The sequence below is a fragment of the Antennarius striatus genome, chromosome 11 (genome assembly GCF_040054535.1).
Source record: "Antennarius striatus isolate MH-2024 chromosome 11, ASM4005453v1, whole genome shotgun sequence".
NCBI lineage: Eukaryota > Metazoa > Chordata > Actinopteri > Lophiiformes > Antennariidae > Antennarius > Antennarius striatus.
This window is the reverse complement of record NC_090786.1, coordinates 5,615,054-5,687,142: the sequence shown is the minus strand read 5'-3', so window position 1 is coordinate 5,687,142 and position 72,089 is coordinate 5,615,054. Positions and strand designations below refer to the sequence as shown.

General features: G+C 40.3%; 2 protein-coding genes across 3 annotated transcripts in view; both read left to right on the top strand.

Moving 5' to 3' along the window:
* mtx2 (metaxin 2) overlaps positions 1–1,644 on the top strand; it is a 4,727-nt gene extending 3,083 nt beyond the window's left edge. Inside the window, exon 10 of one of the 2 annotated variants that reach the window (XM_068327318.1) lies at positions 1–1,644. This exon is cut by the window's left edge and continues 175 nt beyond it. The gene's annotated coding sequence lies outside the window, so the exon portion shown is untranslated. The other variant, XM_068327317.1, reaches the window with a different exon arrangement.
* Positions 1,645–32,615: 30,971 nt separating this feature from the next.
* On the top strand, positions 32,616–62,091 carry cdh5 (cadherin 5). The gene is made up of 15 exons (XM_068328350.1): positions 32,616–33,481; positions 41,254–41,487; positions 41,642–41,921; positions 42,330–42,446; positions 42,581–42,748; positions 42,920–43,098; positions 45,399–45,503; positions 45,740–45,882; positions 45,984–46,117; positions 47,143–47,252; positions 47,827–47,929; positions 52,325–52,455; positions 52,619–52,733; positions 57,057–57,189; positions 58,010–62,091. The coding sequence occupies exons 2-15, from the start codon at positions 41,254–41,256 to the stop codon at positions 58,392–58,394; spliced, it is 2,337 nt and encodes a 778-aa protein (XP_068184451.1). The 5' UTR covers positions 32,616–33,481; the 3' UTR covers positions 58,395–62,091.
* The last annotated feature ends 9,998 nt before the right edge of the window (positions 62,092–72,089 follow it).

Here is a 72,089-nt window from a genome sequence, read left to right as displayed (position 1 = left end):
CCTTCTTTAATATCTCATTCTGTACATTCTCTCTTTACCCATCATTCCCTCAGTGTAGCTTGTAGTTGCATGCTTGTCTCTTTCTTCATGTTTCCTTTCTACGTCATGCTTGTAGATTGCTGCTGTTAGAGCTTCAGATGAGCTGGTTCTGTAAAGGATTGAGATCCAGAACATAGATAACTACTCCAAGCCGTAGTCAATGGTATAATTCCACATATGGCTAACACCAAAGTATTATAAAATGAGTGTGCACATAATGCTTTTTGTGTACAGACTTTCATCGAAAGAGTATATACAGTCTGAAAGCTGTACAACGGACCAGGATATCTTCAAACCATTTGTGATGCCACAAATCAATGAGTGTTGTCCCAAGCCTTTGAAATGAGATTTTCAGCAAGCGTTGAAATCTGTTCCACTTTCTGTAAATGAATTTGGAAATCATCGTGTCAAAATGTGCACATACATCCCTCTGCACAAATAAACTCAAACTTTCAACTGAACAAGAAAAAAAATCCAAGATATTTGTTTAAATAAGTGCTTCCTGTATGAAAGGAAGTCAAAGAACTGACATTAGTCAGTCTGATCTCTGCCTTTTACTTTGAAAAGACATAAATGAGAACCCCTGAAGCCTTTATCTTCCTTTACTCATGTAAATCAATATTTATGATAGTCGTGAATTTTTGTGAGTCCTAAGAGAAGTTTTGTCCAACTGTCTGACAAGACGGAGGATTTAGGACTCTTCAGCCAGTGGGTGTTTCCCAACTCAGAGGCACAGATAGACTTTTATTTAAATGGTCTTTGTTGTGTGTGTGTGTGTGTATACTGTATATCCAGAATGCTTTTCTGGATGCAGCCACGGACTCAAATGCAGGTCACAAACAGCTGCCTTTTACAAGGCGCACAGATTTTTATTTCAGAAATGTGGAAGAAACCTGCCTGTTTTGTAAACTTGATTTTCATCTGTACAAAAGCGCTTGGATTTCATGATAATGAAGAGGATGTGAATAATTTCTGTTTTATTTGTGTGATTTGAAAGTGCCTGCAAAATATAAATAAATTGAAACATACTGAGTGGAGTGATACAGTTAACAGTACATCTTATAAATGTGCAACAAACATCACATCAAATCTAATATGGCAAAATTTCTCCTGTTTCATGCTTCTTTTTAAAACCCATAATAGAAATAAGAGAAGCGTGCATGAAGTAATGAAATCAACCAAACATTCAGGAGGTGCTTATTTATAAAAACGTCTTGGTGAGAAATGAGACAACAATCAGTAGAAGTAGAATCAAACCTATAAAATCAGCTTGTTAAAAAAAGAACTGCAGCACAACTTGAGAATAGAACCCACGGAACCGCTTTGCGATCCGTCTCATCGTTCATGAGCTTGTTTCTGCCTCCAGGGTCCAGACGAACTCGGGCAGCGTCTCCTCACCTCTGACTGCCCTCTTGTTGAGCAGCTTGTGTGTGTGTGTGTCTGACAGACGTAGCAAGTGTCTTGTCTTCCAGATTTCCTGTGAGTTCAGAGTGTGACCTCTGAACTTCCGGGAGCTGTGACATCATGAGTGATGGGCTGATGCTGTGCAGTCAAGAGTTCATCCGTCAGACGACGTCCAGACGTAAATAGTCACTGAAGACATTTGGTTCAGCTTCACATTGCAGAATGTTAATTTCTACATTAAAAAGTTGAATGTCAAGATGAAAAGGACTTTGAGAATGTCTTCTGAAGTATAAAAAACAGATGTGCTTTGATGCTGGATTAACTGACTCTATATTGCATCGACTCGGATCACATGCAGGGAGGGTCAGTGGAGAGCCATGATTCATAATGAGCCACGATCCTCTGACCTCTGTTGTCTTTGTGATGCATCCACAAACACCACGACTGCTTTCCGTACACAGTTTCTTTCTGAGCCTTTGGGTTAATAGAGCGTCTATTTTAATCAAGTCAAGATTACCAAGATGGGCAACCGTCCTGGGGTGTGTGGCCACTGGGAGCCCGGAGGTAATTGGTTTGAGGTATTTTTAATTAATCACAAAATGAAAACGCGTCTATTATCTGCTCACCTCACCACCCCCACCCCCACCCCCCCGTGCTGATGGGAAGTTTGTTGAGCCCAGCAGCTACAGTGAAGATTTCAGGTTTAAAAATGGGTTGTACATAAAAATATGAAGGCGATGTTATAATGGTTTTTTCAGATTTCATGCTTGAAATCCTTAGCTTTGCTATCTGTTTACGGAAATACTGTCTAGTGAAGCTCCAGAAATGAACTATGATGCAGGAAGCAAGGGACATGGGAGTGAAGAGGCAATACTGGAAAATTCATTTTGGTTGAACTACTCCTTTAGTGTTGTGGCCAAGGTGAAGGAACAATAAAAAATGGTTAGTCTGAACCTGTTTTCTGCTCTCACTGCAGACCACATTGTCATCGTCGTAGTCCACGGAGGCTCCCGCCCAATCTCATCCGTCCACTTGTCACTCATCGCTGCAAATGAGAAAGGGTTCAAAGCCGATCCCACCTCCACCTTGAAGTCATCTGTCATTACTGCTACACATGTCAGAGCTGTCATACTGTCCTACTACATATCCTGCATCACCTTCACATACTTTCATGTCACTCTGGATTCATACAATACTGCAACTCTTCCTTTAACAGCCTGTCATCAGCCTTCTCTAAATCCACACACATTACAAGTCCTTCTGGCCTCCTCTTTCCTCCTCCGTCAGCATTGTCTATTCTGACATTAGGTATGTGTTGCTTTTTCTTGGCACGACACAATATACCTGATGGCAGATCTTTTAAAAGTCGGGTTCCCATGACTGCTATAAATAACTTCATCAACTTTATGCCCCCGTAGTTACTGTAGCGCATCACCCTTTGTCTGATAAACTGGAATCAGTACACTCCTCCTCTTTCAGGAATCCTCTCTTTCCAAGATTTTGTCAGACCAGTTAGAAAAGCTTGACAGACATTTTCACCAAACATTTCCACACCTCCACACCTCCACTGGAATGAAGATATCCAATTGCCTTTGGATATCTTCATACCACCACCAAGTCTCCTTGTCTTCTTTGGTTTTTAGGAGCAGACCCTCACCACACCAGCAGGAGTTTCCAAATAATTTAAAATCTCTTCACCTTTCATCAGTGTCTGCCTCACTTCCACCCTGAACTTCACATGGCAACCATCACCTTTCAGCTTTCCCAAAACAGTATACTGTATATAATAAAGTAATATAGAGTAGAGTAGAGTAGGACTTTATTCATCCCTTCAGGAGGGTCCATCAGGGAAATTAGTTATATATTAGTTATATATAATTAGTTATATATTTTATATATAAAATACATTTTATTAAAAACCAATAAAATTGCTGCCAGGATGCGAGTCACAGATTGTAATAGCAGACTGTCTCCAGCAGGGGGCAGCATGACGACAGAAAACGATCCTGTTGCCGCCGAGATTTCAAACTTGAACAGTTACGTTGTGAAACAACGTAAGTAACGTAATATAACGTAAAACAGTAACACACTTACATTATTTTACGTTGCATTAATTGCGATCTATTTTAAAATAAAGTAAAAAAGTTTTTTTTTTTTTTAAAAAAAGAAAAAAGAAATAGAACTTTATATTTACCATGTTGTGTAGGTTGTAGACAAATTTCTGACAAAATCAGAAACATCTGACAGGAGCGGAGACAGTAAACACTATCAGAGATTGGAGGTACTAATGGGTGGATGTTCTTTGCTGTTTTCATTCCACAGCCGGTATGTAACACAGCTGGCTGTCTGGGTTGTTCTGTTTTCTCTCTTTGTTTTTTTTGTTTTTTTTTAATGTGTGCTGAGCTATGAATCAACAAAATACAAACAAACAGATAAATTAGGTGGCGATGCAGACTCTGAATACGTATTTCATGTTTTAATTCTTTTGCCGTACTTAATGTGGTGAAATTTCACACATATTGGCTCAAATAGGGGTTGGATTCGTCATGTTGCGAAATAACAAATTTGTTTTCTCTCTGTCTAACAGCCTGAAGTGTTAAATTAGTTAATATCTCTTAATCTGTATCATAAGTAGGAAGAAAACACAAGGCATAACTTAATAACTCTCTAATGAAGGGAATAAATTACTTGGCATCACATCACATATTGATTTCTGCAGGATCTTTATGCAAATACATGTATGATACATGTTAACGGAGTGTTCAACCAACAAAAACATGAGTTTTTGTTTGTGAACGTGGACGTGTTTGTGTGCTGTGACATGAAGTGTCATGATATAACATAACTGGAGGTGGGTAATTACTCAGTAGGATTATCAGAATGAGTCGTGCTACATAATCTGGACCTTCTGAGGCAGAGAGAGAAGATCTTATCAGGTGGGTGTGAGCAAGACATCTTATATACATTATGTAAATGCACATGGTGCTTATTTCTTTTTAATTTGATAAAACCAATGCAATCAGACATCACTGGGGCTGTGATCCAGGATATCTGTAATCTCATTCACATAAACAGGATCAGAGGGGCGTTTCAGATCAAAGCACGGGGACAGCTATAGTGATGTGGCGGCTCACGACACAGAGGATGAATTTTAACATGATATTACCATTCTAGTATTAAAAAAATAATTGTTTAGTGACAAAATATGACATGGTATCATCTGCTACATTCACTGTGATTCACCACCAGCCTGCCAACACTTGACACAATGACAGCGCTGCAGAATACCCTGCCCTTCTCCACCTCGCATTACACACCCGTGGCAAGAAATCAAAAACCATTTGCAGGCAGATCTGTTCAGGGAGCAAAGCCAAACGAGTCCTCTCAGCGAAGGGTTATGAATGCTTACGAAAATGCCCTAAACGCTGTTAGAAGATGAAAAAAAGGAGAAAAATACAGACAAATTGAGCCGTTTTAAAAATACAGACATTTATAACGTTGTGAAACTAATTTGAAATGAATCTCAGATGGAAACGTAACGTCTTCCCTGAAATGTTACTACAGTATTTGTTTGTTCAAACACTTTAAAGTGTCTGTCACGCAGTCTGTTGTGAACAATTACAGGCTCCTATCACCAGTATCCGCATACTGTTTTTAAAGTATCTGAAATCCCTTCAACTAAATATAAAACAAAAGTTTAGTTTTCCTTAAGGTCTGTTTATTAGGCTTGAAGAGAAAAGTGAAGGAAACTCACTAAGGGACACTATAAGGCTGCATTATGGGAAATGTAGGAAAGAGTAACCCCACTAAGCAGCCTGTTCAAGGTGGGGCTTTTGTGACTGCTTTATACCATGTTCTGTATAAATACCACACAGTGGTAGTTTTAGGAGGGCATAACATTGGTTTTGCCTCTGACTCGCTAGCAGGGTTAGCATTGCATCTGTATAAATAGTGTGGGACAGGTTGGGAGTAATATCCTCATGCAATTCCATTTTAAAAAGGGTTCCCTTTAGGCATACAGATAAATACATCTGTCCATTTCCTCAATCAATCAATCAAACTTGAAGCAGAAAACGTTTGCAGGAAGTATGACTTATTCAATATCTGTCTATACCAGGTAACGTAGCGGTGCACATTTAAATCCATCTGCAGTGTAACTGTTACCATGTGTTTCCTCTGACACGTTTGCCATCACAAGCCAAGGTGCACCGATCATGCAATTCTTATGTTCTGAGTTGATGTAGATTTGAGTTGAGTAAAGAGATTAGCTGCGTCTCCATAATCCTCTCCTCTTCTGACAGTCCATCTCCTCTGCTACCCCCACCCACCCCCAGTCACAGTCAGAACATATATGCTGTAAAAGCATCTCAGGAAAACTTGCTGTTTAACCTCTTGTTGACTCGTATTCTTCTACTTTGCATCTGACAGTTGAGTTCTATATAAAGATCACCTGCTGGTTTGCTCTGCATAAATATTAAAGGCGTCTCTCCTCCAACATAAGTGGAAGAGTTGGGCAAGGTGTATGTGGGAATACAGAACACCTCAGTATTTTAAAAATGAAAATGTGACGACTTACTCAGTCAGGTGGAGGTTCATATTTAAGCATGGGAGAAAAAGCGTAAGATACAGGCGTTCGTATTAATTTTTATGCCAATATATGAGATCGTCCAAGCTGGACATGCTCTCGCGTTCAATGGCACGATATCCGTGTACAAAAAAGATACAAAAAAGACAAACATGTTGGATCTGAGCCCAGAGACTGTGTTGGAAATTCTCCACCAAAGCTGAAGGGCTTCATTCCAAAACTCTTAAAATTCATTTTGATGATCTTCTGCCAATGTTAAAAAAGAAAAAAGAAAAAAAAAAAGACAAAACTATATCGTTTCTCCTTTGAATGCCACTCAGTGACTCCAGTCATGATTTATGACAAGTTTTGTGGTTAAGACAGCAATTATTTTGTTTGTTTCAAAGAATCTTAGCATCGGTATGGTCCATTTACTTCTGTCTGTGTCTGGTGACAGTAAATCAGTGGCTGCGCTGCAGGGTCCTGCATGTAAATCAAGAGGAAAGTAATGTATTCAGCCAAATTCTAGCTCAAATGTGTTAACAACATACGGCGTCTATGCATGACTGGTGGGATTGTGGATTATGCTGAGTGGGTTTCATACTTTCTCTGCTGTTAAAGCTTGGCATTATGGGAATCCATAGTAAACACAGTAAACTAAAACGGAGATTTCAGTTTCAGTGAAGGAGCGGACTACAAGCCTTTTCACGCTCTGTTTAGCAGAGGCTGTGTCATACGTAAACCACCATTTTTTTCATGGACCATCACTTTTAAGAAAAGGCAGTCATTTCTCAGAAATGATGCAGTCTGAGCACTCAAAGATATTTTACAAATGATGGGTCACAGAACAAAGTGGGCAGGATACTCTGTCCCTTCCTGCTGGAATAATTTTCACCTGAAACGATCAGAATTCAATGAGGATATTACTACCATATATTAGTTTAGAAGATAACGACTACAAGATTAAGATTTTATTCTATCAGACAGTCAGCTGTAGCTCTTATTCCATCTTTTCAGATGGAATATGCAAGAGTCCCATCTACTGGAGACATCATTCCATCTCATTTTGAAGTGTGAAATCACTCCTCCCTGGGATTCAGTGACTAAGTAACAGCTAACCCGCCTGAACTGACTTTTGTTTTGTAAGATTTGAGCTGTTTTCGCTAGATTTGCTCAAGGAAATAAACTGAAAAAGAGCACCTATACTGTTTGGAAAGAAAAGATGTTTGAAGATGCTAACAAACATAATGAATAAAAAAATCATTTTTCTGGCTTCTGCGTGCATCATTTGAAAGTTCTAGAGTTCAGCATCCCCTGGTATCAAAGTAGGAGGTAAGCAGAATCAAAAATGAACATATGGTAGACGGGGATGTGCTTCTTCTACAAATCAATGGGTTGATAACAACACGTAGAGCAAATTGAAAAATCCCCAAATAATATACTTATTAGGGAATGTTGTTGTTGTTTCCCGTAAGAAGACAAAAAAAAAAAGGCACTCCTAATAGTCATTCATCACAGCAAACCAGCCACAAACACTGCTGTATGCTGTGCCATTGCTGCTTTAGAGTACAGTCAGCTTTTATCTCTCAGTTCAGGAACTGCATGGATGCAACAATAAAGTTTGCGAGAAAGCTTAATACTTATAAAGACGATTTCCTGGTGGAGAACTCGAACCCTCTTGTGATGTTCGGTGAGACAGCAAGCAAAGAAGCATCGCTTGCGTTGATGTGAAAACTTGTGTTTACTATGATGATTTACTTGGCTCTGAAAACTTGATTTTAAAATTATCAGCAGATGGTTTCTCGGGGACGGACATAAAATAAGCCTTGATATCACTCACTATTCAGTTTGCATGTGTAAACCTCAGCAGTGAGAATACGAGAGGGGAAGCTACAAGATATACACAAATACATTGCAAAGAATAGAAAGGCAGAGCAGAAGTCAACCTTTAGCAGAAGTTCTGGGTGTTCTCTGAGTGACATTTTCACACTCCGCTGTTTGTTTTTAGAGCAGCCGACAGAAGAGGGAAAGGTTTCAATCAAGCACACGGGTCTTATGGAGAGAGCGATCGTGCGAAGCCACATGTTTTAAGTGTTAGTTAATGTTGTTTAACTGTAATCTGAGGTGTGTTTCATTTCCTGGAGCTGTCATTCGTTCTCCAATGACCTCATCTGAGTGTGTGTGTGTGTGTGTGTGTGTGTGTGCAGAGGCCCTCTGTGGCCATGGGGCTTAAAGTGGCCTCAGAGACCCCAGTACCAGTACCAGACACACACACACACACACACACACACACACACACACACACACACACACACACACACACACACACACACACACACACACACACACACACACACACACACACACACACACACACACACACACTTGAAATTTTATGATCATGTGAAACAGCAAGAAAGTCTGTGGCAGTGTGTATGTCATGCCACATGTATGTGTGTGTAGACTAAACATTGACCTACATTGCTATTTTTACTGATTAGAGGTTGTTCATAATTGGACCTATTAACACCAGAGCTTAAATACACATTCACACACATACAGACATACACACACACAGACACAGACACACACACACACAATTGATCGTGCCTTCTTAGAGTTCAGTTTGAACAAAGCAGAACATACTCGTGTTCTGGACAAACTGTGGGCCACACACTTAAATTAGAAAGGTGAGTTTCTTTTTCTCTATTTCTTTCTTAACCTCTTCATATCCTCCAAGTATTTATGATTTAATCTCCATTTATCTGTTTGTTTGTTTGTTTGTTTTCTTGACGAAAATCTGACAGATCTTTAAGTTTTTTCAAGGTGGCCCAGTATTTGTTTTTTTGTTGTTGTTTGTTCTAGTTTTGTCTCTTCAATCTATTGAAAAACACAGACATCTCCTTATATTGGAATTCAGGAACAAACAATCCAATCGTGCTACGCCTTTAAATGAGCTGATATGTAGCAGCTTTTGTTCTTCTTGTCTGTTAGGTGTTTTTGGATTTGTTGAAGTAATCTGCTCATGCTGCGACTAGAACCTGCAAAGACACCACCCTGTATTAGAGAACATGAATGCTCTAACTTGATTGTGTTTGTGTGGTATGTGTGTGTGTTTTTGTGTTTCCATATGTTGCTGTGTTCATCACAGCTGGAACAGCAGCATGTGTGTGTGTATGTGTGTATGTGTGTGTGTGTGTGTGTGTGTGTGTGCGTGGGAGAGAGATCGAGAGAGAAGGCAGGAGGGGTGATGTTCATTGGGAATACGAGAGCGGAAAGTGAAAGTGTGTGCGCCTGGGTGTGGAAGAATGTGTTTCTCATGTATGTGTCATGCCCATAGATTGAACATTTCACTGATGTCTGTGTTTAAGTGGTCCTTCTTATTTTCTCCCTTTCATGTCATCCCTCCTCACTGATTCTTTCTCAGAGTTTCACTAGAATATGTTTTCTGCTTCGCATTACAGGGTCTTTTTTCTTATTTATGGCAGCACATATTTCTTATTCCCACAGAAATGTGGCCAAAAGTTTCATATTTTCCTTTATTTAATAATCCAAAAGAACCCAGACAAATGTCAGGTTTGAAAATCAATCACTCAAAGTGCAGAGGTTTTTTTTTTTTTTTTCTATTCCTGACATTTTGCACCACAGAACAGATTTAAAAGCCTTCATTGCAGAGGAGACTTCATGCCTGGTAGAGAGTAGAGTGGAGGGGGGAGGGAATAAATAAAGGGCTTGGATGTGGACTGAACATTTATTTGAACATTTGTTTGCTAAACAATTTGCGTCAATCACAGCAGGTTCTTGCAAAAGTGGAAAGAAAATCCAGTAAAAAAAATTATATCTTAAAGGTAAATGGAAAAAAATAGAGGACTTAAATATTGTGTTGATTGTGGCGACCCCTTTGGACAAATGTGGTACTGCTCAGCAAAATGAGGACTGCTCTTCCCATGAGCGCTACCGCTCTGCACCGCAGTGATCCTGATTTGGCTAGTGCATGCTTGTGTGCTAATCTTTGATCATCCAGCTCCATTATTAAACAAAAAACATAAAAGACAACATAAAAAATAAAAAAAAACCCATCAAGAAAAATCCCCTTCTGCTTCATATTAGTTGGCTACTCAGTGCCAAACTTCCTCTGGGAACATGTAAACATAGGCTCTTCCAGTCTGCATGTTGTAAATCACACTGTCTGCAAAACAATTTATGACACTAGAATTAGGGGGCAGGGGGGAACTGTAATGGGGGAAGACATTGATAGCGGCGCATAAACAACCAATCGTCTTGGTGATGTTTTAACATGCTTTTGTTGTTCATAAAGACTAATCAGTATAAAACTAAGATTGTTTCATAATCAACTAAATAAAATTTGTGACAATGCATTTGTAAAATAATTTGAAAAGTCTTTAAGGAAACGTAGAACTCATCATATAAAAATCATAAAAACATAACACTGTTTTTTTTAGTGACCAGTAACAAACCTCACCTTGCATCACGTCTGGATGAACTCATGTGTAAACATTCATCAGAAAAATAAAACGTGAATGATAATGTTAGCTGGCGGACAGGAATGGCGGGAAGCACATTTCCTAATGTGGCTGTCGTGCTCTGCTGGTGAAGCGGTGTGTGCTGTTGGTGGCTGATTGGGGAACGTGGGGAATGAAGTGTGGCCGGCGCTGGATGGATGGATGGAGAGGGACTGACAGTGCAGACAAGACATTTTAAAGCAGGCAAACTGTTGAAACATTACAAGTGTAATTCTAACTTTAACTTAACCTATCTTCCAATACTCCGACGTGTGAACACACACTATCTACCCAGTGTGATTGCACTCACATACGATATAATAGTGGTGGTAATTGATAGCAGCTCATGTAATTAACATTTGGCAGAACCTGACTTGAGAATAAACTCAATCAGAAACTTAAAACCAAGCGCCAGACCTGAAACACCAAATGTCCTCATTTTCCAAAAAGATTTTCTCAAGGTAAAAAGAAAACGAGTGCGCTCAAATACACAGACAGGCACGCGCACACACACACAGTCTCTCTCTCTCTCTCTCTCTCTCTCTCACACACACACACACACACACACACATGCATGCACACACAGGGAGAGACAGGGTAATTGACATTGGACAACTGGCTAGAAATTGCTTGTTAAAGCAAATGATGCTTGAATCGTTTTTTACACCACACATTAAACAGATTCATTTGTCGTCTGGTTTGAAATGATCCATGAAAGATCATTAAAATTGACATTGAATCAGCAGTCAGAGACCCAGCTTCACTCAATGCCTTGCTGCGATGAAACATACAAGAGTTGACATTTTCAACATTTTTAATTAGTTGCTTGACATTTCGCGTATTAATTCTTGAAACTTCCTATCATACCATTTATGCTTTATTTCCTACTAAGCAATTAATCACACCAAACCAATGACCGTCACTTTGAACACACACACACACACACACACACGCGCGCGCGCGCACACACACACACACACACACACACACACACACACACACACACACACACACACACACACACACACACACACACACACACACACACACACACACACAGAGTTGTCTAGCAAATGCTTAAATGATGCTAACTATCTAGATCCTCTTAATGATGCTAATGTTATTACTTCTATGGAAGATTAATGACTTATTTATAGCCCATTAATCCATAATGAGTAGGACTGCAGATTAATTTGTTAATCATGCATCAAATATGACTGCTGCCCAGAGCCACTAACTGAAGTTTTATCCCTGTATATGTGTGTGTGTGTGTGTGTGTGTGTGTGTGTGTGTGTGTTTGCATTCACTCTAAATTGCTGTTTTTGCTCTACCTTCTCATCATGCCTGACTGTCTCTTCTGACCGATTAGCCTTTAGCTCAGTCACTAGCCAAAAGAAGCTGAAATCTAATCCTTCCGCTGCTCCTGTGAGCCGTTTTATTGCAAATAGAAGCTAATTAAAATTATTGTCATGGGTTTTTTTTAATGCTAAGTGAATATTGCCTTTTGGCCTTGATGCCTCTTTTCATTCTTTCTGTGTTGTTTTTTTATTCTATTGTCAGTGTTTATTTATTTGACTGAGCTGCATGTGGACTCCTTATCAGCGTCACTCTGCTTTAATCTTTTTACTTCTGTTTGTCTCTGTGGTAAAAATTATCTTGTGTTGGAGAAGAAAGTACAAATTGCAAAGTTTTTGTCATTATCAAAGTAAAAAAAAAAGTCTGAAATGGAAAAAATCAGGTATTGTACATTGTAATATACAAAGCCTTTCTACTGTCATCTTTTGAAAGTCTTTTCCAATCATCTCAGGCAGTGTTGGGTGTGATATGTTCTTATCCTTTTCTTTCTTGTCCTTTTCCTGGACAAATGTAGAAATACATCCTGGAGACAAATGTTTTCTTTCCATTATTTTTGAGTGTGTTTTATCAGAAAAGATAACCTAGAGGACAAATATTGACCAGGTGAGAATCAGATTTTTAACACTTGAAATATGCTTATCACGGGGAAGCGCGTCTTCTTGCGATCGTGTGCAAGAATGTATCATTAAAATTACTCCATTGTTTAAAGCACTTTTCGGGTGTGTTCAAATGGTGGTTGTACGTCCTTCTAATCACTGGCAAAAGAGAAAATTGTCTAAAAAGTTATTCTCTGATATTTTCAAACAGTGAAATACGCAAATGTGTTACACTTTGTAGGCTTCAGTAAAAAGAAAAGAAAAAAACAAAAGCTGGAATTGTCCTTTAACCCCAAAATCTCTTCACTGTTTGGTTTTCTGAATCCCTTGTCTCTAGATAATGAAAAACAGAGCAGGTCTTACAGCTCGTGCAGCACTTTATAATAATCCCATTCCTTTGGATGAATTTTTTTCCTTTTTGTAGTGTTTGTGGACATTACCACCAGCTTAACCCTATCACAATCAATTTTCTGTTGCTTTCTGAGGAGTGCTGCTTATATTACATCAGTAGGAGGGGTGGAGGGAGTTAGATGAGCTGCAGGGGAGTACTCACTCAAAATCTAAAGAGAGAGATGGAGGGACAATCAGACAGTCAGGAAGGGATTTCCTGTCCCTTCAGAAAATCTGACTGGTGTTCCTAATAACAAGCTTAAGCCCACCCCCTCATCTCCTCTCCCCTATGAGGGCAGATCATCCCAATGTGCTTTAAACACACACTCTGCTAAGATTAACACACACACGAACACACACACACACACGAACACACACACACGCGCGTACACTCCAGATGCTGCTGTCGCCTGGGGTAAAGCCGATGTCAGACCCCCCACCATCCCCTCTGTTTTTAACTGGATGTCATCGTCGTACCTGCAGGCTTCTTCTGACCTTTTTGTAGCCATGGCGATTGGGACGAGCGACATTCCATAGAGCCCTTAAATAAATGTAGCCAATGAATGGAATCAGTCATGATTTTGTCCAAAATTAAAAATGCAGAGTCAAAGTAGTGGTGTATATTCACGGTATATAATTTGTTGAACACATGTTCACCTCATTGATTTGTAGTCCTGATGAACAAGTCTAATGACCTTAACTTAATTTTGCAAGACAGATTTATTCATAGAACCGTGCAATTGGTTAAGAGAAGTTGTTCGCAAACTGAAATGTTCTTAAGTCGTTATTTTTAAATTTCAATCTATAATCGCCATTTGACTTCATTTAAATACCACTACTACTCTAAGTGCAAAATAAGTGGAGATGACTGTGGCAGAAAAAGGAACTACAGTAGTCGGCTATGGCGGTTTTTGGAATCTACAAATGTTTGTAAGTGGAATGTTTGTATCTTGAGGACTATCTGTAAACATTGCGAGGCTAGTTATCCGAGTTACTCGATTCTCCAACATCTCTGTGTATATTTGGTTAGGAAAAGTGAAACATGAGTAGGGTGCGTCTTTCAGATGTGACCCTTAACCCTTGAGAGTCACCTCCTAAACACCCTTTTGGACCCACTAAGCCCACCCAACGTGGCACGCCCCCCCCCAACGAAGGCATGATTAAACATCGCAACCAAACGTAATAGTGAAAGAGAGACAGACTTAACCATCGCTTGAAAGCCTATAATCACTGCAATGTATTCCAATGCACGTACTAAAACTGAGGGCGTGTGATGTCTTTATAAAATAAGGAACTTTTTGTAGTTGCATCAGTAACATGTTTTATGTGAACTTTTGGTCTTTGCTTTCCTGAAACCAGCACATCACCTCTCACACCTCCATCTGGACGCACCCTTTGGATGAAAACCTTGCTCAGGCACAGAGTGCGTGGTCGTCTTAACAGTCACTTCTTGTGCAGCTGTTTTTTTTTACACTGACAGATGTGAGGGGGAGGAATGATTGCTCACTCTTACCAAAACTTTGTGGACTTCTTTTGAACCTATGCATTGTGCAAGTTACATTTGTTCCCGTCAGAATGAATTACTCACCGCTGTGCATCAGGTGAACATTTCAGTAAACAATAACTTAATAGGATTCTGCAATGTAACAGAGAAAGTAGAAGAGGACACATACAGACAAGCTCTAACGATACAAGAAAATTAGACCGAAACAAGGAATTTTGCTGAGCTAAGAAAAACAACAAAAGCGGACATGCTAAAATTGAAACTTAAGGATGCACACATTTTTTCCACATATATTCCACATGTTTCTTCATTTTTGTTCACATTTATTCTACTTTGTCTGAATTCTTACAGCTGAGTCAACACTATCTCTGAAAACATTCCCAAAACATAGGAAGTCAACACAAGGAGGAATATGGAAGGCTTTAACCGTATCTGTGTTTTTTATGTTAGCATATTATTGTGCCAATATTTTTAATTAGCACTAAACACAGCACAGCTGGATTTGATTCATAAATTTTGAGCTATATAACAAAAATATTAAAACACGACTTCACGATAATGCTGAGATGAGAGCGCCAGGGGATAAAGTTCTCACGGTTCATTCTCTCCTGTAATTTACTTTAGAATCTTCCGTGGCAGTAGATCAATCAAAGTTGCTTAAAATGAGCAACATATGCAGAATGTAATGGAAGTAGGAAAAAAGCAGCATGAAGACAAAAAATATGCATCTGTCCTCGAGCGCTCGGAGGTGTCCTTAAGAGATTCTGCAGTGTGAAACTAAAGGAGCTTTCAAATCTGCTCTCTGTGTAATCCCATTGGTCCGCTCGTCGGTCGTAAATTACTGGCTCTGTTTCTCTGGCTCTCAAATGAGAAAGTCAATCACATTACAGGAGAACACAACAAATAGATACTGAGATTTCATTAGAAAAAAAAATGCCATCCACTTAATGGATTTTGTTTTTATCCAATGAGTCTATTGTATTCCATTGTATTGTGTTATATTCAACCCGTTTCATTTTACTCTATCCTACCCAGTGAATCATGAGAGTGCGAGAATACAGCGACATATCGAAAGGGGAAACTCAGCGTTTCTGACTGGATTCATTAAGTTCACAGACGAAGAGAAACTGCTGGCAAAGTGTAACCAACTTTCAAAGAAAGAGAAGTGAGAAAGAAAAAGAGACAGTAACAAGAGGGGGAATTCATGACTCGAGAGCACTATAGGACAAGTATTTAATTATTTAATTCAGACATCATTGCTTCAATGTATACTTTAGGACCAAAAAATGCTTTTATGGTGATTTAATTTCATCAAATAGTTAGAACTGAATCTGTGCCTTGATCGCATCTGGGTAATTTCACTAATGAGATCTAGATTAGAGTCCTGATCCTATTACTAGTGTGCCCTCAAAGTTTAATAAGTAAAATCTTATCAGAACCGGCAGCTACATCTGGAATTTCATCTCCAAAAAAAAAAACTGATGGAGCTGCTCTGTGACTGTAGAAATATTGCTAATTCTACATAATACTGTACACACATACAAAAGAGACACAGATGAAGTAACATTAAGCATGCACCCCATCCATATGTCGATCGGTAAAGTGTGCCCAATCAAATGTTCAAATCTCCATCTTTCACTTGAAACATTTTTTCTTCTGGATAAAATTGCTTGTTGATTATTATTTTTATTGATTCTGGTGTCAACATGAGTTCAGTCATCTCTGCATGCGCCAACAATGTTTCCCACGTCTTCAGGCAGCTTGCTGAACTCAGCAGTTATGTGATCAAAGCCAGCAGCCTTCCTCTCACCAAGGATTCAGCAGAATGACTCCCCTGCTCATTCTTCCCCCATGAATCACCATGACTGGACAGCAGGACATGCAAACTCAATAAAGTGCAGGATGAAATGCAAAAATTACTGCACCAGTGACAATTGGGAATATTTCCCCCCCCCCCCTTTTGTTTTCTTGCAGCTGTGAGCAGCTGAATCCCTCTAATGTGCAGGGTCATTTTGACTTCCTGCCATTGAAACAGTAGCAGAATATACAGTATGACACACTCGTACACAGAGCACTGTGAAGCCTTGTAACCTCCGTCTTCCTGTTGAACCCATGGAAACTTCAAACCAGCCTACAGCTGGACAGCAGCGTTTTTTAAACCTCACTGTAAAAACTCATGCAGGGTGCATTCCAGCGTACGGCTGTCACGTCCAACTCTCGTCAAACTTTCAATAAATATTCATCGATCATGTTGCAATCGGTTGATTTTGATGATTTAGGTTGTACAATAACAAACTGTGTCAGTTCTCATAAATCTGCTGAAGATATCTGTGATCTGCTGAAACCTCAAGACAAATGATCAGCACTTCAAATCCTAATTATGTTGAGTGTAACGTTCAAAATGTATTCATTAGTGTATTGTCACTTTAAAATAGCAACTGTTCTTTTTCATTAGGTTAGAATGAGCCACTTATATCTAGTGAGGCATATCGGGTTCCATGATTGTATGTAGGAACAAACCAGATGTAGAGAGGGCCTTGGTCGCTGTTGGTTCTCCTTTATGCTTGGAAAAGGAGGTTAAGGCGAGGGACATTTAGTTGGAGGAAATCTACAACCACTCTGCTCAATGCCACTAAATTCTACCTGTATTTTGCATTCAGCATTTTTTTAATCTGATGGCAAATATAGATGAGTTAGATTTAGTTTCCTGTATGAAACTGTCGTTTATCTCAGTTTGAAACAGTTTGGGAAACTAACCCAAGAAAAAACACATGTACCTTAAGTCATAACAGGAAACGCGGACAATGGCTGCAAGAATACACACACACATGCACACACGAACACACGCACGCACACACACACATGCGAGTGCAAACATACACACATCATTGCTAGATTAGAGGATGTGAGGCTGAATTGTGAGGGGTTGTTGCTAGGGAAACCGGGGGAAACACTGCAGAGACCTGATTAAGGATTGGCTAGATGAGATTAAGTCACACACGAACCCATGCACGCACACGCTCATACACACACACACACACACACACACACACACACACACACACACACACACACACACACACACACACACACACACACATGCACCTACTCGAATGCACGCACACACAAAAACACACACATATAGATGTGAGGAAATCCTTTTATGGGGGTGACGTTCGATGTGCTCACTGGAAATGTAACGTCATGTGTTGAAGATGGCGGCTGACCAGTGTGTGACGGTAAATGTCATGACATGGAATTCACACAATGCGTCAACGTTGTGACCAATTTCCTCCGGGACACAGCTTAACAATAATGTGATGTCAGAGGTAACATGAAAGAGTGAACAAGTGTCTGGGACGTAGCTGATGGTCAGACGACAGTTTGTGAAGTTTTTTGTGTAATCTGCTCTTTATATTCTTGGCTCCCAGAAGATAACCCCTGATATTTTAACAGACAACCTCCCTTTACACTAAGGTACCCAAACTAACCAGCTCACACACTTCAAATGTCAGAAGGAAAACGTCAGATTTCCATGAAAGTAATCACTATTAATGCTCCTCGGAGGATGAACCCTTTATTCAAAGTCTACAAGTCGTGGTCAAACTTTGCATTTATTCATACAAGTCAAAGTATTGAAATGTATTGACCCAAAAGCAAAAGCACTATTCCATGGTAATTTAATCAGTGTCTTAAAAGATATAATCCTCCAAGGTTGAGATAATAAAATCATTGTACTTTTGTATTTCCCATTTTTCAAAGATATTATACTACATTGATTTTATATTTGCAGAATCAGTTTTATAATGGCTTCAGATACTGTATAATTTTAGAAACGCTTGAACTGTTTAAAAATCACGTCTGAGTAGTCATTTTTCCCATTTCATCAACCGAGTTACAAAATATTAGCAATGTGATTATCGTCCCTCCTGAACGCTCAGAATAGATTAGATCACAATATCCAGCTTGTTGTTTGCACAAACTGTAAATGTCATTTAGCCATAGCAGATATTTCTGCCGACGGTAATTCAGATCCTCTTGTGTTTAAATAACCCACTTTTGGAAGCATAACACTCATCGCTTTCCTCACATCTAGGAGGATTTTTCACTGGCAAGACCAGCCGTTTAATCAGATTTGGCGGATGAACGGATGAATTAAAGCTGTGTTACATTCAGTCAAAGCAAGGAATAGATGTGTTTAAATGTTGAAACGACTATATTGAATTGGATTGAGATGAGTACTGTATTTAGAGTATTCAAGTTGCAGAAAAGGTGGTCAGTTGCTGCCAGAATGAAAGCGTTTATATGGAGAATATATGTCTTTTATATACGTATATAGGTATGTACGTATGTATGTACGTATGAACTGCTAGCGTTTTGCTCTCATTCTTCTTGACACAGATTAGTTGATCGTTACCCTGAACTAAAAGTTGCGTCTGCGCCTTTATATCTACATGTGTTTGGCAGGAGGCAACAAGGCCAGTAGATGCAGAGTGGGGTTTTATGATGAAATTCTGTGGCAATTTGTCTCCAATCATTGAACCAGCCAGTAAGTAAAAGATAGAAATGTGGGGGGAAGGAAAGAGATGGAGGGGAAAGGTGAGAGGAGGAAGAGGAAACAAGAGATTGCAAGAGTGCAGAAAAGAAAGATTAAATGAGGAGAGAGAACATGAAGACGACATGAAAGCATTGCCTCCGTCTATTTATCATTAGGAAAACACTGTTCTGCGTGTGTTTGCGTCTCTGATTGCACTGTTGCATCTCCTGCAATCTTTTTGTGTGTGTTTATGTCTGTCAGTCTGTGTAATTACTCTCATTCCTCTCCACACAACAGCTATAGCTGCAGGTTCTGCCAAGATGACATTCAAGCGCTCGTGATAAACAACTCAGTCAGATTTGTTTGGCCTGCGTTTGGCAGCGCTCATCTTGCTTCTAGGGAGGGCATTTGGATTCCATACAGGGGAAAAACACACAAATGAAGATGGGAGAAAAAAAAAAAGAAGAGGCATACTGGAGGAGGCCAGAGTCTGGGCAGTAGTTATCACCATTTGGTAAGGAGTGAGGAGAGGTTGCATCATCAGAGAGGAGAGAGGGAGATCACCTACGGAAAACATCAAAACAGTTTAACCTTGATGTTTTCTATATCGCAGCTGCATGGCTGGAAATCTGACAGTGTGGTGACCTTAGAAATTAAATAATTTACATTTTTATATCTTGGAACACATTTAGCAGATGGTGCAATCCAGAAGGATCTATGGTGATCCCACCAGAAACACACATCACTCCTAGAGATACAGCCACTGTTTCCACACCGGTAGATAGGTTTAAAGTGGCAATAAATAAAAAGGAACTGAGGGTCATCATGTTTTGAGCTTATAGGGATTATTAAAAAATAAAATAAATTTTTTTTCAACGATAAATTTTTTGCTATATCTCTACATCTCGTTTTCTCTTTGAATCTGTCACAAAGATGTAGAAGTCCTCTAAAGATGCTCCATTTTCAATCCAAATGAGGGAGAAGAAAAACAAAAGGAAGCGTGCAGAGCATATTTATTTCTCCCTTTCCACCTCAGGCAGTTTAAACTGCACACATTTTCTGTTGCACTATGAGTTCATTGTAATTCAATCATTTGAAAAAATAAAGTCTTCCTCTTATGCTTTTTCTTTTTTTTTTTTTATCAGAATATAAAATCAGGGGCTCATTCTTTTCACCTTGTGTGCTGAGTGCCGCCCAAAATTTAAACAAGTGAGAATAAAATGACTGCCAGTTTCACGGTTCTGCATTTAATACTCAATACGGCAATGTGAGTCGGGTTTCTTTTTGCCTCCTCTCTGAAGTCAAGCATCGCTCCCTTTGCCTGTAAACAAAGTGTTGAGCCGCGCTTCTCGCCGCCGCTGCAGTTAAATGTTACAAATGTTAAGAAACAACTTTACATTTGATTAAGATATGTTCATAAGAACCACCATGATGAGGGGAGTTGATGATTGGTGTGTCACACCGTTGTGCAATACTAGAATAATCTCTTTGTGTGGTTGAGGCCGATTCCCAAAAGGGAGGCAGTGAAACGATTTTCCCTCCTGAATCATTTGGACCACTGGAAATAAAGTTAACATTAGAATCCATGGTCCATAGACTTCATGATGAGAACACACTCACACATGAAATTAGTTTTTCTAGGTAAATATTAACTCTTTGTGGTGTTAATTAGTTGTCATATAGTAAGCTCTGGCCATATGTGTCATTTTAAAGTAAAAATTTACATTATTTTTATAATGTAGGTTAATGTAGCTGTTAGAATCGTTGGCCATTGGGAAAATGTAAGTACCAGAGTGAAACTGCTTTCACTCAAATCTCATAACACATTCATAATCTTTTCTGCGCTTCTCCCTGAAAAGAACAGTTCTTTCTCTTTCTCTAGGTAACATCCAGGATTCACTAAAATTAAACCATGTTTGCTGGCAGGGTGACGTTGGAGTGAGATCAGGTGTTTGCAGCCACTCTTTTTGGTGGAATCTTTCCCCGCCGCTCTTAGAAACCTGCAGAGTCGCAGGTGAAAGGATTGCATTAGTGTTATTCCTCCTAACACCTTTCAGGGAATCGTGAATCTTGAGATTGTCTCAAAGACTTCTGCTTTCTAAAATTCTGTAATTACCATAGATCATTTATTTTTTTTAAACATTTATTCTATAAGGGATGACTCTTGTGTGAGCTGCAGCTAATTAATCAAAGAAAGACAAAAGTAAACGGCAAGATGTTGTGAAAATCAGACAGTTGTGAGTACTATGAAGAAAGATTAAAAGCCCCTTCTTCTAAGCCTCTTTCTCATCCAGCTGTGTTTCTGCCCTATATATTAAGATGTATGTGTCAGTTTCTATGTTTCTCTGAGTATCTTAGCATGTCTTGTACGCATTGTGCATCTGTCTCTATCTGTATTTGAGTCTACTACACTGTCTCATATGTGCAAGCTTTTCCAGTCCTGCTATTTTCTCCAGTTTGACATGAATGAGGAGCGACTGTGTTAAAAGCATTAACATTTTCAAACCCCGAATCACTAATGGGGATGTTGTTAGGGAGGAGAGGCATTCAGCAGAATGCTGCATTATTTAGCATCCACTAGTTAGCATCCTCAAGGAAACACACACTCATACACATACACACACACACATACAGATATGCTCACTTATACATGCCCCCCCCCCCGCATTTTTTGATATATGAAATACTGAGATGAGAGCTAGACAGAGCTCAGCAAACCACACAATCACAAAATCTCTGCATAATGAGGAGGAAAAAAAATGCACATTTGCACGGATTTCTGTTTCCCTCAGATCCGGGATATATGCACAAAAAACACCCAAAGACACACAGAGACGCCCTCAGACATCTCGTCATTGATTCAACCTCTGATAGGTTTCGGTCATAGAGCGGAGGGAGTGATGAAAGAGAGGAGCAATAAGAGACAGACAGGTGGGAGAGACAAGGAGAGATGAGGGAGTGAAACAAGATGAGGCAGCAGGGTGGAGAGTCCATTTGGGAGAAATTTGTAGGTCGTTATCTCTAGATTTTAATGGGGGTGTTGCATATGAATTGTGTGTGTGTGTGTGTGTGTGTGTGTGTGTGTGCGTGTAATAGAAACTTTCGCATGTCCTTCAGCCCCTCCCCCCTCCTATTTGCTCCTCTCCTCCTCTTCTCTTCTAGTTTCTTTATCTCCATAATTCTTTCAAATGTTGTGAACCTTCTCTTTTCCTTTCCACTCAGGCTGTATCTTTTATCTACATTCATATGAATGATGTCTCCAGGGTGTGAATAACAATATCTGCCAGTCCAGACTTAAATATCTCAAAAGATTTATTAGCCTAACTGGTCATCTAGGGCCACAATCTGACCCTGCTTTTCCACTTGCATTGTGTTGCAAATGTTCTTCAGCCTCTGAATCCACTTACAAACTAATATTAATCAATTACAAATATTTTGTTATGTATTTGCAGGTGAAGCGTGTGCATGTGTCATCATGGAATAAAAATCAACAGTGAAAACATGGCTTTGACATTAAAATGTTAGCTAGCACTGGGTATGTTTGATAGCGGTTGGAAACATTGAGTGAAATTCTTTTAAGTGACCATGACACTTTTAGTTCCTATTTTAGAAGGTTAAAAAAGTAACATGAATCTCATCCTTTCACCGATTCCTTAGCTTCTTTTACACATTCCATTCTAGGCTGGACTGATGCACCTTTATTCCCTCCACCAATGAAATGTTTTCACATCGGTGAAGTCAAACTCCCTATCTTCCAAGCGTAAGACAAGATAAAGTAAAATGTAAAATGCCATTTCATTCCCCTTTTTTTTTTTTTTTTTACAAAAATGGGAGATACTAACAGTTTCCAAACAAGTATTAGTACCATTTAGTGATAAAAAAAAATTATGAATCAGGTTGAATTTTATGTATATCATTTAAATTAGTGCTTGTTCCCTTGTTTTATACTGCTCTTTTCTTTCATCATCTCTTTTATTAGCTTTGGACCATCTATCTTTCTCTCTGTCTGTGTTACCCTGAAGCTGTATTTCACATTAGCATGTGCATCAGTCACAGGAGCTTTGGTTAATGCTCCTAATATCTCTTTGCAGACACACATATTAAGAAACACACACATATTTTTATAAACACACACACACACACACACACAAACACACACACACACACACACATACATACACACACACACACACACACACACACACACACACACACACACACAGACTCAGACAAACAGAGTTCATGCAGTGCTCAGAGTCATGCATTATGACAGATGTTAATAGTTGTTACCTGTTTACACGCACACAGGAAACGCACACACACGCACAAGTGTTCGCATACATCACAGTGGCATGCAAGAGTGTAGAAGCCCCCCCTCAACACTCATACACACACACACACACACACACACACACACACACACACAAACACACATACAAAGCCCGACTAATGTTGACAGCGACCCTGCTATTTTTAAAGGGCACACTTCACAAGATATCATCTCCTCATCATTTGTCCTCAGGGATATTTGTCTATTAACACAACACACACACACATGCACATGCACACGCACACGCACACACACCCACCCAGTGAAAAAACAACACTAAAGTATTCAGACACTACAGGGATTAATGTCTCATCTCTCTCGATCTGTGTGTCATAACAATTAAAACTGAAATGACTCTTTACATTTTTTTTCTTGGGAGAGTTTCCACTTTCATTTCAGTGTTTGAAGTGGGAAACCAGTTCAGTTCTGGTTTTGTCATGAGGTACAATGATATGAATAAGAACACAGACCAGTCATACGCTCCCTATTCATTCACTAACATAAATCCTTACTTACAGAACAAATAAAAGGAAACAGGCGCTGAATGGCAACAACGGACAAAGACATCAGCTGCAACAGTCTGCAGCACCGTCATTATGATACACACACACACACTAAAGCAGCTTTTGGCAATACACAAAAAATATGAAGAAAGGGTTAGGTGAGTTTTCCAGTCGCTGATGCTGCATCTCAGGCCAGAAGATCTTCAAGGCTTTTTATTTTCATCTCCACTGACACAATAGTTTCCACACATGGTTTATTGTAAGAAGATATTTCTTTAAATTATAGTTAGTTTTTTTTTTTTTACTGCTGCTGGAGCTTGTTAGCAAAACCCTATCAGACTGATGTGTTAAATATCTTACTCTGTGTAGAACTGCAGTTATGGCGCACATTCATTTTTCAGTTGTACTTCTGATGCAAGAACAGAGGCAGGACGTCTTTGAAAGTGTGAAAATACCTCGATCACAGTTTAGAACATGGGTTTTATGTGTTAGAAAGGCGATGTAATAAATGTGTTACGGCACTACTAATGAATCATGGCCGAAAACACAGATTTATTTTGTGACTTCTGGTGTAGATATAAGCATGGAGGCATTGTTCTCAGGCATATGAGGTGGGTGTGGAATATCATGAAGTAAAGCTGCTTCTCTGCATTTACATAACATTTTATCATGTTGAAAGTAGCTGTTTTTTTTTTCCAGATTTGGATGAATTGCACGTTGAATGCAAAAGGTTTCAAGGTGAAAACAAACAAACCAATTTACCCAACCAGTTCATTAGAATAATGCGCTTAACCTTGGATTCACAAAGTACAATGTGAGGAAGACAAGAATACAGATGAAGGTGGATAAAGTTCTTTGCAAAAGACATAAAAGTCGCACAGCAAAAAAAGGACACAAGGTAATGCGATAACACAATGTAAAGATAAAGATAATAAGATAAAAGACCTTTATTGTCCCACAGTGGGGAAATTTGTGCGATCGTGGCAGCAGGGGGGGGGGGGGGGTCAAACATAAATAGTTAAATAATATACATACATATTAACATCTGCAACATATGAAATTTACATATTCACATATTGGAAACATATTAACATATATCATATTATCCGAATGTACATTATATTTACACACCAAAAAAAGAATATACACTACAGGCTGGTTTTTACACTGCTCATCCGGAGTTAGAACGTTGTGTTCTTTGAGTTTGGTGAGTTGTTGTAGTTCCCTGAGTTCTTTGAGTGGTCTGCTGGGAGGACGGCTGGTTGTACAGTCTGACAGCCGTGGGCAGGAAGGACCTGCGATAGCGTTCCCTCACGCATCTCGGGTGAAGCAACCTATCGCTGAAGGAGCTCTCCAGTGATGTCAGTGTGCCCTGTAGAGGGTGGGAGTGGTTCTTCATCATTGATGACAGCTTGTTTGTCATCCTCCTCTCCACCACCACCCCCACTGAGTCCAGGGAGCATCCTAGGACAGAACCCGCCTTCTTAATCAGCCTGTCCAGTCTCTTCCTGTCGGCCGCAGTGATGCTGCTGCCCCAGCAGACCACCCCATGAAAAATAGCTGAGGCTACAACCGTGTCATAAAAGGTCTTTAGGAGTGACCCCCGCACTCCAAAAGACCTCAGCCTCCTGAGCAGATAGAGTCTGCTCTGACCCTTTTTATAAAGTGAGTGACTGTTGGTGCTCCAGTCCAGTTTATTGTTGAGGTGAACACCCAGGTACTTGTACGAGGACACCACCTCAATGTCCGTACCCTGGATCTTCACCGGTGTAACCGGGCAGCGTGATCGCCTGCGGAAATCCACCACCAGCTCCTTGGTTTTACCCGCGTTGATCTGGAGGCGGTTCCGCTGGCACCAGTCCACAAAGTCCTGGGTCAGTTCTCTGTACTCTCTATCGTCCCCATCGGTGATGAGGCCGACGATTGCAGAGTCGTCAGAGAACTTCTGCAGGTGACATGTGGGGGAGTTGTAGGAAAAGTCTGCAGTATACAGGGTGAACAGGAACGGAGCCAGAACCGTTCCCTGAGGTGCCCCTGTGCTGCAGACAACTGTGTTCGACACACAGTCCCGGGTCCTCACGAACTGCAGACGATTGGTCAAATAGTCCAATATCCAGTCCGTAAGGTGGTGGTCCAGCCCAGTGATCTCCAGTTTGTCCCTCAACAGTGCTGGTTGTATCGTATTGAAAGCACTGGAGAAATCAAAAAACAAGATTCTCACAGTGCTCCCAGGCCTCTCCAAGTGGGACAGTGCTCGGTCTAGGAGGAAAATGACGGCGTCATCCACCCCGATGGCAGGTTGGTAAGCGAACTGGAGTGGGTCCAGTGATGGGCTCACCAGGGGGCGGAGATGACAGAGGACCAAACGCTCCAGGGTCTTCATCAGGTGAGACGTTAGTGCCACCGGCCTGTAACTGTTTAGGTCCTTGGGATGCGGGATCTTGGGCACGGGAACCAAGCAGGACGTTTTCCACAGCTGTGGAACCCTTCCCAGCTTCAGGCTCATGTTGAACATGTGTCCAACAATCCCACACAGCTGGTCTGCGCAGGATTTCAGGAGCCTGGAGCTGATGCCGTCTGGACCCGCAGCCTTCCTCGTCTTGATCCTCCGGAGCTGGTTTCTCACCTGGGACTCAGTGAGGGACAGGGTGGAGCAGGGGGACTGTGTGCTGGGGGGTGTGGGTGAGGGGGGTGGGTTGAAGAGGTGAACTGTAGGGGGTGGTTGTAATATGACCTGAGCAGTCGGGGGTGGCCGTGAGCTGATCGTTGTAGAGGGGGAGGGGGAGGAGCTGTGGTGGTGTTGGAGAGGGGCAGGGGTAGGGTGGGAGGAGGAGGAGGGGGCTACAGCGTGGAGGGCTGGGCTGGGGGGGGGCGTGGATGCCTGATCAAATCTATTGAAAAATTTGTTTAGGTCATCTGCCCACTTCTGGTCCCCAGTGACCTGGCGGTCGGGTCCTTTATGGCCTGAGGAGCCATTTAAAAAGGTGGAATGAAAGAGAGGACAAAAGAAGCTCAACAGAATGCAGGAATGCATTTTAATGTAATAAAAGTGAAAGAAAGTCTTAGATTTGATTCAATGCAACTAAAGGAGGATTTGTTCGACAGTTAACCAAAGCAGAAATCAGAGGAACTGAGTCAACAGTGTACTTCTCAGACCTACAGATTGCCCATAGACACCACTCTGTTCATACCTAGAATTAACATGCACACTGGGTGATATGATCACAAGTGGACAGCTCTGAGTACATCATTTCACACTTGGCATCGTGTAGCATCTCTACAAGTTCTTCAAGTGACCACTCGTGAAAAAGATCTCACAAATCTGCTCTATATGCAGATGAAACACCTGCATCTTCACGTCTGCAACAACCAAATGTGTTGTTTCTAAATGCTACACCGGCAACAGAAGCCAACATGCTGGACATAGACAGACGTAAAAATGTGTAACCTTTGTTGATTTTACAAGCAGGAGCAAATAACTAAAAATGTGTAAATTTTGTCCTGATGCAACAGGGAGTCTGACGGACTTCTTCAATGGCCATTCTGTTCTGGTTACTTAATTAAAAAGATATTGCCGTATCTCTTTCATAGGTGAAAAACATTTGAAACCGAAGATTCATCTCGACACTTAAAAGACCCCCAAGACATCATTTGCATTACTGAACCAAAAAAACTGTGTGTTTATAGGTAATTACAGACGACATCGGCTGTGTTGGCGGTCCTTCATTGTAACACATTTGCGTTGACAGTTCTCCATGTGTCCTCAATGCCTCTCGGGTGCGTTCGCTCTTGTACCTGGAGCCGGTCACCTGTGATTGGAGTGCTGAGGACGGATGTTAATGGGTGGTGTGGAGAAAGCCTCGACGAGCTCTCTGCAGACAGGTGTAGCTTTCATTTTGATAAGAAAAAAACAGCTTCACGCAAATGAATCTCTCTGAGACACTAGTTCTTCATATACTTTTAAGGTTTTTTGTAAATGTCTTAAACCTTGCATTGGAATTTAAGTCAGAGTAAATATTCTATGGCTGGCCTTGTTATGTTAGCATCTGAATCTGAGGGCTGTGTGGAGGCATTGTACTCCCTGATGTGTATATTTACCTATAAACGGACACAACTGCACTCTAGTGAAGTGTCTCTTTTTCTATTTTTAAAGAACGGATTAACAGCCATCAGTTCAGGGTCTTCAGGCAGACAAGTATTGATTATCTCCAGAAGATCTAATACCTTGCCGTTCAAACACTTAGAAATATAAAGGTCGCATGAGCAGGATTTCAGTGCTGCACAATTTCTTCCAAGGTTTCATAGTTGATAGGCTAAAATTGTATTGTGCATTCAAGTGGACGCAATAACTGCCGCTGATATGGAGGGAGTGAAAGCCTTTCAGTTTTCACAGTTTTGTGTTCGAAGAGCAAGACAAATTTATTTCATGTTTTATTGCATAGCCTCAGGAGGGATTTCAGCCTGTCCACGGCACACAAAGAAAATTCATTACTATTGTTTTTTTTTGGGTATTATGTCAGACAAGAAGAACTGACTTGAATTTATCTGATTGAGATTAAAAATGCAAAGTCTCTCTGAATTAACGTCTGTCTTTAATGGACCTGCCGACTTGTTTGCCCCCATTTGTATTCAGCTTCCCACTCTGTTGTTATTCAATATTTACCAAAGTGGCATTTCTCAGTGACACTCTTTTCTTACCTGAGACTGAAATTATCCACTGGAAAATGGATTTAGACCGAAGCAGGAACAAGTGTGGAGGAGACAGCCTGAATGAATAATCATGGTGTTAGTTGCAGACCATTTTGTGATTCACCCTGTTTCAACATTTGCACAGAAATGCCCACAATAAAGAAAATATAGGGTCAGAAAGCAAAAGAGCCCCATCAACATCAGCATCTGTCATGACAACTTGATAAATCTTAACACCGGTGGGGAAAAGGTCTAGATTATTGTGTGTGGGCTCTGTTGCTGAATCAGTCCGCAGTTATTCCATTCTTTACTGACGCAGGTCATCAACATGAATATTAAAATCAAAGATAGCAAGGTCAAAGTCAACCCTACACAGCTGTTGTGCAATATTTATGTGGTGGACCAGAAGGAGTCAAATGAAGAGAATTATTTTCAGAACAACGTGAATTTCCATAAGATATCAGCTTGCAATGAGTGGAGCGAAGCTTGCACTGCTACAAAACACACATATATGCACCATCTCTTCAAACGTCATCAACACACCACACTATTTAAGATGCAACAGTTTCCCCATCTCTCATGAATTCTCTTTCTTTTCTCTTGTGCAGTTTGAAAAAAAAAAAATTTCAATAGCTCAATCAGTAATTTCCTCCACGTGTTTAAATTCTCATTCTTTTTATTAAGCTCCAACACTATGTGTTGAATCTTAGAGTTTACCAAAGACACATGGAGGAATCTTACCCTCTTCTCATCATGTAAGGAACCACTTGAAGGTTTTTCAAGCTTATCTCTACGCTTTTGTCATATTATGAAATGCTTCTATATTTCACTGCAATTGTCAATACTTCCTGTTTCTCATAGGCAGGCCCTGTTTGCCACCAGAATCCTACACATGATGATGCAAGTACACGCCAAACAGCAGCAAGAAAAGACTCAGTTCAGCCCCAAGACCTGGAATCATTCGATTTACCAGATCAAACTAAGAGACCGAGCAGACAATTAGGAAACAGCAAAACAGTGGCACTTTTTCTCCCTTTTTTTTTTTTTTTTTTGGTCTTCCTTATTTTCTGATTCATCAGATAAATTAGGTGAGGAAATACAGAATCTTTGATTAGTGTATTGGAAATTGAGTAGCAGTAAAACTGAGACTTGGCTCCTTAAAGCTTTGTTTTAATTAGATGCAATACCAATTGACTGGATTGAAAGATTTTACCACTGCATTCTGTTGCTGTATTGATTACACCATTCTTTGACGCCTGGTGCTTTTAGATAACAATGTGTGGAATGGTAATTGCTGCAATGGAAGGCAGCATGGCGTTTGCATTTTGTGACTGAAGCTGCAGTGTGGCATGTGCCCTTCAAGCAGAAGTATAAATCCAGTTTGAACGATACCTCCCTCTATATTTTCTTTCTTTGTCTTGAACAATAGATGAACTCAAATACTAAAAATTGTGTGGAAATATTCCTGATTTTTTTTTGACCAAACAAAGTAAGACAAAGGCTTTTCACTTTGTTCTGAAGTGGGAGGCAGACACAGTGGGATGGTGAGGGGAATAAAGTGCAACAGTTTATTCTGGACATCTTCCAACATCACACCTTTCCTTTGACTCCCCTTTTCAGCTGATGGATGTCATCAATGATCCAGTTCAAGGGTTGGATGTAGAAAAAGACCTGGTGTTGTCCTTGTCCTACTACTGTCTGTCCTCTATATGCCTATGGCAGAAGCACTGGAGGTGTTAACGATGAAAGTGGCCCCTTCAGGCAGTTATAACAGTAAAGATTTGTCATGCTAGACTTTCTGTCGCTCACTCTTCCCATCCTCTACTTTTGGTTCCCTGTGTTGCTCCTCCAGTCAAACAACCAGTTGGGGGAATATCACCCATTTCTTTGCATGTCATGAGTTGAGGGAGGATGCAAGTTTTAGTGCCAAAGGGAATTTTTTTCCCCCTTATTTCGTAGAAAAGTAGGCCAAGAGCGTGAGGATTTTTGAAAAGACATTATGACAGGGAACCACAGGAGGCGAGAGGATGTAAGAGAATTTCCATCGTATTTGTGACGTTTTGTTTTGTTTATTTGTGGGACAACCATCACTCTTGTACATGCCTCCCTCATGTCATTGATTTTTAAAAGAAAACAGACAGCTGACACAAATACTCTTCTTCCTCTTTGTCTATGTTCATGTTCCCTTTTTCTGCGCACAAAATCTATACATACATCACTGTCTCTGACAAAAGTCAGCTGGCATATTAGGTTTAAGTAAGCTATTCAAAGACATACATGATGTACAAAATGCATCCCACATAATATAAATGCAGAAGCATGAAACACAGAATGTTAATTAGGGTGCAGTAAGTACTGATTAAAATAATGTTGATGGATGGAAGTTCATTTTTAGTCACTGTCCTTCAGGCTTTTTCTTTTTCTCTGGTGTTCAGCTGTTATCAGGGTAACTTTGCTCTCCCTTATCAGTCTAAAATGACAGTTTTATATGCACACACACACACACACACACACACACACACGCACGCATACACAAATGCACTCACAAACATTCAGACAGAGGCTGAAGAAAGTTAAAAGATGTTCCTTCCAGCTGAATGTTAGTTTTCTGTCAAAAACAAGATGACACTTAGAAAAGTAGAGTTCACAGGGGAGGGGGAAAAAAAATAAAGGAGCCTAAAAAACATCCTTCCGTCCATCCATTTGCATTCGCTTACCCGCCTTACAGCTCACGGGTCTGCTGGAGCCTATCCTAGTTGGCTACGGGTGAAAGGCGGGGTACACCCCGGATGAGACGCCAGCTCATCACAGGGACACATGAAAGTCAAAAAAAAACTCTCACACTTACAGACAATTTTTTTTGCTACTGTTTCATTAAAGCTGAATGTTTTTGGAGGTGGGAGAAAACGCACAGAAGAGAATCCATCCCAGAACGTTCTTGCTGTGAGGCGAGAGCGCTACCCACTGCGCCAAGAAAAAAAGAAGAAAGCAATGAAAACAAGTGACGCATTCAGAAATGTGTTAACTACATTGCATACAGAAGATATATACTCTAAGCTATGCTAACGGAAGTGTGTCGCCTCAGTTTTCATTACACTGGTTATGAGTTTGAAGATGCTTAAGCATTGAATAGGAATGAAAAAACTCATGGCATTGATCAGTTTGTTGTCATTCAAAATGATCAGGGGATGAACTGTAGTAGTATGAACTACAAGTTGTTAAATAGGTTATGATCATTGTTCCGTGTAGCACAATTATGAATGATGTGACAATGTCAATTATCAAGTTTGGTGTCTTTCATGCGTGACGAGTTGGTGGAAGTGTGTTAAGCATTAAAGATGGAAACACACAATTCATTTATGTGCATTCATGTGAAACAAACAAACTGGGAGTGAAAAACTCCACAGATTACCAGTAGTTCTAGAGATCTCTGCAACGGCTTGGAAAGGCTTTGACAAACACCTTTCGCGTTTCATGGAGTGTTTGTGTTGAAAAATAGTGCATTTTATTTAACACCATGACCTGGATGAATCACGATACTGAAAGTGAGATACTGTAGACACATAGCAACAGAAAAAAAAAAAACAAGAGGCTTCATTGTAAACACTGCTGCTCTCAGCTGCAATAAAAAAAGTATGAAGATAATACTGAACTGAACTGCAAATAATAAAAAAAAAAAATAGGAGCAAACCGAGAGAGAGGGACAAGGAGGGAGGGATGGAGGAGGAGGAGAAATACAGGACTGCAGGAGAGGTTTTGTGTGAAAACACCCAGCCAGCTTTCCTGTCCAATTCACCAAACTACCGACGACCAGTTCACCCCCTTGAGGGGCTTGAGTGTGTGTGTGTGTGTGTGTGTGAGAGTGTGTGTGTGGCAGGGCGATTGACTCATCTCATTTACTGGCTTAGACAAGATCCCTCTGTCAGCTTCACTGACACACACACATCCACACACTCACCCACTGAGGTTTGAAATATTTACTAGCTTCATGTGGGGAAATCTCTACGGATTATCCCCAATAACCTGTTTAACTTAATCCTTATCTCACACACATGAATAATAAATCTCTCTCTCTCTCTCTCTCTCTCTCTGCGAAGTGACGCCTCTCACCTTACTCCCTATCATCTCCCTCCCTTCTTCCCTCTCCCACATTCACTCCATCTGCTTCATGAACATGAGCCGGCTGCCTTCTCTGCCTCTCCGAGCGTCTTTGAGCTGTTTTGACATATGTGCTCCCTCCCTGCTTCGCCGCCACTTTCTTTTTTCTCTTTCTACCAATCCCATTTATCTCTCTCCGTACCTCTCTATCTCTCTCCTTTCTCCACCAGGACAGGAAAAGGAGCGGTAGCAGGGAGCACCAGCGAAGAAGACTGACCACAATAACAGGAAGTGGAAGTGGGCAGTGACCTGTGTGAGAGAGGGCTGCGGTGGGACAGCTGTGGTTCAACACTTTTGACCACTGGTTGAGACAAAACCACATCAGAGCCGAGAGGGAGAAGGAGAGCAAGAGAAATTAAAAACCTGTTGGACTCCAGACGAAAAAGGCTTGTCAACTTAAGGAGGCAATAAGGACTCTTTTTAAGACTGGTATTTTTACCTGTTTGAGGAAAAAAAAAAAAACCCCAGCGATATCTCCACGATCACCTGCAGAGTACAGAAGACATTTTTGTCCTTAGATTTCCTGGACTGAGAAATTCTGCTTTTGAAAATCGAACAGTGGGATACATTCTCATTGGAGAGGAATCAGTCCATATTTCATCGACACAGAAGGGGATTTGATTCCTGCCTGTACAACAACACCTGCTGCTCTCTTTCAACATCAGCAGACAAAAAGAAGTGTCTGGAAGAAACAAAGCTCAGTTAGAAGGTGGTTTTACTCCTTGTGGAGCGTAGGACCCCCTGACAGCCACTCACCTGCCACATTAATAAAGTGTAGCCTCTGTTTAAGGGAGCAGAGGCGCAAAAAAACTCCGGTATTTGGGCTTCGTTTCGTACCAAAACAAAGATCTGAACCGTTCTGCTTGGCCTGGAATCTGTGTCTGTGCGGTAAGTTTTATTATTATTTTTACACCCAAGGATACTTACTAATTACACAGGTGTGAGTGGGTGTTTGTGTGTGTACCTAGAAAAGTATGGATACAGTCAGACCTTTCAGCAAACCGGAGTGTGAATTTGCATTTCCTCCTAATTGAAAAGCGCTGTACAGCAGCATAGCAAGAAAATGTAACCCAGATCTTTTTTGAAAAGGCTCCAGGCTACTCACCCAGTCACTCCAGGGTGAAACGCTCATGAATACCAGACAAACTGTCAAGAAGAAAGTACCAAAATAACTTGAAATGATGGTTATTACCCCTTTAAGGACAGGCTGTCGACCACCGTCACTGTTCACATATGTTATGCCAATGATCTCAGACAGCTCGGTGTAGATTTGAATGCTGTAATTGAGCACTGCCCCCCATTTCTGAAACCCCCTCCACCCATACTCCCAGAGGCTGGACTGTCATTCCTGTAGACAGACGGCTGTGACCATTAAGACGATACAGAATGATCTGTGGACGTTGGAGGGAGAAATTAAAAGCAGAGTAATTCCACCAGGAGGTCTTCATCTGCTCATGTTCTATGTGCAGAAAAATATTTTCCTCCTGCAGCTGTCAACCTGATGTCAAGCTGGAGTGGTCATAAAATACTGATGAGATAATTTAAAATATCCAACATAGATATTCGAATGGCGTCGTTTTTATCAGCTGGAGTCATCTCTGCTGTGCATACACAGTTTTATTAATCTATTGTTCCTCATCTGTTCAAACTAAACAGCACACAGGGGAGTGGGTTAAGTAACATCTTCCAGTAAAACCACATCAGATCCACCTCTTTTGTCCAGATGTTGTTTGAAAGGTTTTTTTTTCTTTTTTAAAGATTTTAGATTGTAGCTTTCAATGCAGTTGTCCTAGATTCCATTACACAGTGAAGGGTTAGTGTTATTGTGTCTACCTTGTGCTGGTGACAATAGTGTCTCTGTGGTGAATGATTGTTCTCTGTGGCTCTGAATCTCTGCCTCAGAGTGATGGAGGTGATTTGATTCGGTCGTTACATCGAAAAGCCGTTGATGCAACTAAACCCAGTGGTCTAATTCCTGGAGAGGGAGCTATCAGGGAAAATCCTTTGGGTGCCATCTGGGAGACTTCAGCCTACCACACACACACACACACACACACACACACACACACACACACACACACACACACACACACACACACACACACACACACACACACACACACACACACACACACACACACACACACACACACGCACACGCACACGCACAAACACACACTGATTAGAGCCATTCATTCATTCAGATACATGTCAGAGTGGTTGACAAGCCTTCTGGCTGTGGCAATGTGAGCTCAGCTGATGTTGCTGATTACATGTGAAAAAACCCAGTTTGGATTTCGTTTTGGTGACTGACATGTTCTGCATTTTTACACTTGCATTTAAGCAAGTTTCGATTAATCCTATCAATATTTTAAAGTCGGATTTTTACTTGTGTCGTTTCGACTGAATCATCAAAATCAACAGAATTAAATCATACATTTGAATCATTCTATTGAAGTTAAGTGGAAATTGAAATTGACTTGAGTACTGCCTTAAGTGCTTGAAGTCTAACCCCCCCCCCCCACACACACACACACACACACAACTTCAGTTCAGTATGTAGAATGTGAGGCTTTCAAATGCTGTAGACTGTCTTGATTAACAAAATTCAATTAACTCAGCGATATGGTGGTTGAATATGGTGACTCTACCAAAAGGGAGGGGGGTAGGGTGGATGTCTACAATAAATGGAGCCACTTTAACATTTCCATCGTTAAGAATGTTCTATAAGAACAGGAAACATAATCCCTCATGGTTCGGATCCTATAACAGTTCACTTTTAAGGGGGTGCTGCTGAAAACATAGCCTTCAGCAGAAAGAAGGTCTGACAGCTGAGCCAAAACCGATGTGGATAACGCCCTGGGCTTTAAATTAGTTTCAGATGACTGTCGTTACTGTCTGTTTTAAAGCTGGCCGACATCATCCGTTACTTGTCTGCTTTAATAAAATCTGATTTATGTGATTGCGAAAGAAAATACTAGAACTAGAAAACGCACAAGCTCCAATCAGAACAGGAAAAGACTACAGAGTATATGTGTGTGCCTGTGTGTGTGTGTGTGTGTGCGTTTGTGTATGTGTGCATGTGGCAGCAGTGTCTGGTGTGGCTGGCAGACAGATTGTTAGAAGCTGCTCAGTGATTAAACCTGTTTTAATCTAAACAACAGACACACAACAGTGTTCAGCAGTGGAACACAGATTGGGGCTGTGAAATCACTTCCTATGCAACAACAGGCAAATAAACAACGCAATAAAAGTCGACTGCAGAAATCTCAGTTGGGTTTAAACCGTCACATACTTGAATTTGAGACGTTTTTTCTTCATCAAAACTTGGTCGAGCTCCTCTTACACTCACAGGGACTAATTTGTTGATGACGTGACTTCGTTTTGTTGTTCTCATAGCCTCGCCTTTTGTCAATGTGACCTCTGGATGGCTCTTTAAAAGTCATCAAATTTAAACAAGGTCTGCCTCTGGGGAGTATTAGCAGATATCGCTGGAGTCGGTCTGCTCCATTATGCAGCAGGCATGTATAAATTTAAGTGCGGCGCTAAAGACAAGGTCATATGATCGTCAAAGTCACCAGGGTTCTTCCTCAGGGGACCATGAGTGGCTTTAAGAATAGTGTTTTTTGACGCAGACGGCACACAGGAGAACCTTCCTTGCAAATCCTTGCCACCTATAGATTTCTAGATTTCAGAAATAACAAGGCATTTACCCTTCATGTTACATATCACATGGTGGCGGTGGTGGGGTGTTAGCTGCTAGCTGCTGCTATCTGCTTTGCGAATTTCCTGGTTGTGAGTGGAACACAAAACATATTCTTCCTGTCCTGTAACACCAGCATGATGGTTCAAGAAACAGGTTAAATGCTATCGAGCTTATTATCTCCTAAAAATGTTTCTGAAATGTTGACATTTGTAGGGTGACATTTAAATATTGCCCAAAAAAGATTCACCCAGTTGGGAGCTTGTAGCTCAATATTGTATACAAGTGATTATCTGCATAGTTGGTGATAGGTCATATGGACATCTGAATGTTGTTATTGTGGCATCAAGTGTAGCCCCCGGTGCATATTTGGTCAAGGACATGACGTAAACCATCAGGTTTGAAGGTATAATAAAATGACAGATAATAAATAAAAAAAACAGGTACACCTTGTCTGTCCTCAGATTTCACCATGAAGGGCTGAGCTGGGTTTTTATTTCTGCCTATAAAAAAACATAAAATGACAACCATCCTCACGCATGAACTTCAACCACCCTTCAGGAACCGCCAGCATTATGAAGTCCCGTTTGCTCATTTCTATGCTTTAGCCTTTGGTTGAGTGAAATTGGGTCAGACCTGTCTGCCAGTCACAAAACATCCCTGAGAATGACAACTATATCTCTGCTCCTCTGTCTCTCTCACACACTCCCTCGCCTGAGGACAATGTGCAGTGGAATTACTGATATTCCTGGATGATATTTATTCTTCATAACTCTGGAAGATGCCTTTGATAGATGATGCCATAAATAACTTCCGTGCACAGCGTTTGCAGTTTAGAGGAAGAATTAAAAGGTGATTAACATAACGAATACTGGCATAAATAAAAATGACAGGTATTAACAAGTGTATAAAGAAAAGTCTAAACCTAATTTACATCTTCTTGATCACACACAATACTGCTGTCACTTTCCATACATCATCCTCTGCAGCCTCTGCTGATTTAACATTAAGCTAGAATTGCATTTTGACTTGAAAGTCCAGCTGCATCAGTCCATTCGTCCTCTGTGCTTCCATCATTACGTGCTAAATCTGCTTTTAAGGTGAGGTAGTGAGAGAGAGAGATGAATGAAAAAAAAAAGGGAGGTGAAAGAAGAAAAGGTGAGAAAAGGAAAACTAGGAATGATAGGCAGGAGACAGGAATAGACTGTGTGCAAACAAGATACAGTTATCACCTTGAGAGATTCGACAAGAGTAGAGTGGATGCATTTAAAAAGAAAGGACGTGAGTGAAAGAACGAAAAAGTATAAAACAAAGTGTCAGACATCGAGAGTGACCAAAAGCAAAAAGAACAAAACTATGGCAAAGACAGAAACAAAGTGAGACGTTCATGTAGTCAGCAGCTGAATACCAGGAAGGGCGTGTCTGCTCACTAATCATGATCCTTCATTAACAGAGCTGATGGCATTTCCCAGAAGGCATTGTGTTTACACTTCCCCTTGCTGATAAAAGGGAAGGCGTAAGAAGTTGCTCACTGAAGGAGGAAATACAGATTTGAAAAATGCCCTTTTTGGGAAATCACCCTCCGTGGATTTGTCATTACAGAAATAAATGTCATGCAAATCTAAACATAGGATGTTATTGTACATGTGAGGAATGAGTGTTGCACATTCAAGCTTTTGTCAAGTGCTTCTGTTACTACAGACATCTTATACTACTATACCCTGTGAGAGGATAAATTCAGTCATTATTTTATTACAAAATCCTCAGTTTGGATGAAACACATTTTTAATGCTAACAAAAGGCTTGTCGTATATGAATTCAATTTAACCTTCAATAAATATAGATCACAGCCTCTGCTCATCTGACTCTGATTTCCTTAGAAGTCATAAAAGACTTCTTCATGTGGGCCAGTGGTTTTAGAACTCACTGCGTGAGAACATACATGTGCAGCTCAGATTGTGACGACTTCTTTGAGAGGGAGGATACAAGTTGGTACACAGTTAAAACAAAGTGGGACATCACAGGATGCTGACAGGAAACATGCTTGGTCAATGGAAACAATGCCTGCGTGTCTCTTTAAGGGAGTTTGAAGTAGCCAAATTTGTTGTTTAATCATCTCAGTTATCGATTAATTACATTAATTATCCAACTTTAGATGCATGTTGTAAATTTAAAGACCCAACATGAATCTGAGGTAAAAAGAGAACACCCATTTTTTAATACCATTCTCTTTCTATCATTTCCTGTGTTCATGTAAGTCATATAAATGTCCATAAATCCACCAAAAACTGTCAAAATTCAAGTTTTTGCATTGTTAGAACTGAACTCCCTGTGTTAAATGTTTTAATAATCACTGACGCTAACGTATCATCAACTTGACATCTCTGGATGACTGGTATTCATGCATCCACAAGTGTCAAAACTGTTTTTAACTGGTTTAGTGGTTTCAGGGTTCTGTTTCTGTAAAGTAAAAATTCCAATCATTTTGTCGGGTTAATTACATTTCTAGCAGAGGCACTGCCTTGACATGATGAAAGTCTAAATTGCAGAACATGAAAAATAGATGCCAAAAAGTGCTTATTATGAAGTTTCTGGAAAGAAAAAGTGTTCTTGTAAGAGTAGCAAGAGGGATCAAGGTATTAGTCCACAATCACAAAAAACAGATTTCTGAGCGCTGCTATTAACACCCACTGAACCTGCCATTCAGGAGTCCACGGTAAAGTCTAGGATAATTTCCTTTCTTTTTGGTAAATCTAGTCCTGAAAAGAAACACTACAAAGAAAACAACAGGAGGAAAAATAAAACCAAAACAAAAGGGTATGGACTAAATAGAGGAAAAACAATGTTGAGTCTTTGTTTGAGCTGATTTGTGGGGCGCTGTGTGAAGAGGTCACAGGAGGTCAGTGGAATATGAGATTAGGCCATTAAAGGGAGAAGAGTTTGCCATTATAATCCCTTCATCGTAATCTCCCGCCGCCCCTAATGGTTGGAAGACAATAAAATGCACTAATCTGTCTACGGGGAGCGCACAGGGCTGCGCTAAGATATCTTCTGGAGTTCAGATAGACTAAAATGTTTGGAAGATTATTTCCCTGGCATTTCTGCTTTATTAGATAGAACCAAGTGTGGGGTGGGTGGGTGGGAACTATGGAGGCCTGTGAGAAGGACTGGGAAGAGAAATTGAAGATCACTACTGTTTGTGAAATGTAGGCAAAATAAAATGTATAAGGCGCTCACATACATTTTATTTTGGTCAAGCAGACCTGACTAGCAGGAGGGCAACTGATGCAAGTTGGTGAAACGTCTCCAAACTTGCTGCCACAAATCAGTTGAGGTGCTAGTTCAGTTGAAATTTAATTGTGATTCCAACAAATTGGTGCTTCAAAATAAGACACAGCCATGGAGCATGCTTATTTTTTCTCCTTCACTCAGTTATATTTATCTAAATTGTGTCTTTGTTACATTGCATAGAGCATCAATTATTTTTATGATGTAACACTCACCAGTGATGTTGACGGGAACTAGCCTTCAAGTAGGCAGACAATACTGCATCTAAATATATGTTGGGTATGGCATCATTTTAAGTTTCCAACAAAGTGCATTGTTAGTTAAAGTTTTCAGTGTGTGGGTCAGGGATCCTTGTTAAGACCAATCCTCAGGCAGACCCTGGTGCAGTATGACATAAATAACACCTACAGATGGTTGGATTGCTCACGTTTTTCAAGAGAGACCAGGGTTTGATTAATGACCTGCATTTCCTTGTGATTCCATATATGGTTGATTTCAGTGATTCCCATCATGCTGTCATCCAGGTCGAACACGTCTAGTTTTCTCTGGATCGAACATCACAGCTCCATGGAGATGGTAACAATGAACAATATAGTACTGCCATGAAAACAAACAAACAAACAAACAAACAAACAAACAAACAAACATATTTTTAGTTATGGAAGGCTGACTTTTGAGATATAATTGATGTTAAGACCAAGTCATTTATTACACATGGTTTCATCCCCCATTAGGAATCCAATGTGCCAGATTCTTGTCTAAGACTGAGCCAAATAAAATCTTTTTTGCTTAACGAAGGCATGCATTTGATTTGCCCGAGCTGACTGTGTCCGAGCCATCTACATGGAAATGCAGGCATGTTTTTGAAATACATGAGGAAGCTGCGGTTTGGTTTTACTGATGCAAGTGTCTATCACTATGATGGAATTGGACTTTAAATCGAATATGCAAAACTGACCCAATTATCTTATATTTCAAGAACTGGCATTAGCAACAAGTCTCTCACTGTGTTCTACTCTTTCTCTTTATCTGCAATTTGATGAGCTGTAGTAAAAGGGGAAAAAGAAATACCAATGAAGATCTCAAAATGTCAAATAGTCCCTTTCTGACAAATGGCCTTCCTCTAATGGTTGATAAAGACAGACATCCTAAGTGGGTTTTAATGTCAGCTCCTCTCTCCATCTCTGTCTCATTCTTTCTGTTTCCGACTTTCTCTCTCATGCTAAGGCGGTGGGTCAAGACCTAAAATGGGTCACAGGCCCATGTTTAATAGATTCCCATGGGACCATAGTAGTGGTATTCCTCAGCACAGGTCCCATGATGAGGGGCTAAATGTTTCATTTGGGTCCCAGGCTGAAAAGGTTTAAGAGCCCTGCTCCTAAATGATAGCTATAGACCTCAAGCTCAGCGGCTGGCGGCATGGGGACAGAGAGTCCTTGGCCTTCACTCTGAGTCTCACCCTGGCACAGCAAAGGGGTCTGTCCACAACTGATAAGTGGGTTTAATGTGATCTCCTCTCTCTTCTTTTTTGCTTCCACTCTCGTTTTCACCCCCTCCATTTTCATGCCTTTTCCTCACATCACTTATTCTGTAACCGCCTCTTCCTTCCCTCACCGCTATTTTTTTTTGCTCCAGCCTTTCACTAATTTTTGGCTTCTTTCTGTTCTAGATGATGGCTTGGCTCCAGCTGTGGACTATGGGGCTTGTGGCCACTGTAGCCTTATCTATCTCTTTTGCCGCTGCTGAAGATCCTGCCCTTCCTGTGGTTGAAGAGTTAGGCCCTTCTGAGATTGTGAAGAAGGAGTCTCATCCTATTTTGTTCAGGCAGAAGAGAGACTGGATATGGAACTCTATGTACGTGGAGGAAGAAAAACCTGCGCCCAGTCCCTACAAGATAGGACGGGTAGGTTAGCATTAGCAGTTTGACATCGCCGTCTGAAAATCGCAATCTAAACAATTCAAAGAATATCTGGGCATCTGTAATGGAATAATCAGCTCAAAAAATTTAAATTAAGGGAGGAGACCATCAAACTTATTGTATATTTTTCTTTCCGCAGCTAAAGTCAAGCCAGACAATGACAGTTAAAAATTTCCAACTTGAAGGCGAAGGAGCCAACACTATCTTTACAGTAGATAGCAAAGGAGATCTATTTGTCACTAGAGCCCTGGACAGAGAGGAGAAGAGCACATACCATCTGACTGCCAGCATGTATGATGGGAACAACAACTTGATAGAGGATGCCGGAGACTTTGAAATTCATGTTACTGATATCAATGACAACACTCCAGTTTTCCCTGGAGCATATAATAGATCCATTATGGAAAGATCCATGATTGGTGAGTTACTGCAACAGTTTACTTCAAAAAGGATCATTAGTCGCCAACCTTGCACATGCAGTATGTTGTATATCGGTCTCTATAGGGGGACAACATCATCCTGTTCCAAACAGTGTTGCCAAAACCATGAATGAAAAATGAAACAAATACTTGCTGCACAAATTTTTCATCACTGGGAGAACATCGTGTTTAGTCCCCAGTGATGACTTCGATTAAAAATACATAGACTGTGAACAGTCTGCAGCAAATTAAACACCTGCCAGCACCTGTCATGTTCATTAGCACATCCATCTGTGAAGAAGGTACATAGCTGACTTAGATAACAGCGTTAGCACATAATCACAGAGTGGTACTGTGACTTGGTTTTAACGATGATATTAATACCCTTTTACATTTATGCTTAACCAGGAACTAAAGTGATGGAGGTGAAGGCGGACGATGCCGATGACCCCTCCACTGCCAATGGAGAGGTCAGGTACTCTCTGATCCACAGCCACTCTGCCTTTGAAATCGACAGCATAACAGGTAGGCTGACTGCTCGGATGCCTGAGCCATAATCTTTCTCAAATTAAGTGTTGATGTGCTGATTGGTATTTTCAGCCAGCTTGAATATAAGTCCCAGCCTCAGAGGTAACACCCTTTCTACTGTCTGTCCACAGGTGAGATCAGATGCAAGACAAACACTCTGGACCGTGAAACCAAGAGTCAGTACGTGGTTGTGGTTAAAGCTCAGGACATGAGAGGAATGGCCTCTGGCAGCACAGCTACCACTTCTGTCACCATCACCATCGCAGACACCAATGACAACTTAGTGTCCTTCACCCGAAGTAAGCAAATGGCTGCTAAAAATAAATTCAATTGTTAAAAAAAAGCTTTAGACACACTGCAATGATGTTAATAATATCCCCATAAAAAACTATCCAAATCTGTTCTTTGCATATCTACTGTAAATGTCTTGGATACATACCATTACAAATATATCTGTTTCATATATGCAGGAACATATGATCTGCGTGTTCCAGAGGACCACAAAGTAAATGAGAAGATCGGCACGCTGGAGTTGGAGGACAGAGATCAGATCCAGAACAAAGAACCTATCTTCATTATCCCAAGTGACATCAAAATGTTCGATATTGAACTCAGCCCACACAAGGACGGAAAGCTCATGCTAAAAAAGGTAGGAGGCTTCGGTGGTAAAGAACCCTTTATCTAGTCATTTTCATTTATGTATTTGTAAATCCCCCCCTGGTATTCACTGATGTCAGTGAGTGAGAGTATTGATTAAATGCTTTCTTCTCCCATACTCAGTGAGTTGTCTGCCACAATTGCAGTTTGCAATTTGTGGCTCATTTGAAAAGTGGTTCCCCACTGTTTTTGTTTTCACCACAGCCTCACCAAATGGACTCAAATACCTGTTTTGGCATAAATTAATCAATGTGCTCCATTTTTATTCTGGAATTGTTGGTATTTCAGTTTTTTTTGTCTTCCCTCTTTTATTCAGTATTTGGCTATTTTTGAATTCATACTGCAATTTTATTTTGGAAGTGGCAGACAGACCAGAGAACTGAGGTTGAAAAGAATTTGATGTAATTGTTACTTGTTTAATTTTTACTCTTCATGATACAGGTGAGGTTTGATAAAGTTAAAAAATATGCTAGGATAAGACAATTTTGTACAGACACAATGATACAAAAAACTCTCAATGTGCCCAATGGTGTCACAAATGACCGCAGAGTATGTCATTAGTTTCCACTTCTGCTGCTTTACATTTTGTAATAACATTATCACCACCTCCCTCAACCATCAATATGTTTGTTGTTGCAGAGGCTTTTCAGATGTAAGTGACCTCTTGGAAGTAGGAAGTGGTTGAAAGCCTAGTATATCTTTTCAGATTTCAGGAGTGTATTGACACCACCGGAATAAACCCCCGACATTTACACCTCAACAAATGTTGTTCCACCTTATAGTTGCCTGAGCAATTTACACTTGCAATTTACTGATTGTGCTCTTCAAAGTATTAACGGCATCAGAGAACCTAAAAAGGTATTCTAATGAAATGAGGTCTGTAATACCTTGTACTCACACTGACCTGGAATCCACCAATCATATCTCTGCTCTGTAGCCCATCTCCTCTTTCTCGCCAACTGTATTTACACACACAGACTAAGCCAGCTATCAGCCACACTTCGGTTCAGGTCTTATTCTTGTTAAGCTGTTTACACATCCTTTGAAACCGTGCAACTGAGTGTACCTGTTACCATGAGTAATCCAGTTACAAGAATATGTCTACCTGTGGTGTACTATCAACAGATAAAAAGGCCAGCCAGAGAAATGTAACTGAACGGGAGGTTATTTCTAATACAGGGGAAATGAATGTTAAATGGAAAACTGACAGAAACCAGTACCTGCTGCCATGGATCTAATGAATAGAAAATGTATCCGTATTACTTTAAAAGTCTGACTATGTGCCAATGTTGACAAGGTGAAAGGAATGAGGTATTTCTATCCCTGATAACATGCTCTAAATGGAGGAAAAAGTTGACATTTCTCAAATCCCAAGTATAAATTTACCAAGGTTGTTCCAGCTGAGTTGTGAAATTTAGTGCCGTTTTACACCTGTCATAGACAGGCTGTCCTTGGTGAAGTGACGCAGGTGTAAATGCACTAAGTATGAGGACAGGAGATGCTTTGAGCACAGAGAGAATGAAGTGCAAATGTGCCCCCACACTAAAGACAAGAACAAGTAGAGTTATAGTACAGAACACATCTGAGAATAAATCCAAAGGGGAAACACCTCAGCTTCCCACTGTCGAGACATTAAGTCTCAAAGTTAACAGGGAAAAGGATCTTCACTTAATCCATCTATGATCATATCTCGTAGGAACTCAAAATTTTTGGTTTAGAAATACAGTAGTACCTTTAGATACGCGACATACGAGTTTTTTGAGATGCGAGCTGTTGCTCGGTCCATATTTTTGTTTGACGTACAAATGAAAATCCGTGTCGAGGTTAGGGACACTAACACAAGTTGAGAGATGGATACAACATTAGCTGAGACCGCATTTCGTTCTTTCCAACGTATTGTCCGTGAAGTGAAGGCATAGCTCGTGTGTGCTTGTGACTTTTGTGTTTCTCTTCATACTTTATCATTGTTTACGGAACTTATATAAACATAATGTTTTTTAAAATAATTTTTGAATAATTATTTTATTCATAATTTAGGCGTTTGGGGCTTTTTTACAAGGTTGAATGAACTAAAATCATTCCAGTTATTTTAAATGAGGAAAATTCATTTGAGATACAAGTTCTTTGACTTACGAGTTCAGTCATGCAACGAATTAAACTCGTACGTACTGTACCTAAATCAGTAAACAAAAGAGCTATATGTTCCATTTTCAATGAAATCCTGAGAGACTTAACAGATATTCTAACATATTTAAGCCTGTATTCATATCCATGTATTGCTTTTATCCACAGGCTCTAGACTTTGAGACTACGAACAGCTACACTTTCGCCATCCAGGTGCGAGAAAATCTGCGTTTCCCAGCTGAGAATATGAATAGTGCTATCACCACTGCACAGGTAACCAAGCCTTCAAGTCTCCCTCCAGGAAAAAATATAAACCTACTTTTCATTAAAATCATAAAGCCAGTAACAAATTGCACCACGGCCAAAAGTAAAATTGATGTACTCCCAATTTAACAGTCACTGATTGCAAAACTAAGAGCAAAAAAGTTAAGTTCCATTCCAATTCATTGGGATTCCCACTGATCACCAAACACGTCTTTCTCTTCTTATGAATGTTTTAAAACTCGCAGGTAAACATCAAGGTTCTGGACGTAGATGAGCCACCGGTCTTCACACAGCATGTGTACACATTTACTGTGGTGGAAGAAAGTATTGTGAACAACATAGGCACCGTCACAGCCAAGGACCCTGACAGAGCCAACAAGAGGATAAGGTATGATGATGCTGAACGCCTGCAAAGTATTATTAATGTTACTGTTCCTTTACAGACCGTTAGGGTTCGGGTTGCACTGATCTATTGCTTTCTCTGCTTAGGTACTCCATCTTAGACAAGGATAGTCCGATCAGTATCAACCCATTCACGGGACAGCTGTCCACCCTGAGGAGGCTGGACAGGGAACTGGAGGCCACACATGTGTTTCAAGTTATGGCACAGGAGGAGCCAAGTGGTAGGTCATGCAGTGGTTTATTAATCCTGTTTCTTTTTGCGCAATATAACCTTAGATAAAATTAATACCATATGTGTCCCTCAACAATAGCAATTAATCACAAAACATAGAGGGAGTAAGACAGCTCCCCCCCCCCAAAAAAAATCCCAAAACAAAACGGTGTTTTCTTGTCAAGTGAGCAGCCCTTGTGTCGTTATTGAAGGATGGGCTTCACTTCATATAGATTTACGATACTGCCACAACACCTGGGTGATTCACGTGGGAACGAGAGATTGTAAGCTTGAAAATCGCATTAGTGGCTCTCTTTGTTCACTTGCAGCTTCGAAATCAAACTTTATATTTTTAGACCAGCAATGAATGAAATCCCGACATCTATTTTAGTGGCCTGTCAAGATGTTTAAGGAACACAATGCTCCCCTGAGCTTGACAAGGTCCTCGATATACAGTACATGTACTGTACTAAAGATAGTTTTCGAAATCTCAGCACAGGAGACAGGCAAGAGACCTGCACATTTATCCAAAGACGCACATTCAAAAAAACATCACTGATCTAAAATAAATGTAAAAGCTGCTTTAATGTGACAAAAAAATGTCAAACACAGGCTCACAAATAGAAATCTCTCTCGTCACTTGACCTTAATCAGTTCTAGCAGAGAGACATACACTTCTAATCCGAATCGTGGCAAAGCAGTCAGATGCATTAAAATAAAAGATAAGCAGCTATGAGATTGTATAAGAACAAAGATAATAAGAAAATAGCAAGATGATTCATGTCACCTCCACATTCAGTATGAAATATGCATTAAATAATATTACATGATGAGTCAGACAGACTTTTTCATTCTCTAATACTTGAGCTGTAAAGACTCCCTACAGGTGGATTGCTAGAAAAAAAATCTTGTGCATTTCTTGTGACTATTTCCACTGTCAGCACAATGTGAGACGCAAGATAAGTAAGTGCTGCAGTCTCAAAAGTAGTTCCTGTAACCAGCTGCCATCACTGCAGTTTCTTCTCCATATTATAGGGTTGGAGTCATTCGTGAAAGTTAACATCACAGTTCAGGACATAAATGACAATAAGCCTGAACTGGTCGTGGATGACATCTTCCTTTGTGAGAACGACGTCACTAATACGGTAAGAAACACACATTATATTAATTATATGAAGCAGATGTTGAAAATGTGTTACATCACTCGAAGCTTATTATTGTCACTTCATAATAAACTGAATTTATAATTTGCATCCCTCATCTTATTTGCAAAGAAGATGTGTTATATCAAGTGCATTTAGTTCAAGCGTGGTGCATCACAAACTGAAAATACGAAACTGATCCGAGGCCAAGGCGTTAGCCTCCTAAGTTTTGCATCAGTTTTGGACGAAGTGTCTTAAAATACTGCAATTCTTTTCTCTTAAAATGAAAGTGATGCAGTGATGTTCGTCAAAAGTTAGAGGCATGAACAGCAGAACTCATCGATTACATTATTTCTAGGCATTTTAGTTTTAGTGTCCTCAAACACAATCAACTGAATGAAAAAAAGCTGCAATATGCATATGCCAACAATCTGCGTCTCAAACTGTACGTTAGTAGTTTGATGGTGTTTATACAAGTGGAATGTATGCTAATGTATGCTAAATACATTTAGTCTGCACTGGATATGAACAAAAGCTGTGTCTGGGATGGATTCATTTTATTTTCATCACTCCATAGGTGATAGGAACCTTGAGAGCCACAGATAAAGACGACCAGCCAGCTTCATTCAGTTTCAGCCTGGCCAGTGAGAGTTCCAACTTCTCCATTAAAGACTATGGCAGTAAGTCTTTGTGTCCACCGAAAACAGATTTACCTTCCTTTTGATGGCTGTTACTCTAAACACTGCTGAGAGGAATTGCTGGACTCAGCACTTGTTGCTATGCAACGGTTGAAACTTCATTCGAGGCAGTGCCTTCTTGCTGAAAGTTGAAATTATTTTAACATCTCAAAGCATGCTTTGGTTTTCCCAGCCAGATGGGGAATTTAGAGAGCCTGTCTGGGACCATAAGTGCTGTCTAGAGTGCACAACAGCACATATTGAAAATAATGAGAGCAAGTGCCTTGGTGGACTCACAGATGCTTCTTTGTGTATTCAAAACTCCTCCCTGCAGTGGATGTTGGAGGAGCATGTAACAAATTACTGTGGGGCATTTTTTTAAATGTAAAAATAATGGAAAATAGTGCATAAAAATCCATCATCAGGTCAAACATTTGGTAAGGATATGCATGACTGCACTTGAACTTTGACTTGAACATGAAAATGGAAAATATATGTACATTTTTGGACCAATTTTGGCAAAAACCTAATGGATGCCTTCACTGCTATTGGATTGAGAAGGGGTATGAGGCTGTTTGAAAGGGAATTAAAGTGGAAATCATTCCTCTCCTTTTATGACCCAACATTTTCTGCAGTTTCTATAAAGATAAAACGACTTGACTAATTAAATCACAAGCAAATATTTAATTCTACCAACCAACAACAAGCTGCTATAAAATCCACTTTAAGCACTTCTTTAATTACAGGTAGTTCACTGCTCTCCAACACCGATAATGACCATTATATATTTGTCTGTACAAGCAGTGAAGTCATGCTCGCGGCCCTGTGAGACTGTACTTTCCCATTGTGGTGCTTTGACCTAAATCTAATGCCAGCATGTTATCATGCTCTCAATAACAACTCTAATATGCTGGTGTTTAGTACATAATGCAATTCCTACCATGGGGCCACTAGAACAAACGTCAGGGGATCAGCGTAGTGAGTGAAATACATCATCTAAGAGTCATAAATATCTGAATAAGATGTACATGTGGTAAGTCCTGAAACATTTCCCTGAATAACTGAATGGAATAATTAATTTTGAGCAGCCCTGGGCGATAGATTAAAGTCTCCAAGGATCACCAAATAATCCTTTTTGATTCATCCCCTGTGGAAAAATAAATTATGAATTTCACAGCAATATTAATATTTCTGTATTGTCCAAAGAGGTGGGTTGACAGAGAGATTGTTCGCATTGTTAAAACAACTATTTGTTACAGTTACTGTTTAAATATATAATGGAGGAGGTTTTAGCAATTCAAGCAGCTACAACTGTACAAAGTAAGGCAGAGATATATCATTAAATACTGTTTTAAATCTATCGCCATAGTAACTGGCTGCTGCCAGCTCCATCATAAGTAATGTGAAGGAAAATATGTGATTATAATTAGTCAATAGATTTAATTGGAGTAAAAATAGGATATAAATGTGAAAAAAACAACTTACATAGACAATGGCTGCTATAATGATGCGCAACTTATTACAGTCGTTCAATGAAATCCAGACATTGATATTTAGGCGTAGGTTGGTGCTCTATTACATCAGATTTTCCAAAGTCTATTTAGGTTTTTCAACTTTGGACCAAAAAAAGGGCACAAGCGAAACAGTTTTAATCATTTTTGATCATCACATGCCCTTATAATACATGAAAGCCCGGAGAAAAGTGTTACCAACTGTTCTAGTCAAATATTAAAAGTGGGAGTAGATGAAAGCCTACGGTAGTCAGATGAAAGATTTAGGTGAAGTGTTGCTATTTAATTTAAGTGAAACTTGAAACATACTGAAAGGATGATAAACAGATGGTAAAAAGGCACGAACTTGCCTCGTCTATTTCCTCTGCTCATGCCTGAAGGGGTTGACGGGTTTAGCAGGAGGGTTGAGAGCAGGAGGAAAGACAGACGAGGCAGAGGTGGAAGAAAAGATGAAAGGAGGCAAGATGAAGAGATTAGGATTGAGGAAGATGGGTGATGGAGCTAAACATGAAGCACGAGAGAGGATAAACATTAGAATAAATAGAGAAAAGAGAAGAAAACTGAGAAAGTGCGACTGAAAGGAGCCGAGTGATGAATATTAAAGAGGGAGACGGTTGAGAATGGAGAGAAAAGAGGAGTAAATGGGAAGATGAAGATGTGAAGCTTCAGACAGGAGGTGGGAAAGAGAAACAAGATGAGACAAGGGGAGGAAAAAGTGACAAAATGTGCAACAGTGACATCAAACAAATGAAAGCTTGGAAAGGAAAGGAGGAAAACAAAAACAGAGAGGGGAGGGATGGTGCAGGTGAAGAGGTGAATGTGAGAAAGAGATCGGAGGGGAGGGGAAAGAGAAAAGAGGAGGGGGATAGTTGTTCGTTAAGTGCTGGACGTCAGTGCGAATCTCTGTTGTCCCCTGTGGCTCGTCTCGTCTGTGCCCCCCCACATACAAAAAAAAATAAGCTGACAGCACCTCACACCACTTAACACACACTACTTACACACACACAGACGCACACACACACAGACGCACACACACACTCACGCAACAAGAGCTGCAAAGTGAGGGCTATTAAAATATTCATCAACTACCAGCTCCTTAAAACTTGCCGAAAAAAAAAGGCTTTCATTAGAAACACACACACACACACACACACACACACACACACACACACACACACACACACACACACACACACACACGCGCACACACACACACACACACACACACACACACACACACACACACACACACCAGGAGTCAGTGTAGCTGCACAGCGAAGTGACAGGACTCTGTGTTCAGACCAGCTACACAAGGCTCACCGCATTAATACCAGACAGACAAGAGAGAGGAGAAGGAGAGAAAACAAAGAGATGAAGACAAAATGACTAATGAGATGCAGAGAGAGAAGAGATGAGACAAAAGAAACACCGAGAGGACAGTGAGAAATGTACAGAAACCCATGATGAATGAATTCAAACAAAGACAGAGCAGGAGACCGAGTGGAGGGATGTGATGAAGGACAACAGAAGCTGTTTTCATCTTTTATTCAGTTAGATAAGCAGCATCAGTACCCATGTCCTCCTACACATACAGCTCCAGTGGCATCACAATCTCTTCAAGGTGGGGACCTGATATATAAAACTCATTTAAGTGTCAGACACGCTGAACTTTCAACAGATACATCCATCCTTGCAGACTGGGTGAACTCTTTCAGCATTATTAGCTGATGGACAGACAACAAATTTTATTTTGGTGCCTTTTAAAATAATAAATACTTTCAGATATTTAACAGTCAACTTTTGTGAGAAATTATTCTCTATTTTACTTTTTTTTTTCTGATAGAGCTGCAAGTCTTTCTCAGAAATGTGCCCTTTCAATTATATCAATAATCATTCGCTTCAGAATTAACAATAGCCGTTATGTTTTCAGGCCTCTGAAGGATGGAGTTAATTAGAAAAAAACACACATCCACAACAGGCCTTAGGATAGATTAAATTGCTGAGCCAAGAGATTTACGTTAGATACTTTCACACCAATATAATTTGTGTGCAAATGTCAGCAACGCTCTGTTTTTATTTAAATGTTCCATTAAACCTGAGCTCTATTTGAGAGGTTTAACAGAGCGTCTCGGAGGTATGTTCGAACGTTCACAAGACTCCTTCCTGTCATTGTGTTCTCTGAAATTCCTCCAACGGCGGGATGTTGTGGAAAAACGTTCTCCCCTTCGTCTCAGCAGGAAACTTGTGCCTGTCAGGGATTTGACTAATGACTGCATTGTTGGTCAGGTCTGCTGAAAAGGCATTGTTCTGTTCCATGCTGTTTGTTTCAAGTCTCTTATTCCTATTCTTTATTTTATACTTTTCCCTTTTGGTGCTTTTTTGGATGTTTAGTTTATTGGTATTTTCATTTTTGACTTTCATAAATTGGCCATCCGCAGGGGACATATTGTTTCTGGACCATGCGTTTCCAGTCACAATAGGAAGAACAGTATGTCATTGCATTATGTAAGCGCTAAAAAAATTTGTGGGTCTTATTCAGGATGCCACAAATTTGAGTTTTAATGATGTTGCCATTATTTATAATCTTGAAAGACTCGAATCCGAAATGCACCGAACTGACAGATAATCGCAAACGATCTGTCTGCCGTTGTGTGATGACTCTCTTGTTGTTCTCATATCTTGTTTTATCTGTGAATCTGATGCTCACTTTGCAAATACACTTTAAAGACTAAGCAAGTGATCATTAAAACAGCTTTAGTGAGATGAAGTGATGAGTCAGACAAATTAGACATGGGTTTCGGAGACAGGTAAATTAAATCCGTGTGCTGGAAAGACTGGTCATGTTTTTGTGCGCTCGCTGTGGGTATTGATGTGTTTCTCTCTTCAGATAACACCGCAGATATCATTGTGAGGAGTGGGCCATTCAGCCTGGATGACCCCAAGGATTACAGCGTGTATGTCCGCATCACTGATGGGGGACGGCCCATTCAGACCAGCATCACCAAACTGGCAATAAAGGTCTGTGTGTGGGCTGTGATGCACTAAACCGAGATTATTTTAGGACCTGCATGTAATGCAAAAATTACTTTTCAATATTCCTTTGGTCAGAACCAGCAGCTTTAAGAGAATAGCACTCAGATTAGGCCAACAGACCCGTGATTGTGTGTCCTCCCTGTTGCAGTCATGTCGGTGTGACAACAGGCGGATTGCTACACAGTGTAAAGCCGGCGCTCGGAGGATGGGAGTGAGCGTTCACGCACTGATAGCCATCCTGCTCTGCATTCTGACCATACTGGGTGAGTCAGGAGGGTTTTTTTTCTTTCTTTCTCCCCTCCATTTATTTTTCTGTTCTTTCTTAGCCTCCCTCTTTGGTGGAAACATTCATTACCAAGGTCTGCACAGCCCTTCTCAAATGACCTCATCGTGACCTCGTTACATTAGCCACCATATTGCATCTGAGTGTCAGACATAGCTACAAGTAGTCAAGTTTCATGAGGTTAATGTGGATGCCAGTGACTTTTGAGTCATGGGAATGCATAGAATAGGAAAGGTTCTGCTGCATCATTGTTTAACTGCTTATGACGATGAAATCGGAGAGCGATGTTAAATTGATGTAGTCTTTTCTTTTATGTTATTTACTGGAGGTAAAGCCACTGAGGCAGTCAGATTCTGCATTCATTAGCATGTTAAATAGTTGTCTTTTATACTGGTGCCTTGCTTCTTCATGTTTGGGAGTGAGAAGGTGAAACTTATCATTCAGCGTCTGTGCATTTATTCTAGTGGATGCTAAAATCGTGCACTAGTGAAAGTATTGTGGAGAGAAAAGCGTGTTTGTAATTTCATTAAGATTAAAAGCCTGTTAGAGAGGTGTTGACCCTGGATGATTTTTGCAGATCATTATATTTGCATCCATTGCATCATGTCTGTGTAGTTTCTCAGTTATCCTTGTCATGGTGATCCAAAGCTGTTTAAATCAATCCACTGGACTTTAAGAAAGTTTCTCGAAAACGTTTCTCATTCAAGAGGCTTCTTCAGTTCTGATGGTGGCTCGTCTTGTCCCAGCTTATTAACCCTGTGGGGTGTGGTCAGTGCTATTCACATTTCAACGACTAGCTAAAACCCATCTGGCTCCTCAATGATGGTTGATGGAGGTGTCAGGGGGTGTCAGAGGGGACTTTCCACTGGACTTTCTTAAAGTCCAGTGGATGATTTAAAAAGCCTTGGATATCCATTCCATTACTGGTGTCTGAAATGGAAATTATCTTATAAAATTGAGCTTATCTATAGAACATGCAACGCATGAACCATTCTTGTAGTAAAATACTGATGTATATACGTGCCACAACATATTAATCACTATTAATCTAAAATTAATGTTAACGGCACCTGAAACTCCTCCTTGCTGATTTACAACATGCGAGCGAGAATAAGGTCACCAAATTCGGATATGATCATATTGTGTTGCTAGAAATAGAAACAAATGGGAACCAGAGGGAAATTTAATATTTACACTCCAAATGAGCATAATAACTAAATATATCATTTCCTGTGTGACTGTGGCTTTATTTAAGGCTATGACACTAATGGCATTTGCAAAATGGTGTTTATTTTGGTGACATTTAGGGGGAATTATTAATTGTTGATGAATTGGGTTGATATTTGCTTGATATCTTCAACAGGTGTAAAATATGTTTTCAAACACAGAGTTATTTTTCCAAAGGCAATCTGTGAGAGCTTCAGTGATGCAGGAAGCCAGCCATGTTCGAGGCATGTGCACGGATCCGCTTGTCCTTGCTTTGTGATAAATGATGTTTCGTGGGGAACGTTTCTCCTCTCTTCATTGTTGGTTTTATGAATAATGCAATGACGGATGTAGAAATGATGCCTGCGGTTGTGCAAGCTTGATATTCTCTTTGATATGTTCGCCCCCTGCTCCCTTTTTTCTGGGGGGAAAAAAGAGACACTTGTCAAGTTGAGTGAGAGAAACGTCAGAGATAGTTGGCTAAACAAGAGGGATCTGGGATGAGAAGTACTGAGGAAGAAAGGCAAAGACAACACGAACTTAAAAGACTAAGAGGGATGGAGGCGGTGTGGCAGATGGAGAACAAAAAAAACCTTACATCTAGTCTTACTTATGGGAGGTGGAGGGGGTGAAGCAGGCAGACAGACGAAAATGCGGGTGAGACGGTGAAGTGAGGTCGAATGAGTGACAGAGTGAGACAGAAACAGGCTACGGAAGGGAAATGCTGAAGAGGAGAATTGTGGGAAAAGCAACAGAAGAATAGGAGTGGTAATGAGGAGAGCTTATCGGGTCTTTAGGTGCCGCCTGCTTATCAAACGCCACCAAAAACTCAACTTATTAACTATTAATACACTCCTTCACTATCACGTCTTTTCCCCTCCATTTTTCCTTCATCTCCCTCTTCCTCAGTCTCTTCCCCTCTGGGTCTCTCTCTCTCTTTACCGCCCTCTCTCCCCCTTTTGGTTTCTCTTGCTCTTTATCAAACACCCCCCAACGCAAACCAGATTAACTATTTAATGCACTTGCCATTATCTGTCAGGGCCTAAAGCAATTTACCGCACTCCCCATTCACCAATGCATTTTCTCACAAAAAGTCGGGTTTGACACGAAAAGAAATTTCTCTCAGTCGTTTTTGTACAAAGAAAGTGTCTCTTTTTTTCCCCTCCTCTCTCGTCCCTCTAAGTCTGATATCTCCGGAGCTTATTAAACTGCAAAGCATGTGTTGTAAAAGATTAATCTGTTGGTTTCCCAGGCAAACTTAAATTAGTCCCGCTCGCCCTCGACAAAAAGGCATGGCTGATGCTGCCCGTCCACTGAGAGAGAAAGAGGGTCATATCAGGACTGAGGCTCGGGGTCTAATCTAATGTCAAATGTATCCTCCTCCTTATCGGTCTCCTCTCCTGATTTCCTAAACCCCGACTTCTCCCATTCCTTCCTTGTTCCCTAAACTGCCTTCCTACCTCCTTATTTCTCTTTTCTTCTCTTTTCTTTCTCTCTTCCTGGTCAACTTTCCTCACAAACCTTGACAACTGGGATGTAGAACATCACCAAGAAAAAAGAAAAACTGCTTTTTTTCAGCCCACTTTCTTACTCAGACAAAAGAAACAACAAGGCATTGAACTATTTCTACTTCCTGTTTGTTGTTCAAAGGTCACCATCTGGCATTAAGATTATTCAAAGGTTTAGCCTCGCTTTAACCTTTATGACTTACAAGTGTGTCTGTAATCAGCAGGAGTCGTTTTTATGTCTTGTTGCTCACTTTGTGTTTGATTCAGGACCACAGCAAGATTTTTTTTTTTTTTTGCTCTCCTGATTTAGCTCAGTGTGATTCCCTCTTCAAAAATACGTGTGTGTTGGCGAAGTTGTAAATTGAGTTCCCTCCTTCGTGGATGGAGCTTTCAAAGCAGAGGGACCATAAAGCCGTGGCCGACCAGGGACTGTATGATGATGAGATGACTGTACTTCTCATTTGATTTGATCGAGGCTTAGCAATGCGTACCCTCTACAACAGTTAATGTCAACCCAGTTAATTACCACAACTTCTTCCTTTGTGGACTTCCATCATTTCTCCTGGCAAACATAATCCCCAATCCCCAAAGAGATACCTGATGAGCGATCAATAAACTCAATAGATTCTCCTGTTTTCTCTCCATCACCCTCTTCTCAATTGCTCACTTCTTTATCACGCCCCATGTCCAATTTTTTTCCCTTTCCTGTCTTTCTCATATTGTTTTCTTAAACTCCTTTCCACTTCCTCTCCTACATTTTTCGAGTTTGTCTTCCTGTTTATTATACTCTCTTTTCCTTCTCTTTTCTCTGTCTGTCTCCGACTCATTTGAGGTTTTCATGCTCGAGGCAAACATCTCAGGCACCTTAAACATCCATTCATTCTATCCTCTCTTTCTTGCTGTGTTTTCTAGTCTCAATCCCTCATTAGCGCTTCACTTGCCTCACTTGTTTTCCAGCCCCAGTTCTTATACCGTTGTGGTTCTTCCAGCCTATTTTTACTCTCACGATTTTGAATTCATAGAAGTTGCTTTTTTTTGTCAGCAGTGAAGATGGCGAGGAATTCTGTCAGTGACTGTGTCTAAAATCTTCCAGAGAACTACTAATTTATTTCCCAGAAAAGATGTGTACCATTTATAAATAGTGTGCCCTCGTTCCTCACGGTTAACGCATTCCAGGAAGCACATGCGATTAACGAATTCCGTGATTGAGCGACAAACTATTTATCTTATTATTTACAATAATTTAAACATTTATGACCCTCCCCATACTTATATGAACCCACTTTCTATCTGTATTACCTTTTCCCACACTTTTATCAACTGTTTAAGGCACTTTTGTGACTCACGTAAGTCCGAGACTCACGGAACTGAGATCACTTCCGGATGCTGTCAGCCAATAGAATGCTTGTACGGTATCACGTGACTGCCTACCAAAAATCCGCAATGAGGTGAAGTCGCGAGCGTTGATGCACGTATGCGCGAGGGCACACTGTAATCCAAATACATCTGTTTTGTCCAATCCTATTCCACACAGTTGCACAGAATGAATACTTTTTAAAAGCAGCCGTTTTTTTTTTTTTTTTTTTCAGTCATAGTGATCCTGTTTGTGATGAGGAAGCGCTACCAGAAGAACTCTCTGGCCAGTATGAAGAACAGCGGGGAGATCCACGAGCAGCTGGTCACGTATGATGAAGAGGGAGGAGGAGAGATGGACACTAACGGGTGTGTACAGAAGGAAAAAATACACGCCAGCTCAGAGGACCTGAATGCAACAGAAATAACTTTGTGTTGTTTGTTTTGCACTTTTCCTGATTTACAATCAAGTCAAATTTAAGAGCTTATCTCTATTAAAGAAGTCATGTGAATATCTTTGGGTGAATGAATTCTACATATTACATTCTCACTCGTGTTTTATGCTTTGCCAGTGGGGCTATGAACGGTCTTGTTGTCACTTATTTCTCCGATAAGTAAGAACTCATTTAAGCTCGGAGAAGTCATTAATGGAGTAGTCATTAATCAGCAAAACAACAAACTCACTTATTTAATTATTTACACATTTCTGTTTATGTTGCATGAATCTTGATAAATGAATTAATTTTTATATCTTGTTCATGAATGTTTCTTTGTGCTGATGTTCCAGTGATTTTGCACTCTTTAAAAGTCATTAAGAATTACGCGGTCTATCAACTCCACCCATGTGCAGTATTTTCTTTGCCGTAACCATCAATTTGCTGACCCAGTTTCCTCCCAAATAAATCATTAAATTTTAATTTGATCTGAAAGACGTGATGGCTCGTGTGAATTAATGAGGTAGAATAGAGTCAAGAATGGATTAGACAAGCAACGGAAAGTAAACTGATATAATTATTGACATTTCCACTGCCAGGCAGTTAAATATGTGCCAGATTTAAAGACATTTGAATAATTTCTACGCCAAGAAAAAGAATCTCTTGCTTTCTCGTTGAGAAATAGGGATAAATATGACATTTTCTCTAACGGCTCACTTAACACGTAATATTAACATGTAATATTCCTCTTTCAGCTATGATGTCTCAATTCTGTCCTCTGCTTGCCACGACGGCTCCTTACTCCGTCACCCGGACCACCACCCCCATCCCTCTCTCTACGCCATGGTCCAGAAACCCCCCCACCAATCTCAGCCAACCGCATGCAAGGGCGACATGGCCGTCATGATCGAGATGAAGAAAGACGAAGCGGATCACGACAGAGACGGCTTCCCTTATGACACTCTCCATATCTACGGCTATGAGGGGCCTGAGTCCTTAGCTGGGAGTCTCAGCTCTCTGGACAGTTCCTCCACCGGGTCAAACTTGGATTACGACTTCCTCAGCGACTGGGGGCCGAGATTCAGGACCCTGGCCGAACTGTACGGTGTAGACGAACAGGAGTATTACCATCAATACTGATGAATCCTGTCTGCTTTTTAGCATATAAGATGCCAAAATACACACATACACACACACACACACACACACACACACACACACACACACACACACACACACACACACACACACACACACACACACACACACACACACACACACAGACCACACACACACACACACACACAGAGCCAATCTTTGATATGCTTCATTTTTTCTTTTGGACAAGATTCTTCTATCTAGTAGTCAATCTTGTTTTATCCAAAGACTTTACTGCTTCTAACTAGCTGGTTATCAAGTGTAATTTGGTGAGTGTGTTGAGCCTACCTATTGTGTTCAATGCCAGTCAGTAAATCAGAGCTTCACAGAACTCCTGCAAGAGTTATTATTTGTTGGAGATACAGAGCCCGTTGCCTCCCTGCAGAAATATTGACATGAATTTTCAAGTAACACCAGGATGCGACAAAACCATTTCATTCCATCCAACAGTCTGGACGTCAAACTGAGGTAAAAACAAAACTCTGCTTTGATTTTATGTGTTCACTACTGGCCAACAATGTTAATCAGTTATGTAAATTCTTTATGTAATCCATTATAAATCCAGAAACGCCTCAGCACCATTCAGGCAGCACCATTCTGTAGCTCCTTTTCATCACCTCTGACTATATTGCATGTAAAGGTTTGTAAAATTAAAAAAAAAAGGTCATTTCAATGCACAACTACATGGAGACACTACGCAATTACCATAAATACAATAATTAAAAACTATAATCTTTTATTCTGGCTAATACGCTCATCTGGATCAATGTCACCGAAGCACAATGGTTAATTTCTGCAAGCTGAGCTTGTTGAAGCAGGAGACTATTGATTGGAGTTTTTTAACATATATTTATTGATGGCTTGATGGCTTGTAATTGCTAACATTGATGTTTTTTTCTGAAAAACTGAGCCATGAACACTTAAAAGTATGTAAAAACAAGTCAGTTTGTGATGTGCTATTGTGTGAAACCCTAATTTGTTAGTCAGTAAAGTTAACTACAGGATCAAACATAAATCCCTGCAAGTCATTTTCCGCACTGATGCTGGTTTTCTAAGATAGAAACCTGATAAACAAATGTCCTCACCTCCTCTAAAATGCAACCATCGAAAAAAAAAAAAAAATGAGGAGCAATTTTCTTGTTTTGCCCATTTTCTACAGTTATCTTCTGTTATGGGAAGAAAAAAAAGAAAAGAGACAGACAGAAGGGAAATGACACTACTGTTGCTCAGACAGATTTACGGCGTGTTCCCAGGGTTTATTTGACAGAACCCATCATCACACTTATTGTTGAGATGAAAGGCCGATCCTCAGAGGCCTACCAGAACAAAAGTCGTTCAGACAACACAGGAAACGGAGAGTGGTAGTGGCAGCTAGTTGGGCAGCTATGATGCCTCTGAGGTGGCTTGAATAACTTTAACCTCTCATCCTTTTGGCTACCATCAGGTCATAAACTGTAACCCTATATTATGATGATTTAATAAGCATATTTGGCTTTTAAATGACCTGAAAAGGTTTCTTAAAAATTGTAATTTTACAAAACAGGTAAATTTATATTATTTACATAAATATATTATATATAAATCTGTTAATTTCAGGTGTACTTCGGTTACAGTTTGTCCAACTTCTTGACGAAACACAACCCAATGCCTGAGATTGGACATTATCGATCAGCAATATAAGTGTGTTTGCTGACTGATTAACTGATTGACTTCATCTTATCTCTTACGTTGGGTGCCAGGGTGCACATTTAAATGAATAATCCTCTGCATCCTGTATGCCCTGGTAGTACAGAGGATATTGTTCCCAGGCACTGATTGACCGGCAGCTGGGCAAAATCTATTTGTCAATAGCTCAGCTGCATTTAAATGATTACAGACTGAATCACAGACATTTTGACTCACTGTATAAATGATCTGGAAATAAGTCTATGAGACAGTCCATCTGTTTATTTAAAAGTAATTTCATTCTAGTTTTGATGATATAGTGTATTTATTCTCCTGTTTATTCTGACATTGTTCCATTTAAAGGTTGACCTGAATGGAATGTCAATTGATAAATGGACACAATAGCTGGAAGCCCTCTAAATGCTTTCCTCCAGGGTTCATACGCACCTCGCTCTCTTCTTCACCTCCTTCTCTCCTGGTTTGCTTCGCCGTATCTCCCGAGGCGCGGTCTTGCTCTTTCTACTCCATCCCCTAATCAGTTAAACCAAACAGCTAAGGCCACTTCCTGTCCATCTGGAACATTATGCCCGCCCCTTCCTGTCCGTGTAATCTCTCCTGCGAGCCGACACATTGTGCTCACTTCCTGTTAGCCCAGCCTGAGAAACAATCCTGGAGAGGAAGAGGGAGAGAGGAGAGGAGAAAAATGGACTTGGTTGGGGTTAAACAGAAAGAACGATGGAGAACAAAGAGCAGTGATGAGTTTTCCAACTGAGCAGACACTCTTTAGAATAAAGATGTCATATACAGGTGCTATTGTCCTGTCCTGCACTGGTATTTGTCATCTGAACGTTTGAAGATCTTTAAGCCTCTTATCACCGTAGGTTTTAAAAGTTTGTGCTGATGATTAGATTGTTGTTGAACTCTGAGACAAAATAAATTGTGAAATGTGGGTGAGCAGCGTGACAGATGATCAAATTTCTAACATCAGAACAAAAGTACAGTAATTCATAAACCACCTCCAACATTCTTTAATGAAACAATAACTTAACTATCTGTCGACCATCTCTTTTGGGTTCAAGGCAAAGAGAATTACATTATAAAATGAGTGAAAAACAAAATAAAATAAGTAGTGCTGCTGCTACATTTTCAACTTTCTTAACAACATTCAGTGTTTTCAGCTTTTTAAATTCTTTTGCAAACAACATACACCTATGCATTTACACTTTTAAAAGGAGCTCTTAACAGAAGGTCATCAACCAATAAACACTCTTGACATTTGTTGGCCATAAATAGTTGTGTAAGAATGTTTGTTCTTTATAACAAATGATGAATTTCTTTGGATCCAGACGGTGAATTTAAATCTCTCAGGTTGGGATCCAAGCACAAAAACAATGTTGTGAAACAAGTGCCACATATGTATCTACACATCTTCACAGGTCAGACCTTTAAAAGATAGAAAATAATGTCATCTGCATACATCAATATAGGTTACTTTCAATCAAATGTATATAGAAAAAAATGTGCCTAATAGTGTTTTTTCTCGGGCCTCACCTTATTTAAATTTGCCTCAATTATTGTGTTTAGATGTTTAACGTAACGCAACCTCATTTCTGTTCCTGTAAAAAGCAACTAAAGGTTCATTTTCTACAAATTACAGAGGTAGTGCTTGATGTCTGTACGACTGCCAGAATGAAAATGTGATGATTTTTTATTTTTTTGCATATGTTCATGTGTGTCAAGGTGAGCGCTGGTTATTGTATATGTACAAACACACAAGTGGGTGTCAACCTAATAAAACAAATCACAACCACATGAAAATACTTTTTTTTCTTGTGTAAATACAGCCAACGGTCATCAACGGAGTGACATGTGCCTTTATTCTTTACGAAAAACTGTAATTAATTTTTTGATGGCAAACGCAATGTTTTCTATATTGTTTTTATGGTGAATAGCAACTACTTTTTATTACCTGACATTTTTGTAAATGTACAATAAATATAAATGCTAAAATCTGCTTTCCATGGCTCATGATTTGGTGACTTGAAGTTCTATGACACTGAGCAAAGCTTTTTCTGCAAATCAGATCGAAATAATAGACAAAACGAAAGACTATATTTATACAAAACCTGAATATTCAGAAGGTCATGAGAGAAATCCAATTAAAATTCATGATTAATCTTAGAACGACTTAAAAGAAATGTGAAGTTCAGTTCATGCTTAGATCTGTATTACCTACAAAAACATGTTTGCCAGTATTTTATTTGCAAACAAATATTTTCAGTCTTTCACATGTCATGCCAAATCAAATCACCCTTAAAAAAGGTAGAAGCTGCGGGTGTTTATGATTAGTTACAGAATGCCAATGTTTGTGTATCTGGTGTAACATGCAGTGAAGGTCAGTTCTGTTCCTTTGTGTAAAAGGATCCAACTTGTTACACATTGTGAGTCAGTGTGAAGAAAGCTCTAATCACCTTCACCTTGATTTTTGACATGTGATCACATGGGAGTTGGCGGATATCCTACCTAAGTACAAATTCAGCACAGATCCATCCGGTTTTATTGTGCTTGGGGCCGGTGGATTGAGGGGCCGGACTCCCATATGCGTGATCATATCCATATGTCATGAATTTCAGGCATTTCTAAGTTGAGGTCACGGGAGCGCAAACCGAAGTGCAAAGTGATGCCAGTTCACTGAGGACGTCTTGGAAGAAATTGATTTGTTTTAGCGACAATTTAATTTGAAATGATTCATGCGTCTGATTAAATTCTAGTTTTGCTCTCTGTTATGTTGCCATATCTGACCGAACACTGGAAAAAAATAGCTTGTTGAATGTGAAGCATCCTCTCGGGTGCGCAGATGACAATATGTGGCAATTCATTGGTACGTATTTTATTGTAATTACTTTAAACTGAATGCAATTAAATTAATTTTATTAAGGGAAGTACATTTTGAAATTAAAATGAAGAAGTGGGATTTAATAATACAATAAAATCTATTATAATAAACTAACATTTACAGGTCTGACATTTTTTTCAGTTTCAGTCCCCAGCTGGTTTGCCGATGTGTGAAGATGTGTTAGAAGAAAAGGTCACATCATTGCAATGAAGTAGAAACTGCCTGCTAACCAAAGCTGACTTAAAACTATAACAACTCCAGCCTTATAACTTAACTGACTAGGATGTGTTTGGAGGTTCAAACAGCACGAGCCTGGCTCAAGTGTCGGCCAACACAGAAGCGTGTTAAAGATGAAACCAAGCAACTTAACATGTACTGCGGAGATACAAAAAAAGTTTGTTGTCTAAGGGTAACATTGCATTGCTCTTTCTCCCATTTCCCTTTAGGGCTACAAACTGTTGTTTTACTCTTTTTTAGAGTTCATGACAGCTGCGATCATATTTATTTCTTCACCCCATCAGGGGTGCGACATGTTCTTCTGCAGGGCTGTGCAATGTTGGCGAGTTGAAATGTAATATGACAGCTCCTTAAGGCATGACTGGATGAGTGAAGGCAGGTGTGCCAGTGTTGATTTAAGACCTAAACCTTAAGATAATTAAAAATTTGGACTGAAACGATAATGTTGAAGCTTCCCAGGGGTAAAACAGGCCTTAAATACCCTCTACCATGTCTCAGGTACAGCTGTTTACCTTGACGACCCAAAAGAACACACCTCTGAATGATTTCACAAGGCCCAGCATTGAACTACTGACATTTAAGACTATATAATATCACCCAAACAGGATCAGGAATGCTTCCATGAGGATTTTTGTTGAATCCTGTGAGTCACACAGATGCCAAATCTAGTCTGTCGTTGGTTATTCAGGCGTGGAGGATGTCTGGAAGATGGGACGGATGTCTGCAAGGAAGGAGCAGGAGCGAAAAGGAAGAAAGACGGTGATGGAGAGTGGAGAGAGGCACATTTCCATCTCATTCCCTCCTCCATCAGCCTTAAGTCAACTTTGTTCTACTTGTGGCGTGGATGGGAGGGACCGGCTGGCGGCAACCTGCGAAATGTTCCGTTAAACTACAAAACCAGACTATTGAACCGAGGCGTGTTTTATCCTTGAATACGATTACATGGTGAGAGCGGATGGATAATCCTTTGAAGCCTGATCAAAGAAGGTCTGAATTTTGAAGTGGGCTGCAGTATGTGTTTACATGCAAAAGGAGTTGATGTGCATAGCTGTTTACATGACTGCAGCATGTAATCCAGTTAGAGGAGATGATCCAGTCGCAGACGATGGGTTCTGTTTTTTCTTTTTTTCTGTTAGCATGAAAAACAGCAGCACAGCATCTGCATCAGTGGTCAGCGTATCACATGAATCTGTGTCTTACATGCAAAAAACACCTGATTATATAAAAGGTGTTAATGTGAGTATATTAGAAGGTTTTTTTTCTGCCTAATATTCTTGTCTTTTTTTGGGGTTTTAACATGATCACATTACTTAAATAGGGAAATATCAGTCTTTAATATCTTAGTTAACATAATTTCATATTTTGACATCCTGTAATGCAATGGTTGTAAACATCTTCGAACTAAAAATATCTCTTGACTCATTGATGATTCTCTGTGAACAAATTTTTGTTTTTGTGCAACTGATTATCCACCTTTAGCTGTAAAATATTTCAGTTCAAAAACAGCCCATACTTAATTAGCACAAGTGTTCGTGGCTGACCTAAATACAGACCAAACCTTCAAAACAGAACAAGACAAGAAATGTGCTGCCACAACGAGACTCTCCATTAAATCACTAAATTAGTCCATTTATATAATTGTTGTTCTGTTGAGTGACATAAATGGACTGAATCTAGCATTGTGTTATCATACCCTGTGTTACAGAGTGATAAATGAATGGATGAATGTTTGAGTCTCTCTGTGAGCCAGTGGGAAATGCAGAAAAAAGGTGCACACATCACCTTGAGTGTTCTACTTAATGTGACACTGCAGCCGTAAAAATGAGATCTCAGGATTTATGACGCATCCAAAAAAGGTTCTTAAAGGAAGTTCAAGGGGAAACATATCATTTAGTGCGATGTAGATGCGTACCATATAGAGAAAAAGCAGGATATAAAAACTAAGATGGACCATTCCAGCAAATGAAAAAATCTTGATGACTTGTCTGACTTTCCCACGATGACATAGTGTTTAGGATCTTTGACAAAAGTCACAAATATGTGTTCAAACAAGAAATCAGATTTGTGAAGAGAACACTCTGATACATGAACAATGTCTTCTATTGTCAACGACGGCTTGTTTCTGAAACTCCCTCTCCTAATATTCAGATAAAAACGTATTGATAAAAACTCTGTTTCTATTGTCACTGCTGAAGGAGAAAGCTGTAGTCTTTGGGGTGTCTTTGCAAATATTTCAGTGTAGTGTAAAACAAGCATGTACAGACTAAACACTTTGGTGCACGCAGGTTCTGGCCTCGTGCTGCGGCTCAGAATTTGGGTCTCTTTTGTTTCATGTCCTCTGTCGGTCTGTAAAGCAGATGTGTTTCTGGTTTTTCAGAGCCAGAAATAAAGCTGCGGCATATAGTTAAGAAGGTGGAACGTGGCATTGCCAGAATTAGGGGTTCACTCTGTGTAAGTCATGGTAGAGCAGCATTACTCAATCAGACTGGTGTCCCTCCTGTGTGAATGCCTTCTGGAAAAAAAAAAAAAAGGCCTGGGCCTCATTCTCGGTTTGAAAAGCACTGCAGTCAACCATCACAAAAGCGGAGCTGCATCAAACATCCCACTGACACGCTGACAAACAAACCTCAGTTCAAAACAACCGCAACAAAAGAGGGAGATGCTGCAGATTTGGACACCGTTGAAGTCCAACATCTTATTGATTATTCGCTGCAGCCTGTTTTGGAAAAGTGGTAACTAATCAGCTGGGAGATGTTGTGGTTTTGTTCAAGTAATGCATACACACAAAGGGCGATTTTACCAATGACAGCCAAATGTTTGACATGTATCCCATCCATCATCGGTGAATAGTTTACAAGTGAAGAGGAGGATATCTTCTTTCTCCATCCTATAACTCATTTTTTGTGTGTGTTTTTTTGTTGTTTCTTTGCTTTGAGCACAAAGGCAAAGCGTGACATGGTTTTATCCATATCAGTGTGAAGAGTCTCAAACAGTGGGTCTAATGCAAGGAACACTTTGCTGGCACAGAAAACTACATCAATTACCTGCTTAGATTTCAGACGGGTATGGCTTACAGTTTAAAAACATGAGCATAAAGGCTTAAATCATTTGAAACTTGAAATCATCTTAGACAGCTGTGAATGTTGTACTCTACAAATGAAATAACATGAGATTTTGAATATAAGAAACATGTCATTTCCTGGCCGGGATTTGAAGGGCCTCTCTACGTGCGTGACGGATCTATTCATGTGATTTGCTTCGTGGCTTAAAATGTAAGACCTAGATATGAGAACATGTATTAATCTGCACAGGAAGAAAACTAAAACCTAAAAGCCAGACTGACAGCTGTCTTACGGTTTACGATGCTCTGTCGCCACATGGTGGCAAACGGAGGAACTGCAGTTTTTCAATATTTTGAATTTAAAAACTACCATAAATATGTTTTCTTTCTTTCTTTCTTTTTTATTGATAAGCAGTGAAATATAGGTAAATAATTATCTACACTTGCCTGATTTCCCGTGAAGAGATGTCTTGGTGTTTCTGAGGACGACAAGCACTTTTAGGAAACTATGTGCTCAGCAAAACCTCAGCAATCTGATAGATTGGGGATATTTTTACGAGACATATTTTATATAAAATTGATCATCAAGGCCATGTGGATCTACACAGGAAGAAGTAGAGCTGGTTGGCTCCTAATTACAGTAGAAACAGGGGACAGGTTTACGAGAGTTTATGGCCGAGGCACTGACCACAACATAGAAACAAAAAGTTCAGAACTAACTAACATTACCGGTAAAACGTTGCGTGCATCAAATCATTCACTGCACACACACACACGCAAAAAAACAACAACTTGCAGATAGTTTTTAAGCAACGTCAAATCTTGCATCCGTCATTTCCGGTTAACGCACCACGGCATCGTGGTCTGAATCAATGCAGCGCACTGCGCATGCGCGGATGCTGATCAACTCTACTTCTTAGTTCGCCTGTCTATTTTTTTTTAGTTTGACTTTTTATTTTAGTGTTTAGTGTTAATAAATTGATTTAATATTTAATGAATGTGCGTGTCTGTCATTTTTTAAAATTTACATCCACACAGGAATATACAGTATCTTTAATTGACTTAACCTGACAGGATAAAACACGTGTATGCATGAGGTTTGGATGGCACTAAAGCCACAACAATCACATGAATTTTAATTTGCAGCTAAAATATATGTGGACTTCCTCTCTTTCTTATATGACATTATTTGACACTCATGTTGCTGAGTCACCTCAGCATTAACTTTCGGTTAACTTAAACAGGTGAGGATAAACCCAAATACAGTAGATCAAATTGCAGGTTTGGATTTTTCTGCGTTCATCCCGATTCGTCAGGACATCCCGGCTTGTTGTTGGTGGTGATTGACCAGTTTAACCATATTCCTGCTCTGGATGATGTGCTTCTCCTCCCAAGCATGACACACTTAACGGGGCAGCGGAGCCGAGCCGAGCCGCGGGGCGGAGACACGACGAGCGAACCGTGAGGACGGAGACGAGCATGACGCGGATTCGGGAGAGGAGATGAGAGATAACGACGGTGTCCGCGCTATCGATCAGAGAGAGACAGGCGATGAAGCTCTGCAGCGCGCGGAGGATGCTGACGGTGAGGATGCTGATGAGGGCGGTGCGGTGCTGAGGAGGGGACGCGGCCGTGACGCGCGGACGGCCGGAGCGCAGCTCGTCTGTCGGCGCTCATCGAGCGGGTAAAACTCGGGTATCACCAGGAGTTTAACGAAGCGCTATTCTGGGGAGGTGGGCCAAGTCCCGAGAGAGGGAGAGAGATAGAGGAGGAGGAGGAGGTGGAGGAGGAGGAGGAGGAGAGATCTCAGTAGGATGCTGTTGCTGCTGTTGTCAGTGATGTGAAGCCACATTAAGGAGCGGTGGAGAGGACTCCAGCTTCCGCGTGGACAATATTTCTACAATTTTGCAGGTAAGCAACTCATGTCTCTCTCATCTCCTCATATAAACTCTCTATGGTGGCTACAATGATTGCATTTCCTATGAGTGTACGTTAGATTTGTAAATCACAGAGGTTGTATAGTGATAGTTGAATCCCGTCTACCTCGCATGTTTTGATTTTACGCTGAGACCTCCGGTATCAAAATGTTGTTGTCATGTTGCAACATATGGATCACCAGAGGTAAACAACTGCAGATTTAGTCTGACTCTAACAAATCTGGCTGTTAATTAGTTGTAAAATACATTATATTTAGGAGGTGTACTTTCCATCTGACGCAGCTGCTTGTTCTCCATTTAATTTCAAAGGAAAATCTTTCTCTTAACCCTGATGAAGTTCTGACCCATGTTATTAACTTCTATAGTTTATAGGGGACTAGTTTGATGGATAAACTGTCAATAAAGTCATTAAAATAATCCCCACCCCACACACACCTCAGCCTGCTGCAAAAGGAACGGGAAGTCACGATAACACAGTGCTCCCTCGCTAATTCGCGCATCAACGCTCGCGGCTTCACCTCATCGCGGATTTTTGGTAGGCAGTCACGTGATACCGTACGCACATTCTATTGGCTGATGGCATCCGGGGAAGTGTGTTCTGTTCTGTGAGTCTCCTTCTTCCGTGAGACACAAAAGGGCTTTAAACAGTCTATCAGTGTGTGGGAAAAGGTAATATAGATAGAAGGTGGTTTAATATCAGTATGGGGAGGGTTCATAAGCGTTTAAATTACCGTAAATAATAAGATAAATAGTTTATCGCTATATCGCGGAATCCGTTAATCACGTGTGGTTCCTGAACGTATTAACCTCGAGGAACGAGTGCACACTATCCCCTTAAACCTGCATGCTTTTTTTTTTTTAAAGGCATTTAGGAATTAGCTTAAACTATAACGATAAATTTTTAAATGAGTAATAAATTCTAGTACAACATGGAAGGAGTTTTAATGTTTACCAAGCTAGCCCCTCGTATACTAGAGGGGGTGTTGGAGAGGGAGTTGCGTGAAAATTAGTTCATGATTGGAAATGCGTTCTGCTGTATTTAACCTTGTTCATGTGAAATACAGTCAGGATATAATTCGAATAAGTGGTCTAACAGTGGAAACAGTTTTTAGGCAGTTATTTTAGAGCTCAAGCTGCTACACTAAAGAATAAAACTAATAAGCTTAAATCAATCCTTCCTGCATCCACTTCATGGCACTACAGATCAGAACGAGTTCTTTTTCAGTCTTTAATACGTTTTGAAATTATGTACAGTATGTCGGAGATGTATTACTTCATGCCACCAACAGGTGGCATTATTACTGTAATAGAATATTGTCAAGGAGACGTCATAAGGCATCGTCCAACGTGATAACTCCAGACCCGATTGAACCAAAGTCTCGAAAATTTGGAATTTCCCGTGCAGCATTGGTTACACATTTCAACTCATGAGGAAAAAATTAAAATCATAATCCACTATTTGATCATGCAGCAAGAACTTATCTGCTTCACGCATTGAGGATTTTACGACTTCTCTGGAATTTTAAGAAAGCCCTATATTTCTGAATGTTTCTATGAAACGTTTTGAATTCAGGAGTTTCATTCATAAACAAGTTCTTCAGAATCTCTACAGTTTAAGAGTTAAGGATCTAAATACTGCTTCCACTTCTGGAGCAGCCTGAATAAATTTGTGTTAGAATTACGCTCACCAGCTTTTTGGTAGGCAGTCACGTGATGCCGTACGCGCATTCTATTGGCTGACGGGATCCCGAAGTGCGTTATGTTCAGTGAGTCTTGGACTTCCATGAGACACAAAAGTGCTTTAAACAGTCGATAAGAGTGTTGGAAAAGGTAATACAGATAGAAGGTGGTTTAATATCAGTATGGGGAGGGTTCATAAATGTTTGAATTACCGTAAATAAAAGGATATATAGTGCATTGCTATATCGCAAAATTTGTTATTCGCGTGTGGTTCCTGGAGCGCATTAACCGCGAGTAATGAGGGCTCACTGTATTAGACATCATTTATGCAGCAGAGATTGTAGAAAAATAACATCATCCAAGATTTTCACATTGGTGCCGTAAGAGAAAATTAAAGTAACAAAGCAAATTTACTATGGCGCACCAGAGAAACACATTGTAGGCCCCTATAGGACTATTTTAGTTGTGTTATAGTGATTTTTGGATAGGCTCATCTCTCGCTTAACCTTCCACAGGCTTTCCTCCCACACTCTCCATCTCTCTTTCAGAAATAAAATAGAGAAGCCTTTGCAACCCCAACAAACAGGGTGTAGGGAGAATGTTGTCCAAATATTTCCATAGCCTACTTTATCAAGTAGATCAGTGTTGGGAGTTGGTGTAAAACTTATTGCAACCTACAAAAAGAGAGGAAATCCAAACAGGTGTAGTGATGTAATGAAACCATATGGGTCAAGATAAAAGCAGATATCGGCGGAGGATGCGCTGCATTACAAACAAGTGAATTCCCTTGATGCAGAAAAAGTGTGATCATGTGCTAAAAGACATATTTCCTGTGTTAATATGTGTGACTTTAGATGTGACACAGTTGTGGGTTTGTATCTAAGGAGTCTCTTAAGTGGCAGGGCTGCGGTCTGAATGCTGTCTTCCCCTGAGTCTCATGTGTTATCTAAGTGGTCTCAGCTGCGTGAAGGTCAGGGCTTACAAAAAGCCTTATGACTTGATTTGGACATGGATTTGCACGATGTGGTTCTAGCGTAAGATTCAAAATCAATCATTTAAAACTGGATGTATTACTCTTTAATGGTATATGATTATTTTATATCAGTTTCCTATTGTCTGTAGGAAATTAGAGGGGGAAATGTGTTCTTAATATTGTTACACACGAACAGCAAAAATAAAATAAGTTTAAATAAAAAAGTAGTAAAGGATTCAGTTTGTTAAATATGTTATATTTAAATGACTAGCTGCTTAAATGCAGTAAATCACGAGATAAGGAAGTAACACTATGCCCCATGAGGTCCGAACCTCTAACCTTCCCGCTGTGGGGTTGGCCCTGTGACCCGGCTGTCACAGGAACCGAGTCCCCTGGCGTTCGGTGCCGGCATGGATGCTTTTCCCGCGGGCCCTGCCTTTCTGCCCGCAAACACAGTCAGGATGATCCTGGTGCCTTTGCCAGGACTGACAGGTTGAATGGATGACAGGGCTGTGTGGGCCAAATAGACTGTCAGAGAGGGCTGGAAATAGATGGATGAGAGGAGGGAGAGAGGGATGCAGAGAGAGCATCAGAGAGAGGGAACACCAGATAGAGAGATGAAAAAATGATGGACTGCCATTGTGGCTACAGGCAATACCTGACTCCCTCAGTTTCTCTTTCTCTTGCTGATCCTGTCCCTTACTCTGTCCTTCATTCCCTTCCTCATCATCATAGCCTTTGCCTTATCTGTAGAGTAATGCATGCTCTGCTCAGTATCTGAAGTTGCTTCCAGCACCATAAAAATGAGTTACAGATGCTGTTTTATCAACACTTGACAACTGAATCATTAAAGAACTGCTTCTTTGTATTTTTCTCTACTTCATTTAATCAGTTTTCGCCAAATCCCGTCACAAAATTGATTATCTGGCAGTTTAACAGTTTTCTGAAATGACTAAATGCTCCTATGATTAAGCAGCTAAAATAACCGTTGGGAAAAATCCTGCAGGAAAACATTCTATAACCAAAAGGAAAAAAAAGGTAAATCAACAGCCCAGTATATAAAGATCGTAGGGCCCATTAATGCAATTTCACCTTTTTCTGCTTGGAGAACCTCACTCTCATCTGTCATCATCAGCACCAGGATGAAGCTGTTTAAGGGATAGCACCTTAAAAATAAAACCCCAAGTATGTACAGTTATTATTTTCCTCTTACAATTCATGTAGGATT

Bases quoted from the DNA above. Each gene is read 5' to 3' on its own strand.
- cdh5 (XM_068328350.1), top strand. From the start codon at position 41,254: ATGATGGCTTGGCTCCAGCTGTGGACTATGGGGCTTGTGGCCACTGTA. The intron at 45,504-45,739 runs GTAACCAAGCCT...TAAAACTCGCAG, and splicing joins GTGCTATCACCACTGCACAG to GTAAACATCAAGGTTCTGGA. The intron at 47,253-47,826 runs GTAAGAAACACA...ATCACTCCATAG, and splicing joins AGAACGACGTCACTAATACG to GTGATAGGAACCTTGAGAGC.